The following is a 60,948-nucleotide window of genomic DNA, read 5'->3' on the forward strand; positions in this document are numbered from 1 at the left end:
TTCCAGGCTATATCACATCTGGCTGTGATTGAGAGTCCCATTGGGCAATGCAAGAAGCTTGGATATGCATATAGATAGAAAGCCCTCTAAAGTTTCCAAAACTGATACAATAATGTCTGTGAGTAAAACAGACCTAATATGGCAAGCGAAAACCTGAGGACAATCCATCCAGAATTTTATTTTTTGAGCTCACCACTGAATACAATGGCTGGGAATGGGAATATAAAAGGAAGACCTCTCAGATTGCAGTTCCTAGTGCTTCCACTAGATGTCAACAGTCTTTAGAAAGATTTTCAGTTGAAAAATGAGCTAGAATTTGAAGTATTAGTAATTGGCTCCCATTTTGGCTGTAGTGTTTGTTGCTGTCACGTTCTGACCATAGTTCTTGTGTGTTTTCCTTGTTTTAGTGTTGGTCAGGACGTGAGCTGCGTGGGCATTCTATGTTGTGTGTCTGGTTTGTCTATTTCTATGTTTGGCCTGATATGGTTCTCAATCAGAGGTAGATGTTAGTCATTGTCTCTGATTGGGAACCATATTTAGGTAGCCTGTTTTGTGTTGGGATTTGTGGGTGGTTGTTTCCTGTCTTTGTGTTTTATGCACCAGTTAGGACTGTTTCGGTTTTCACGTTTATTGTTTTGTATCCTGTTCATGTTTGAGTTACCTTATTAAATTAACATGAACTCTAACCACGCTGCGTTTTGGTCCGCCTCTCCTTCCCAGGAAGAAAGCCGTAACCGAACCACTCGCCACAACAGGACCAAGCAGCGTGGTAAAAGGCAGCGGCAGCAGGAGAAGCAGGCAGTATCAGAAGACTCATGGACATGGGAGGACGAGTTGGACGGAAACGGAACCTGGGCAGAGCCAGGGGAATATCGCTGCCCCAAAGCAGAGCTGGAGGCAGCGAAAGCAGAGAGGCAGCATTACGAGGAGCAGGAGAGGCAGCGATGTCAGGATTTCGGGACATGGGAGCAGAATCTGGACTATACAACTTGGGAGAGATAGACAGGTGGGCGGTGAGTGGGAGAGTGCCGAAGCCCGAGTACCCTGGGAGAGTGCCGGAGCCCGCCTGGGATTCGATGGAGCAGTGTGAGGAAGGTTACAGGAGATTGAGGTTGGCGAAGCGAGCACGGCGGCGCGATAGGAAGCCAGAGAGTCAGCCCCAAACATTTATTGGGGCAGGCACACAGGGAGTATGGCGAAGCAAGGTAGGAGACCTGCGCCAACTTCCTGTGCTTACCAGAGAGCGAGAGAGACCGGGCAGGCACCGTGTTATGCTGTGGAGCGCACGGTGTCTCCACCCTGAGGTGGGTGTCCTCAGCACAGTACCACCAGTGCCGGCACCACGCATCAGGCCTATAGTGCGTCCCGCCTGTCCGGCACTGCCAGAGTTTCCGCCCCTCAGTCCAGAGGCGCCAGAGCCCCTCAGTCCAGAGGACCCAGAGCCACTCAGTCCAGAGGCGCAAGAGCCTTCCACCTCTCCAGCATTGCCGGAGCTGCCCGTCTGCCTGGGCTGCCCGTCTGTCCAGAGCTGCTAGGGTCTCCCGTCTGTCCAGAGCTGCTAGAGTCTCCCGTCTGTCCAGAGCAGCTAGAGTCTCCCGTCTGTCCAGAGCCGCTAGAGTCTCCCGTCTGTCCAGAGCCGCTAGAGTCTCCCGTCTGTCCAGAGCCGCTAGAGTCTCCCGTCTGTCCAGAGCCGCTAGAGTGTCCCGTCTGTCCAGAGCCGCTAGAGTCTCTCGTCTGTCCAGAGCCGCTAGAGTCTCCCGTCAGTCCAGAGCCGCTAGTGTCTCCCATCTGTCCAGAGCTGCTTGAGCCGCCAGTCAGCATGGAGCCGCCAGAGCCGCCAGTCAGCATGGAGCCTCCAGAGCCGCCAGTCAGCCAGGATCTGCCAGAGCCGCAAGTCAGCCAGGATCTGCAAGAGCCGCCAGTCAGCCAGGATCTGCCAGAGCCGCCAGTCAGCCAGGATCTGCCAGAGCCGCCAGTCAGCCAGGATCTGCCAGGGCCGCCAGTCAGCCTGAGCTACCTCTCGGTCCTGAGCTACCCCTCGGTCCTGAGCTACCCCTCGGTCCTGGGCTACCCCTCGGTCCTGAGCTACCCCTCGGTCCTGAGCTACCCTTCGGTCCTGAGCTGCCCCTCGGTCCTGAGCTACCCCTCGGACCTGATCTACCTCAATCCCGAGCTGCCCCTCAGTCCGGAGCTGCCCCTCAGTCCAGTGGAGCCCTTTGTTAGGGTTACTAGGCCAAGGTCAGCGGCGAGGGTCGCCACTCAAAGGACGCTAAGGAGGTGGACTAAGACACGTCTTAGTCCACTAAGACCCTATAGGGGAGGGTCCATGTCCAGCGCCAGAGCCACCAGCACGGACAGATGCCCACCCAGACCCTTCCCTATAGGTTTAGGTTGTGCGGTCGGAGTCCGAACCTTGGGGAGGGGGTGCTGTCACGTTCTGACCATAGTTCTTGTGTGTTTTCCTTGTTTTAGTGTTGGTCAGGACGTGAGCTGGGTGGGCATTCTATGTTGTGTGTCTGGTTTGTCTATTTCTATGTTTGGCCTGATATGGTTCTCAATCAGAGGTAGATGTTAGTCATTGTCTCTGATTGGGAACCATATTTAGGTAGCCTGTTTTGTGTTGGGATTTGTGGGTGGTTGTTTCCTGTCTTTGTGTTTTATGCACCAGTTAGGACTGTTTCGGTTTTCACGTTTATTGTTTTGTATCCTGTTCATGTTTGAGTTACCTTATTAAATTAACATGAACTCAAACAACGCTGCGTTTTGGTCGGCCTCTCCTTCCCAGGAAGAAATCCGTTACAGTTGCGTGTTCCGGTGAGGGCGTGCACTTCGTTTTTTATCTCCGGCAATGGTCTCCGGTATTCTCTGTCTTAAATTGTATTGTTTATTTACATATTAGGGTACCTGATAATTGATTAGGAATGTTGTTTGATATGTTTGGAAGAAGTTTATTGGTAACTTACGGGATTCATTTGTATGCATTTTGAATGATGGAAACCGGTGGATTACTGAGTCAAGCGCACCAATGAAACACCACTGAAACATACTTTTTTGAGTTATAAAGAAGGACTCGAACAAAAGGACCATTTGTTATGTACCTGGGTGTCATGCGCTGGCCATAGAGAGGCTTTTTATTCTCTATTTTGGTTAGGCCAGGGTGTGACTAGGGTGGGCATTCTATGTGCTTTTTTCTATGTTTTGTATTTCTATGTCTTGGCCTGGTATGGTTCTCAATCTGGGACAGCTGTCTATCATTGTCTCTAATTGAGAACAATACTTAGGTACCCTTTTCCCCCACCTGTTTTGTGGGAAGTTAACTTTTTTCAGGGCACAAAGCCCAAAGCTTCACGGTTTGGTTTTGTTCTTTGTTTTGTTGGCGTAATTTTTTATAAAAAACAAATGTTGCACCTTGGTCCAGTCCTTTAGTCAGCTGTGACACTGGGTCCCTTGTGATTGCAACTACATGAAGATCGTCAAAGGGAAGTGATTTATTTTATCTCTATTTCTGACTTTCATGACGCCTCTGTTTGGTAGGAAAATGTATGTAATGCTCTTGTGTGCGGGGCGCAGTTCTCAGAAAATCGCATGGTGTGCTTTCGCCATAAATGCTTTTTGAAATCTGATGAAATGAGGCTGGATTAACAAGAAGATACACTTTTAAATGATGTATGACACTTCAGTTTTCATGAATGTTTAATATTCAGATTTCTGTCATTGGAATTTCGCGCTCTGCAATTTCACCGAGGTGGGACGCTAGCTTCCCAATGATCCGTAAGGAATTAACTGACTTGCTTAGAGTTAATTAGGGCTAGCTGTCCCGCTATGGGAACACAAGCCGACAACTTCCGGTGAAATTGGAGGGCTCGCAATTCAAATAAATATTTGTAATATTAAATATTAACGAACATACAAGTGTCTTACATCATTTAAAAGCGTAACTTCTTGTTGATCTAACTGCGTTGTCAGATTTCAATAAGGCTTTATGGCGAAAGTATCCATGCGATTGTCTGAAGACAGTGCCCCACATCAACATATTTTTCAACCAGCACAGGTTTCACAAAATCACAAATAGCGATTAAATAAATCACTTACATTTGAAGATCATCCTCTGTTTGCAATCCCAAGGGTCCCAGCTACAACATGAAAGGTTGTTTTGCTCGATAAAATGCTTCTTTATATCCCAAAAAGTCAGTTTAGTTGGCGCCACTGATTTCAGAAATCCACACGTTCAACATGCAGACAAAGTTAAAGCTAAACTTCGTCCAAACAAGTCAAAAGACATTTCTATTCATCCTCAGGTACTTAAAACGTAAATAAAATATTTCATACGGAAAGTAGTATTTTCAACAGGAAAGGAAAATTTGTAAGCGCGCTCCCTCTCCCTCGCTAGCCGAATTTACTTCAGGTGGTATCCTAAGAAAAACTCAAAATACTTGTTTGTTTTTCAGAAAAGGAGCCTGAAACCTTGAATAAAGACTGTTGACATCTAGTGGAAGCCATATCTATTGCAATCTGGGAGACGGATACACATAGAAACAGTAGGTTTACATAATAGGAGCCTGGGAGCTCAAAAAATAAAAATTCTGATTTTCTTCAGATTTTTGCCTGACATATCAATTTTGTTTTAGTCTCAGACATTTTTCAATATTTTCGGAAACTTCAAAGTGTTTTCTATCCAATGCTACCAATTATATGCATAAGTAGTAACAGGCAGTTTACTTTGGGCACGTCAATCAGGCGGAAATTCAGGAAACTAGACGCTATCTCAGAGAGGTTTTAAAAATAAAATAAATGTGTTTTAAATGGCCTTGACAGCTTTTTCCCACTCTTGTCATTCTCTCATCCATCTTCATGAGCTTTTCCAACAGTCTTGAAGGAGTTCCCAAATATGTTGAGCACGTGTTGGCTGCTTATCCTTCACTCTGCATTCGAACTCATCCCAAACCATCTCAATTGGGTTGTGGGGTGATTGTGGAGGTCAGGTCATCTAATGCAGCACTCCATCACTCTCCTTGGTCAAATAGCCCTTACACAGACTGTTTTGGGTTATTGTCCTGGTGAAAAACAAATGATAGACCCACTAAGTGCCAACCAGATGGGATGGAGTATCACTGGGATGGGGTATCAATGCTTCACGGAGGGAACCACACAGGTAGAGATCATTCATTCACCTACTCTGCATCTCACAAAGACAGTTGTTGGAACCAAAAATCTCAAATTTGGACTCATCAGACCAAATGACAGATTTCCACCGGTCTACTGTCCATTGCTCGTGCTTCTTGGCCTAAGCAAGTCTATTAATCTTGTTTGTGTCCTTTAGTTTTAGCAGCAATTCGACCATGAAGGCCTGATTCACACGGTCTACTCTGAACAGTTGATGTTGAGATGTGTCTGTTACGTGAGTGAACTCCATGAAGCATTTATTTGGCTGCAATTTCTGAGGCTGGTAATTCTAATGAACTTTGTCGTTGAAATTTCCTTAATTACCAAATGATGAGAGAGCAAATCACACACCAGTCAGAGTTATGATTTTAATCTTCACCTTTAATAATAATTAAGCTTTTGCAATAGCATTTTGACTTTCAACAGTTCAGTATCTCTAATGAAAAGTTGAGAGTGGTCAACATAATGGCAAGTGGGATCCTTTATAGCAAAGATCCACCCCCCCTAGACGACATGACAAACCACAGGTCTTAGGAACTTACACAAAGAAAGACTTTACTTCAGAGAGGAATATCCCCTAGCCAGACAGAGTTGGCTATAAATTATCGTTCAGTTTGGTCTCCTAAACAAAGCTCTTATCTCGTCCTTGCTACAAAATGGTACCAAGACATTACCCCCATCCTATGATATATATCCAATTGTCATTTAGATACAACCAATTCTAAATACAACCAATCCTGGACAAACTCACAGAGAGGAACGTGAGGCTCTAGGTCAAGATAGGGGCAACAAGAGAGGGAGCATAGAATGATTCCAGACACTGCCATCCTCCTCTCCCCGATGGGAAAAGTAGAGAGTGACTGGCACACAGACACAGTGGAGCAAAATATAATTGGTTTCTCATTAATCATCTTTTCACATGGTTTAAAATATATATTTACACATGATGACACCTTGACCTCTCCCCTCTCTGCGGCCCAAGCAACTTAGTCCTGACAGAGAACAGATAACTGCCAATGGCCACCACCATAGTACAACAAAATACATTCTTATGAGAAATAACTCATAAGCATATCATGAAAATAAAACATCCTATCTATGTTATCCAACTAATTCTGATTAATCCCCAACATGCCCCTCTCAAGGGACTCAGTCCCTTCTGAAGAATCAGAATAGTAACATGGCACCTTACTAACAGTATTTGCAGAGTATATAATGCAATTTTAAAATCCATAATCAAAATTTAAAGATAATAAAGAATCAAATCCCTTCAATGTAAGTATTCACCCTTCAGAAACTGAGTTTACAATGTTTATACCATAATACAGACTTGCACCTGTTTAAACATTCAGAATAATACATTTGTTGAGTAAAAAATAAAAATAACAAAACATATAAATGCTCCCAAAATTACAAGAGAACCCAGTGTCTAAACACAGGCCTCAAACATCCTATAGGACAGTCATCCCTCTAAATCATCATGCTTAGAATTGGGTTCCTCACTATCAGAGATATAGTCAGGAATAGGGAATGGGTCAGGGAAATCATTCATGTACAGTGAACCCTCTCTATCTACACTGTCCAGTGAGAATATTTCACTGTGTTCACCTGATTGTTGTCCATCAATCTCAGATTCTTCATCTACACCTACTTAATTTGCAAGCAAGGGCATAGTAAGAACAACATCAACCACTTTATTAAACAATTTCTTCACACAAATGATAATTAGCAACAGAGCAATCAGTAATATTAGACCACAGATGAACCAGTGGAAAATGGTCGCAGCCCAAGCATCAAACACTGACTTAACCCATCCTAACGGATTCCAGTTGATGTCAGGCTGGTGTTCCCTTTCGAGAACACCCCTAAGCTCTTTCAAATGTTCCACTACAATAGTCAAATTGTCATCTCCCTGGGGTATAAATGTACAACAGTGATCTCCTATAACTTGACACACCCCTCCTTCACGTGCTAGCAACATGTCAAGTGCCACCCTATTTTGTGTTGCCATGAGTTGAGTGGCTTGTAATTCTGGTCTTATCATAGAAAACCCTGCAGTGGTCAAATTTACCAGGGATTCCAAATGATATCCTAGCCTATCCAACTCATGTGCATTCTCCGATGCCCCATACCAGGGGATTAAACCACGGCAGAACTTTTCCAATTTCGAGGATCGTCGAGAGTCACTAGGGACATTATTGTATTGCGAGATGTCCCTCTTAATTAGTCTTAACCTGCTTGGAATAGAGGAATTAGTTTTATGCATTACCACAAGGGAGATGTTTAGTTTACCAAAAATACAGCACCCTGTCCAATTTGTGGGTAGGTAGAGATAAGCTTTATCACCACAAATCCAATAATGATCAGTAAATGTGAACAACCAATGTGAACAATCAATCTCCATCAATCTCCATCCTCAGGGTCTGGTGGGCAGTATGGCACCTTCCTGCAGTGATTGGCGTGGATCCAAGTAGACCTCTCAGCTACGCGAACAGCAGTGGGGCTAATCAGCATCGCCTGGTATGGTCCAGTCCACCTCTGCTGGTTCCAATGCTTTCGTCTCAGGTCTTTCACCACCACCCAGTCACTTGGTTGCAGTTTGTGCAGGATCACCACCAGTGGCTTGGGTAGAGCCGCTTTCACCCTGGGGAAAATAGCCTTCAGAACATTGTTTAGAGCAGTACAATAACTTACCATGTCATCGTCACAGCCCATCAGTGTCAGCTTGTTCTGTGGGAAGGGAGAATTAATCATCCTCATTGGTCTACCTGTCAGAACCTCATGAGGAGCCAATCCAGTGGTTCTGTGGGGCCTCCCTCGCATGTACACCAGAGCCAGGGGGATCACAGTGACCCAAGAAAGCCCCGTCTCTGCCATAAGCTTCACCATCTTAGATTTCAGCGTTTGATTAGCGCGTTCAATTAAACCACCGGATTGCGGCCTATAGCTACAATGGGTCCTGAGGTCTATTTGCAAACTCTCAGACAAGTTCTGTATCACCAGGTTTACAAAGTGGGAGCCATTGTCGTTGGTTAATTTAGATGGTAACCCCCACCTTGGGATGATCTCCCTAAGGAGATTCTTGGCTACTGCCATAGCAGTGGAATGTCGACATGGGAATGCCTCTACCCACTTGGAGAAGGCATCCACTATCACCAGACAATATTTGTAACCTTGACAAGGAGAGAGTTCAATAAAATCCATCATTATGTGTTCAAATGGTCCTTCAGGGGTCGGATGAGCCGACAGTGGCATGGGAATACCTCTTCCCATGTTGTTAGTCATACAAATCACACATTTTGCACAAAATTGTTCAGCAAACACAGAAAACCCAGGTGCAAATCAAAATGTATTTACAAAATCAACAACTCCCCCCTTTGACATATGATTTCTTCCATGTGACAACTTAGCTAAGTAGGGGAAACATGAACGTGGTAAGACTGGTAGCCCAGCCGGGCCCAGCCAGAGTTTCTGCACCTGGTCATATGTACATAGTCGTTTCCACTTCCTCAACTCAACAGGATCTACAGAGGATTGCAAGTCAGAGATATCAGTGGGAGAGAAGAGGTTACTATCAGGAAGTAAAACCATCTGTAACACAGGGGCCTCCAAGGAGACAGCTGCTGCCTTAGCTGCCAAGTCAGCCATAGCATTACCTTTGGAGACAGGGTCGGAAGAGTTAGCATGAGCAAGGCACTTACAAACAGCAATTTCAGAAGGGAGCAATATAGCTTTTAGCAAGTTATCAACAAGTTTTGAATGAGAGATCGCCTTACCAGAGGAGGTCAGGAAGCAGATATGCCTTTGGAGGTCAGGTAGCCGCGCTGTTTCCACAGAGTACCAAAATCATGTACCACACCAAAGGCATATCTGCTATCTGTATAGATTGTAGCAGACTGGCCTTTAGCTAATATGCAAGCTCTAGTGAGTGCAAAGAGTTCTGCTGCTTGAGCAGAAAGGTGGGAGGGTAATTTAGCACTTTCCAGTGTGGTTGAGGCAGTAGTAACCGCATACGCAGCCAATGGTTCTCCTTTCTCAGAACGCTGAGCAGAGCCATCTACAAACAGTTCCAAATGTGCATTTTGCAAAGGGACATCAGTTAAATCCGACCTTGGTTTAGAGACAAGCTCCAACAGTTCAGCACAGTCGTGTGGCTCTCCATCATCCTCGGTGGGCAATAAAGTAGCAGGATTTAACACAGTGCACCTCTTCAAGGTCACATGACAAATTGTCAGAAGAACATTCTGATAATGGAGCAGTCGAGCTGGTGTTAGATGGGCCGTCTTTGCCTGTGAAATAAGAGCATGTACAGCATGAGGAACGTGTACAGTGAGTTCACACATGGCAACAATGTCTGCACAAGCCAACACAGCTTCAGTAGCAGCAGCCACAGCTCTCAAACAACAAACCAGACCTCTGGCCACACTGTCCAGCTGTTTGGAACAATACCCAACTGGGCGCTGCTTTCCTCCATGTTCCTGTGTTAAAACAGATGACATAAAACCATTCACAAACAAAAAGGTTAAAAGATTTAGAATGGTCAGGGAGCCCCAAACAGGGAGAAGTAGTCATGAGTTGTTTCAGTCTGGTCAGAGCAGTCGGTCCCTCTGGTGTCCACTTAATTTTGTCACTCATAGCCATTTTGTGGCCATAAATAAGGTCAGGAAGCAGCTGCACCACCTCAGCATAGTCAGGTAACCACGCCCTATAATACCCTGCCATACCAGTCAAAGACGTCATGTGTCGTTTAGTAACCGGCTGTGGGACAGAGAGAATAGCCTGTATCCTCTCTTTACCCAGCTGCCTGCCATTGGGAGAGATGTCATGACCCAAATACCTCACTGCCTGTGAAACCAACTGTAACTACTTCTTTGAAACTTTGTGGCCATTCTCAGCGAGAAATATCAACAGAGCCCGAGTATCAGTTTCACAAGTTTCCATTGAGCTGGAGCACAACAACAAATCATCCACATACTGAATCAGAGTGCTGCCCTCAGGGGGTATAAAACCCTCCAGATTTTGTGCTAAAGCCGCTGAAAAAATTGCGGAGGATTCCACGTAACCCATTGGAGCCACGGTCCAAGTAAATCGCTTTCCTAGAAACGTGAAAGCAAACCAGAACTGAGATTCTGGTGCCACTGGAATACTGAAAAATGCATTTGTCAAATCAATCACAGAGTACCACTCTGCTGTGGGTGGTACCGCCCCCAACAGTGTAGTAACATTAGGAACCACCGGGGCACGGGCAAAAACTGCATCGTTCACAGGCCTTAAAGTCCTGGACAAATCTCCAATCACCTGAAGGTTTTCTAACAGGCAAGATAGGGGTGTTACAGGGTGATTCAAACAAGGATGCATAAACAGGTGTAATACCTGCTATTGCCTCCTCACTGAGTGGATACTGTGCTCTAGACGGGCGCCTGGTATCTTTAGGAGTGACTACCATTGGCTCAGCTCCCTTTATTCTCCTAAAATCATACTTGTCCCTTGCCCATAGGCATTCAGGGACCCCTCTCAGGAGGGGTGAGTCTTCACTCAACAACATGATATTGGTAGAAAAAGAAACCTGATCAACACCATGCACACCCCTCTCAGTTGGTGTTCCCCAACTGAGTGGGTAACAACTTGTCAGTGTGCTGGATGAATAAATTGACCCATCAGGGCGCATCTCCCAGTCTGTAGCATCATCCAAGCATTTCATCCAAATTCCAGTATCCACCCATTCTACTCTGTCTGATTTTGCCAGGGACACATGTGGTGCGCTATCCTCAAACAGGTAGAGCTCTTTCTGTGCAGGGGTCAGATTAACCCCTAAAGCACAGAAATCACTGCTACAGTATAAACCCTCACACTGCACTGACTCATTCTGTAATGTATCACACAGCCATTGTTTCTCATAATGGAGATCTCTTGTCAATGGTGAAAAATGGGAGTTGCAATGTAAGCCTGCTTCAGACATGAAACTGCCCTCGTGGCTCCAATGGGTTTTGGCAATTGATAAAACACGAGCAATATTGGGCACCTCATCATCAACATCCCATGCATAATACCAGTCACAACACTCAGACATTAACATCAATTGCTCCCCCACTTCCTCATGAATAACAGTTTAACCGGTTCGGCCACATGTTATGTTGATGCCAAGTTTACACAGGAGGTCCCTGCCCATCAGATTGACAGGACAGTGGTCAGAGTAGAGAAATTGATGTTGACACTTCTCCTCACAAAAGGAGACAGGCAGAGGCATAGTTACCTGCTCTCTGAGTGGGAGGCCTGAAGCCCCTATAGTTTTGACTATTTCATTAGACATGGGAGGTTTTATCACACCCTTGCAGTTAATGACAGACATAGCAGCCCCAGTATCAACAAGAAATATGAATGACTCACCATTGACGCAAGCCTCCACTGTTGGCTCTACTCTCGGAAGGGTGTGACACTTTAAAAACAAATGCTCTTGTTGCTCTGAGGATTTTAGCACACCTGTCCCTGTCTTCTCATCATGTCAATAGTCCTCCTCCTGTCCCTGTCCTGGATTGTACAGGGTCGTCTGTGCCGGAGGCCCCGTCTGCCAGGCTCCAGTTTGTCCTCTGCCTGGAGGGACTCCTTGTGGTCCCCACTGTTGCTGTTGCTGGACCCCGTGAGGTGGCCCGACCTGCCATTGGTTGGGAGGTGGCTGCCACGGCTGTTGTTGGAATGGGGCTGTCCATGCATGTGCTCCTTTTCCTCCTCTTCTTGCCCCCTCCTCTCGGGCCCCTCTTCTCGGTCCCGCCCCTATCTTTGTTCCTCTGTGGATTCGTTGGCTCAGAGCAGTCAGCAGCAAAATGACCCGGCGTCCCACAGTTGTAGCACCTGCGCACTCCACCCCCTCGTCCTGTCCCTGCTGGGGCTGCTCCCTGGTAAAACGCCATCTGAGCAGCCTGTAGTTTCTGTGTCTTTACTTTTTCTTCCTTTGTTTTTTCTTCCTTCTGAGTACTTTGTTGTCTCTCAGCATGCTTGCAGTGCTGTACCACCGTTGCTAATGGCTCAGTCTCCCAACTGATGCAGGTAGTCCTCACAGCTTTCTCCAGGCCCGGTGTCAGACCCCTCACCAGGGCGTCTTTCAGCATATCCCCATATGCATGTTCGTTTGGTCTGATACCACTGTGTAGCCTGAAACAGGTCTCAAGTCTCTTTCTGAAAGCCTCCAGGCCCTCATCTTTCTTCATAGTGCATTCTCTGATAGCAGTCCAGTCAGTCTTAGTTGGATACATCTCCACAATCCTGGCCAGCAGCGCCGTTATCTGGTCCTGATATGCGCCATTCTCAGCCCACAGGTAGTTGCAATCAATCTGTCCCTGTACATCCGCCCACCTGAGTCCCAGTTTCTTTTTTACAGATATGGGCTATCTCAGCAGCAGATGGTTTGTACTGACCCACCAATACGCTCATCTCTGCTGAATATTTCTCAGCGTCCTTACATGGGTCTGATAGGTCCTCTACAATGTCTTTGATTTCATCATGTCTCCACGTCCTCTGGAGATACACAATGGGGTTCCATGCTGCGGCGGCAGCAGCATTAGCATCATCAGGTCGAGGCTGAGGGTTAGGACAGGCCATCAGAGGGTATTGATGATACATGTCTGATGCTGGGTCGTATGGGAAGGGGGTAGAGACATGCCTCTCCGTCCTGGCCCGTAGACGGTCCTTCAATGGGGGAGTCAGCTGGGGTGCCCCTCCGTCCTCAGTTTCCTCAATGGAGCTGAGTGGAGGAGCCTTGAGAAAAGGATTGTTGATTTTTTTCCCTTCTGGCGTGCTCCCCCCACTGCGCCTCCAGTGAGACTGGCCGGAGTCGCTCCTGACCCTGTCAGGACTTCAGCCAGGCAGGGAGGGGGACAGTCTCTGTCATCATCATCCTTCCTATTCCTTCTCACTGTTTCATCTTTCCCCTTCTTTTCTCCTTCCTCAGTCTGAACTACCATATTCTGACAGGGTTTTCCCTGAAATGTGTCCTGTCATTTCTTCCATTTGTCAGCTTCCCTTTCCCATTTCCTGAATTTCACCCAGTCAATTTGATCCTTTTTTCCTAGTTTACCTTCCTTCTCTACCAATCTCTGTCTTATCTCGTCTAACAGCGTCACACTTAGGTCCCTGTCAAAGGAAAACCACCCTCTCTATGCCATAGAAGTACCTGTTCCAGAATATCCCTACCCCATTTATCTACCATAACCTTCAAGGCTCCAGTAGGAGGGTCCGGAATGCCTGGTTCTTTGCACTCGCGCGTGCCCATGGCTCCTTAGTCTCACCACACACACACAATCTCACTCCCACTCTCACACACACACACACACACACACACACACACACACACACACACACACACACACACACACACAGGGAGAGAAAACAGTTGCAACAGGAATTCCTTAAGTACTTCATACAGAATTTTACTGATCACCCACACAGGATTGGTCAGATGCTCACACAGAACTGGTCAGATGTCCACACAGAACATCAGAACATAAAAAGGTAACCCACACAGAGTCAACCTACCACGCCCACACAGAACGCTCCTACAAAATACTCACACAGAGTAACCCAGGGCATACCTGGCTAGCACATTTAAAATAATTGGAATTTACCACCTCTGAGGGTCACTTAGACAATCACACAGACACACAGAATGAGGTCCTTCTTCCACTAGGGCTTCTACAAGCTCTAAGTCCTATCCAACTCAACTTCAAGTGTGGTTTGCTCATCTCACCTCTTTTTTTTCTTCTTTTTTTTACTATGTTCGGGATGTGGTATCCACTCGGCTCGCTGCCTCTCCGATCTTAGGTTGGTCCATCTGCTCCGTTCCCGAAGTGTGGTCTCCCTGAGATCCCGAGTTTGAGGGATCCCTTGTGCACGATTACCTAGGTCGTCAGGAGCGGTCACCGAGTGAAGATTCACATCCCATCCCCATTGCCAAATGTCGTGGAAATTTCCTTAATTACCAAATGATGAGAGAGCAATAGCATTTTGACTTTCAACAGTTCAGTATCTCTAATGAAAAGTTGAGAGTGGTCAACATAATGGCAAGTGGGATCCTTTATAGCAAAGATCCACCCCCCCTAGACGACATGACAAACCACAGGTCTTAGGAACTTACACAAAGAAAGACTTTACTTCAGAGAGGAATATCCCCTAGCCAGACAGAGTTGGCTATAAATTATCGTTCAGTTTGGTCTCCTAAACAAAGCTCTTATCTCGTCCTTGGTACAAAATGGTACCAAGACATTACCCCCACCCTATGATATATATCCAATTGTCATTTAGATACAACCAATTCTAAATACAACCAATCCTGGACAAACTCACGGAGAGGAACGTGAGGCTCTAGGTCAAGATAGGGGCAACAAGAGAGGGAGCATAGAATGATTCCAGACACTGCCATCCTCCTCTCCCCGATGGGAAAAGTAGGGAGTGACTGGCACACAGACACAGTGGAGCAAAAGATATTTGGTTTCCCATTAATCATCTCTTCACATGGTTTAAAATATATGTTTACACATGATGACACCTTGACCTCTCCCCTCTCTGCGGACCAAGCAACTTAGTCCTGACAGAGAACAGATAACTGCCAATGGCCACCACCATAATACAACAACATACATTCTTATGAGAAATAACTCATAAGCATATCATGAAAAAAAAACATCCTCTCTATGTTACCCAACTAATTCTGATTAATCCCCAACAATTTATCCTCTGCAGCAGAGGTAACTCTGGGTCTTCCTTTCCTGTGGTGGGCCTCATGAGAGCCAGTTTCATCATTGCGCTTAATGGTTGTTGCAAATGTTCCGTATTGACTAAAATTCATGTCTTAAAGTAATTATGGACTGTTGTTCTCTTTGCTTATTTGAGCTGTTCTTGTCATGATATGGACTTGGTCTAGGGCTATCTTCTGTATTCCACCCCTACCTTGTCACGATTTAACTGATTGTCTCAAATGAATAAAGAAGGAAATCAATTCCACAATACAATTTTAACAAGGAAAACATGTTAATTAAAATGCATTCCAGGTGACTACTTCATGAAGCTGGTTGAGAGAATACCAACAGTGTTCAAAGCTGTCATCAAGGCAAAGGGTGGCTATTTTGAAGAATCACAAATATAAAATATATTTAGATTTTTTTAACACTTTTTTTAGTTACTACATGATTCTAAATGTGTTACTTCATAGTTTTGATGCCTTCACTATTATTCTACAATGTAGAAAATAGTAAAAATAAATTAAAACCCTTAAATGAGTAGGTGTGTCCAAACTTTTGACTGCTAAGGTACAGGTGAAGTCTGAAGTTCACATACACCTAGCAAAATACATTTAAACTCATTTCTTTCACAATTCCCTGTCTTTCATCAGTTAGGATCACCACTTTTTTCTGAAAGTGAAATGTCAGAATAATAGTAGAGGGAATGATTTATTCAGCTTTTATTTATTTCAATACATTCCCATTTACAACCCAGCTTTAACTTTCTGACTGATGTCTTGCGATGTTGCTTCAATATATCCACATCATTTTCCTACCTCATGATGCCATCTATTTTTTGAAGTGCACCGGTCCCTCCCGCAGCAAAGCACCCCAACAACATGATGCTGCCACCCCGTGCTTCACGGTTGGGATGGTGTTCTTCGGCTTGCAAGCCTCCCCTTTTTTCCTCCAAACATAACGATAGTCATTATTGCCAAATAGTTCTATTTCTGTTTCATCAGACCAGAGGACATTTCTCCAAAAAGTACAATCTTTGTCCCATGTGCAGTTGCAAACCGTAGTCTGGCTTTTTTTATGGCGGTTGTGGAGCAGTGGCTGAGCGGCCTTTCAGGTTATGTCGATAGAGGACTCGTTTTACTTCGAGTATAGATACTTTTGTACCTGTTTCCTCCAGCCTCTTCACAAGGTCCTTTGCTGTTGGTCCTGTGCACTTTTAAATCAAATGTAAACACCAAATGTTTCTATTTCAACTTCAACTTACTTTAGAATAAATAGTGAATCATGCAAAGATGGCCAATATTTGACGGTATCTGTATATGATACTGTGTCCCTGGAAGGGAAGCTGCTACTGTTATTGTTGTGTTAGAGGATGAGATAGGGGCCTTGAGGTGTTGCCTCCACTGGGGCTGAACTCTGTGGTATTAGCAGCAGCTCCTCTGTACCTGTAGAGAGTCATCCTACTGTGTGTGTGTGTGTTTGTTGGTGTGTGTGTGTGTTTGTTTAAGGTCCTGCATGTCTGCAGCAGGTAGTCTGTCTTCCTGTTTGTCTGTCTGTCTGTTTGTCATCCTGCCCTGTGATTTTGTTTACACTTTAACATCTTGAGATAGCCTGACCATCTTCGACAACGTCCTCATGTTCATGTTTGAAAATCCATTATTTGACCAAAGGTAATAATCCATTATCTTGTTGAATGTGATGTATTTAAATGTACACAACACTAAAAACACACAAGTGACATTTGTTTATTAAGGTGGAAACATGCAGCAGCTGTTGTCCTCATAGATAATTACAGAACATTTGAGAAATACTGTCTCAGATAGTAGGCATTTTCTAAAATATGTTAAAAACATTATAATGTTGTCTTCCCCATGATATGTTTCTTGGTGTTTTGCTCCGGCTAAATGAAACATTTAGGAGCAAATACGTAGAACAGTAACCAAAACTGGAGGCCAGAATAGCAAATATCTGCACAGCTATAGTGAACTTCCCAGGAGAGCTGAGACAAGCTGGGATAAAGGGGATCCAGAATGCACAGAATATGAGCATGCTGAAGGTGATGAATTTGGCCTCACTGAAGTTATCAGGCAGCTTTCGAGCCAGAAAAGCAGCATGAAGCACAAGACAGCCAGGAGTCCTATATCCACTGGCACCTGCAATGATTAACGGGTTGTTTACATTAGGGACCAATGTGACACAATCATTTACACTGTATACTGTTATAAATGACAGCCGACAACACCTAGCATGCATTTACAAAATTCTGTGTCCATTCTAAGGAGCTGTTGTTGATAGTATGTTGCCTGTCTGCCGGTAACGAGGCATCATAGAGACCCACAGTAACTCACTCCACATCGCCATCCTCCTTCGGGTACCACTACTACAACTAGGCCTACTTCCACTAGGTCCACTACCACTTCTACCATTAGGCCAACTACCACTAGGCCTACTACCACAACAACTACTACCACTAGGTCAACTAGCACTAGGTCTACTACCACTACTACCACTAGGCCCACTACTACTAGTCCTACTACTACTAGGTCAACTAGCGCTAGGTCAACTAGCACTAGGTCTACTACCACTACTACCACTAGGCCTACTACCACCAGGCCTACTACTTCCAAGCCTACTACTACTAGGTCAACTAGCACTAGGTCTACTACCACTACTATCACTAGGCCTACTACCACTACAACTACCACTACTACTACTACAACTATGCAAACTACCACTACTAATGCTACCACTAGGCCTACTACTACTACTACCACTACCACTTGGCCAACTACCACTAGGCCAACTACCACTACTACCACTACCACTTGGCCAACTACCACTACAACTACCACAACTAGGCAAATACCACAACCACAGCTACTACTAATAACACTAGGCCTACAACCACAACTACTACTAATTCCACTAGGACTACTACCACTAGGCCTACTACCACTAGGCTTACTACCACTACTACCACTATGCCTATTACCACAACAAATACTACCACTTCCACTAATTCTACTAATACCACTAGGCCTATTACCACAACTACTAACACTACAACTAGTCCTACTACCACAACTACAACTAATATCACTAGGGCTACTACAACATCTACTACTACCACTACTACTACAACCACTACTACTACCACCACTAGGCCTACTAAAACAACTAACTCCACTACCACCATGTCTACTACCAGTACTACTACAACTACTACCACTACTACTACTAGAACTACTACCACTACTACTACTACTAGGCCTACTACCACTACTACTACTAATTCCACTAGGCCTACAACCACTACCTCTACTACCACCAGACCTGTGTCCACTACTACAACTGCTACTACTACCACTAGGACTACTACAACTACAAATATTACCACTACCACTAATACAACTAATACCACTATAGGCCTACTACCACCATAACTACCACTACTATTAATACTACCACTAGGTCTACTACCACTAGGCCTAAAACCACTACCAGTACTACTACCACTAGGCCAACGACCTCTACTATTACTACTACCACTAGGTCTACTACCACTAGGCCAACTATCTCTACTATTACTACTACCACTAGGTCTACTACCACAAAGCATACTACCACTACTACCACTAGGTCTACTACCACTAGGCCAACTATCTCTACTATTACTACTACCACCAGGTCTACTACCACAAAGCATACTACCACTACTACCACTAGGTCTACTACCACTAGGCCAACGACCTCTACTATTACTACTACCACTAGGTCTACTACCACAAAGCATACTACCACAACTACCACTAGGTCAACCACCTCTACTATTACTACTACTACTAGGTCTACTACCACAACTACTACTACCTCTACTACTTCAACTAGGTATACTACCACTAGGCCAACTATCTCTACTATTACTACTACCACTAGGTCTACTACCACTAGGCCAACTATCTCTACTATTACTACTACCACTAGGTCTACTACCACAAAGCATACTACCACTACTACCACTAGGTGTACTACCACCAGGCCAACTACCTCTACTATTACTACTACTACTAGGTCTACTACCACAATTACTACTACTTCTACTACTTCAACTAGGTATACTACCACAACTACTAATTCCACTTGCCCTACTACCATAACTACTACTACCACTACTACAACAACTACTACTACCACTAGGTAAACTACCACAAAGCCTACTACCACTACCACCACTAGGTATACTACCACAACTACTAATTCCACTTGCCCTACTACCACAACTACAATTTACACTACTACTAAAACTACTACTACCACTAGGTAAACTACCACTAGGCTTACTACAACTACCACCACTAGGCCTACTACCACAACTTCCACTACCACCACTAGGCCTACTACCACAACTACTACTAGGGCTACTACTACTAGGGCTACTACCACTAGGGCTACTACCACTACGGCTACTACCACAACTTCTACTACCACCACTAGGCCTACCACCACAACTACCACTAGGGCTACTACCACTAGGGCAACTACACCTAGGGCTACTTCCACTGGGGCTACTACCACAACTACTACTACCACTAGGGCTACTACCAGTAGGGCTAATACTGCAACTACTACTACCACCACAACTACTAATACCACTAGGGCTAATACCACTAGGGCTACTACCACAACTACTACTACAACTAGGTCTACTACCACAACGACTATCACAACTACTACTAATACCACTAGGCCTAATACTACAACTACTACCAGCACTACCACTACTACTTCAAATACTACAACTACAAACAATACCACTATGGATACTACCACTACTACTACTACTACCACTAGGCCTACTACCACTACTACTATCACTAGACCTGCTACCACAACTACCACTAGGCCTAAACCACTACCATTATAGCTATTACCACTACTATTACTACTACCACTAGGCCTACTATCACTACTACTACCACGACCACTAGGCCTACTACCTTTACTACCACTATGACTACTACCACTACTACTACTACTACTACCACTAAAACTACTACTACTACGACTAGGCCTACTACCACTACTACTTCTACCACTACCACTATCACTAGTACTACTACTAATACTACCACACGTACTACTACTACCACTAGGCCTGCTACCACTACTACTACTACTAGGCATACTACCGCTACCACTACTACTACTAATACTAGGCCTACTACTACTACTACCACTAGGGCTACTACCACTCCAATACTACCACTACTACTACTACTACCACTAGGGTTACTACCACTAGGGATACTACCACTAGGGCTACTACTACTACTACTACTACTAGGCCTACTACCACTACTACGGCTAGGGCTACTACCACTACTACTACTACCACTACTACTACTACTACTACTACTACTAGGCCCACTACCACTACTACTACCACTACCACTACTACTACTACTGCTAGGCCCACTACCACTACTACTACTACTAGGCCTATTACCACTACTACCACTAGTGCTACTACCACTACTACTACTAACACTACTACTACTACTACTAGGCCTACTACCACTACTACCACTAGGGATACTACTACCACTACTACTAGGCCAACTACCACTACTACCACTACTACCACTACTACTACTACCACTAGGCCTACTAACACTACTACTACTACTACTGCTGCTACTAGGCCTACTACCACTACTACCACTAGGGCTACTACCACTACTACTACTACCACTAGGTCCGCTACCACTACTACCACTACTACTACTACCACTAGGCCTACTACCACTACTACTGCTACCACTAGGCCTAAACCACTACTACCACTAGGGCTACCACCACTACTATTCCTACTACCACTACTACCACTATTACTACCACTAGACCTACTACCACTACTACGATTAGGGCTACCACCACTACTACTACTACCACTAGGCCTACTACCACTACTAACTATACTACCACTAGGGCTACTAACACTACTACAACTAATACCACTAAGGCTACTACCACTACTACTAATATTAGGCCTACTACTGCTAGTACTGCTACCACTACTACTACCACTACTACTACCACTAGGCCTACAGCTACTACATCTACTTCTCCTCCTTCTCCTCCTCCCGTTCCCAGGTGTTCCAAAATTGTTCTTTGACCTACTCCATAAGAGAACCCTTATTTTCCACCGCTGCTACTCTCTGTTGTTATCATCTATGCATAGTCACTTTAATAACTCTACCTACATGTACATATTACCTCACTCTCTGTTGTTATCATCTATGCATAGTCACTTTAATAACTCTACCTACATGTACATATTAGCTAAACTTACGGTGCCACCGCACGTTGACTCTTTACTGGTACCCCCCTGTATGTAGTCTCACTATTGTTATTTTACTGCTGCTCTTTAATTACTTGTTAATTTTATTTCTTATTCTTATCCATATTTCTTAGAACTGAATTGTTGGTTTGGGGCTTGAAAGTAAGCATTTCATCGTAAAGTCCAGGCCAGTTGAATTCAGCGCATGTGACTAAAATTTGATTTGATTTGAATTACTATTACTATTCATTCTACTACTACTACATACATTTGGTCAGCTGAAGCGAGTCACACAATTCATAGAAAATGACCACTCTAGCGTTTTCATTTATTTGTATCTTTCTCTAGCGCTGTGAAAATTCAAGTAAGACTGGAGATCTAGAGATATTAGACAGCTGAATTGTTTATGACAACCACAGTAATATTACATGAAGGGTAGCCAATATATTACACCATACATGGAAAATACACATATATTCCTTATAAGACATTTCACTGAGGCCTTGCTATGTGTTGATGGTGGTATGAATGCCACATGCCCATTGGTGTATTGACACACATTGGGTTGTGGCCCACAGGCCTATGAGGAGAGGTTTAAGAAGTCAATGTTGTTTTTGATGAGATAGTAGACCATGCTTGTCCAGAGCAGGCCTGTGAGACAGAGGCTCAGTAAGGGGCTTGTGTGTGGGCTCCTGATCTGGACCTGGACTGGACAGCAGCAGTCACTGAGGGGGTCACTGAGGGGGTCACTGAGGGGGTCACTGAGGGGGCCTGTAGAAGCACAGCAGGCTGTCAGTGGCCGCTGGGGTAGAGCAGTGAGAAACAGTCAAAATAATACAGTTTCTTTCTGCTTCATTATTGTCTTGACTTTCATAATGTGCGACCACACCCATGTAGATATGGCTGCTTGGCATAATGTGCTGTTGGATGTTTGTTCAGGACTTTTTGTACTTATTGAACATCTATGTACCCATGAAAGATCTTGTCCACCAGCCGGCTCTTTCTCTTTCGAACCGTCTCTCACAATGTCTCATGAAGAGACAGGAATGGAGCCCATGGCAGGAGCGGATTTACATTGGCTGATATCTCAGCCCATCACCGTCCAGCAAAACCATTAGAACCTGCCCTCTACAAACAAATTAGGCTAAACAAGGAAGTGAGTTCGGGAAATCAGGAAGAATGCACGTAGTTCTCACATGTAAACTTCATATTTTGCTCCTTTGCACATTCATCATCTGCACATCTATCACTCCAGTGTTTAATTGCTATATTGTCATTATTTCTCCACTATGGCCTATTTATTGCCTTTACCTCCCTTATCCTACCTCATTTGCACACACTGTATTGTATTATTGACTCCGTGTTTGTTTACTCCATGTGTAACTCTGTGTTGTTGTTTGTGTCGCACTGCTTTGCTTTATCTAGGCCAGGTCGCATTTGTAAATGAGCACTTCATCTCAACTAGCCTACCTGGTTAAATAAAGGTGAAATAAATCAAATAAGAAATATGCCCAAACTCAGAATCAGTCGGGGCTTCCTAAAAGTCATATGATCATTGTGAGGTTTTCTGCAGTTTTCATAGTCAAACTGTAGCAGGCTCTCTCTATCCTTGATTTGAACCCTTCCCCTTTCAAGTAACACTTCATTGCACAATGTTTCCAGGCTCTTTTTTTGGTATCAATTGAGCCTGGGGATAAGGTTAAGCCATGACTGACTTAGATATGATGTGTCTGTGTTTATTATAGAACGACTTTGAATAAGCCAATGGTCAGTATTCATCCTAAAGGGCTTTGGTTGACGCCTTTCCCAAAATATGTTTCTTTAATATCGTATGTCATTGGATGTCTTCCCCATGATATGTTTCTTGGTGTTTTGCTCTGGCCTCAGCAATATGATGAAACATTTAGGAGCAAAAATGCAGAAAAGTAAACCAAAACTGGAGGCCAGAATAGCAAATATCTCCACAGCTACAGTGAACTTCCCAGGAGAGCTGACATAAGCTGGGAGAAAGGTAATCCAGACTGCACAGAATATGAGCATGCTGAAGGTGATGAATTTGGCCTCATTGAAGTTATCAGGAAGCTTTCGAGCCAGAAAAGCCAGCACAAAGCACAAGAGAGCCAGGAGTCCTATATACCCCAACACAGCCCAGAAACCAATAGCTGAACCCACATCACACTCTAGAATTATCTTTTCCTTATAGGTCTTCATGTTCTTGTAGGGGAAAGGCGGGGAGACTGTTAACCAAAGTACACAGATCAGGACCTGTATGAGAGTGAAAGCCAGAACACTAAGTCTCTGCTGTGTAGGACCAAACCATTTCATGATATTACTGGCTGGAAGTGTAGCCCTGAAGGCCATCAACACCACTATTGTTTTCCCCAGAACACAAGAGATGCAGAGGACAAAGGTGATCCCAAACGCTGTGTGACGCAGCATACAGGACCATTCAGAGGGCCGGCCAATGAAAGTAAGAGAACACAGAAAACAAAGAGTCAAGAAGAAGAGCAGCAGGAAGCTCAGCTCAGAGTTGTTGGCCCTGACGATGGGAGTGTCCTTATGAATTGAAAACACCACAGCTACCAGAGTAGTAACACCGGACCCCAGTAAGGAGAAAAACACCAGAACTATGCCCATAATTTCTTCATAGGAGAGGAATTCAACTGGTTTCAACACACAGAGGTCCCTTTTTTCATTGGACCAATACTCCAAGTCACATCGATAGCAGCCGTTAGAATCTGTAAAAGGATTAGAACGTCATTCATTCCATGAATCAGTGTGTCACTGTGTCATGTGTTTTTTGATATCTATTAGTCTTGTTGGGCAGTGACAGAGCTTGAAAGTATTGAAGGTAGCCCTAAATGCATTATATATTACCTGTGATATTACTGATCTCTCCCTCCGCACATGGTACACAGTCATAACAGCATACAGGCTTTCCTTTCTGCACAGCCTTACGAGTGCCTGTGGGACAGCTCTCACTGCACACTGATGCAGGTGCCTGTAGAGAAATACAACATGTCTGAATATTGGTGTATTTTATATAAATAAACTTGCAGAAATGTTTTAATGTCACTACTTGTGGAAGTTATATTACCAATGCAAAAGAAGACAATTGAGAAGGACTATGTGGATTATGTATACATTATAGAATGCATGTTTTACATTTGCAGTGGTTTGAGGTTTGCATGTGCTATGCTTTTGCAAAATATTCAACATTTCTTTAGTACTACCTCTGCCTGGCCCCCTGCCCAGACCAGTTTTCCCTTGTTGAAGGTAATGCGCTGTTCAGGGGGCATCGAGGAATCATACAGCCCCACAACATGGAACTGCATGGTCCCATCCTCCTCCTGCTGCCAGTTCAATAGGTCGTAGCACGCCACCACATCTCCGTTATCATCAAACCAGATCTCCTCTCCTGTCTTTACTCTAAACCTCACCTCCTTCAGGTACCTTAGCACCTGCTCAACACCATGGGGAGAGGGAGAGAGAGAGAGAGAGGGAGAGGGAGAGAGAGAGAGAGAGAGAGAGAGAGAGAGAGAGAGAGAGAGAGAAAGAGAGAGAGAGAGAGAGAGAGAGAGAGACAGAGAGACACAGAGAGACACAGAGAGGGAAACACGCAGGGAGAGACACAGAGAGTGGAATGATTCGTAAGATATGTTATTTATGTTTCGTTGAATCTGGAGCTTGCTCACCTGCTGTGGTGTGTAGACTGGTATTTTGCCGCTGTCTGTGTCATTCTTTAAGTCTGTCAGTAGGTTGTGTAGAGCGTGTGCAATCGCATATACAGCTGTGTATACTTTATTGGGTATTCTCAGCTCTGACATGTCAGTGTATTGGTTGTTCAGCTTTGCTAAGCTCTCTGCTCCTGTGCACAGCCTGCTGCTGCCCCCCTCGAAGGAGCACTGGAACACAGTCTCCCAGAACTCCCTGAGCAGGGTGTTGTCTGGCACCTGGGAGGGGTGCACCTTGTCTAGGAACTGCTCCAGACCATCCAGCCTGGCATTCCTGATGGCAAAGCCAACCGCTCCCCTCAGGAAGCCGTAGGACTTGTTCTCCGTCAGCAGTCTGGCTGTGATCCAGGCCTCGCTGCCCACCCACTGCAGCCCTGGGTCTCCCTCCAGGGCCATCTCATTCATCAGGGGGACGATGTCCCCCAAGCCCACGAACAGTACCACCACCCTGGCTGTGGCCCTCCGGATGACCTTGATGACTTCCAGGAGCTTCTCTCTGGGGTCTGTGCGGTGGATGGACTCTTGGTACTCTACACAGACCCCTTCATGCCACGCTGCCTCCATGAATGTGGCCATGCCGTTGTTTCCATAGTCATTGTTGCTGTTCACCACTCCCACCCAGTTCCATCCAAAGTGTTTGACCAGCTTTGCCAGGGCTCTGCTCTGGTAGAAGTCACTGGGGATGGTTCTGAAGAAGGAAGGGAACTTCTTTTTATTACTCAGACAAGCACAGGTGGCAAAGTGGCTGATCTGTGTGGAAGAAACGGGAAGATTTGAATTGATCTTTCATACATAGCTGACATTGATGAAACTACCTCTAAAGAGCCACAACCAGAAGGTGTCTCACCACAGGGATGTTGAATGGTCCGACCAGGGATGATATTCCGATGGTGGATGTGGATATTGACTCCCCAACAATACCCAACACGGCTGGAGATCTGGAACAGGAGGAAGGGTCTCCCAGGCTGTCCTCAGGCCCAGGGCTGTTCATCAGGGCCAGGGCTGAGTGGATGGCCAGAGGGGCAGAGCTACAGGAGTCATAGACCTGGTAACCCAGAGACAGCCCTGGGAGCAGATCACTGCTGTTGTTGATCTCCTCCAGGGCAAAGATCAGGGTCTGTGCAAACTGGAACTCACGTTGGTTGAAACTAGACAGCGGTAACAAACCAAAAATAATCTAGTTGAAGACAGGAATCGCATATGCCACAATCACATATACCACCAAAACTGATATACTCTTTCGAGATGAGTTGAGTATTGTGTTTAGTATAACAGAAAAAATGTGTATACTTGTTTCGTCTAAAAAAAAAAAATGCATAGATCATATACAATAGTGTTATTAAGCACTGTGCCTAATTTCAGTGAGATACAAAAAAAAATCTATCTTGATGAGAAATATTCCCTAACAGCTAAAAGTTCCCACAGACAGTTTTTTTCAACACATACCTTATACAGGGTGTTTTCTCTGGTCTGGAGGTGAATGAATGGACCTTGAAGAGGGCATTCCTATGTAGAGGGAACACTGCCCCAATGTTGATGTCCCCCTCGGCAGACAGGAGAGGCAGAGCGGGTTGGCCCAGCAGAGAGCAGATTGGTGCAGGAGCAGCCATACCCCTGATCACCACCACCAGCAGCAGGAGAACCACTCCTGTACTCAGTGCCATGCCAGCCTTCAGCAGGGCAGCTGTGTCTGTGAGGGCAGACCGAAGGGTTCCTCTTTTATAGAGGTGAAAGTGCCCCATAAGACGCTGGAACTGCCCATACACTCCCTCTCAACGAGTGGGATGTGGTTCTAGTGTTTATTGTGTCCCCGGGGTACAGGATGAGAGAGGGAGGTGGGATAGTGACAGAGGCTGGGTTACGCTGCTAATTTGAGCAAGCAGTGGATAGATAAGTGCAGCCTCTGTCAGTATCCCAACTCCCTCTCTCATCATAGACAAGGTTTTTGTCTAGCTCATGGTTTGTCCCGGGTACGTAACCTGATGGTCGCAAATAAGGCCCTGAATGGTGAACCACTGATCCAGCTCTTTGTCTTTTGGTAATCCTAGGGACAAGCCCACACAGCGCTTTTAACATAGTGTTCTCAAACATATTTGACACACTTCAACAGACTGTAACATTCAAACGTTTGGACACAACTACATATTCAAGGCTTTTTGTTTATTTTTAATATTTTCTACATTTTTTAATAATATTGAAGACATCAAAACTATGAAATTACAAATAATCATGTAGTAACCAAAAAAAGTGTTAAACAATATATTTTATATTTGAGGTTCTTCAAAGTAGCCAACCTTTGCCAGTTGTTTATTTGGCTCCTGAGTCACGCGGCAGTCTAAGGCCCTGCGTTACAGAGCAGGAGGTGTCACTATAGTCCCTGGTTTGATTCCAGGCTATATCACATCTGGCTGTGATTGGGAGTCCCATTGGGCAATGAGTCCCATTGGGAGTCCCATTGGGCAATGCAAGAAGCTTGGATATGCATATAGATAGAAAGCACTCTAAAGTTTCCAAAACTGATACAGTAATGTCTGTGAGTATAACAGACCTAATATGGCAAGCGAAAACCTGAGGACAATCCATCCAGAATTTTATTTTTTGAGCTCACCACTGAATACAATGGCTGGGAATGGGAATATAAAAGGAAGACCTCTCAGATTGCAGTTCCTAGGGCTTCCAATAGATGTCAACAGTCTTTAGAAAGAGTTTCAGTTGAAAAATGAGCTAGAATTTGAAGTATTAGTAATTGGCTCCCATTTTGGCTGTAGTGTTTGTTGCTGTCGCGTTCTGAGCATAGTTCTTGTGTGTTTTCCTTGTTTTAGTGTTGGTCAGGACGTGAGCTGCGTGGACATTCTATGTTGTGTGTCTGGTTTGTCTATTTCTATCTCTGGCCTGATATGGTTCTCAATCAGAGGCATGTGTTAGTCATTGTCTCTGATTGGGAACCATATTTAGGTAGCCTGTTTTGTGTTGGGATTTGTGGGTGGTTGTTTCCTGTCTTCGTGTTTTATGCACCTGTTAGGACTGTTTCGGTTTTCACATTTATTGTTTTGTATCCTGTTCATGTTTGAGTTACCTTATTAAATTAACATGAACTCTAACAACGCTGCGTTTTGGTCCGCCTCTCCTTCCGAGGAAGAAAGCCGTTACAGAACCACCCACCACAACAGGACCAAGCAGCGTGATAACAGGCAGCGGCAGCAGGAGAAGCAGCCAGCATCAGAAGACTCATGGACATGGGAGGACCAGTTGGACGGAAAGGGAACCTGGGCAGAGCCAGGGGAATATCGCCACCGCAAAGCAGAGCTGGAGGCAGCGAAAGCAGAGAGGCGGCATTACGAGGAGCAGGAGAAGCAGCGATGTCAGGATTTCGGGACATGGGAGCAGAATCTGGACTATACAACTTGGGAAGAGATAGAAAGGTGGGCGGTCTACCCTGGGAGAGTGCCGGAGCACGCCTGGGATTCGATGGAGCAGTGCGAGGAAGGTTACAGGAGAATGAGGTTGGCGAAGCGAGCACGGCGGCGCGGTAGGAAGCCAGAGAGCCCCAAAAATCTCTTTGGGGAGGTACACGGGGAGTATGGCGAAGCCAGGTAGGAGACCTGCGGCAACTTCCTGTGCTTACCGGAGAGCGAGAGAGACCGGGCAGGCACCGTGTTATGCTGTGGAGCACACGGTGTCTCCAGTGCGGGTGCATAGCCCGGTGCGGTACATACCAGCTCCTCTTATCGGCCGGGCTAGTGTGGGCATCGAGCCAGGTAAGGTTGGGCAGGCTCGGTGCTCAAGAGCTCCAGTGCACCTGCACGGTCCGGTCTATCCATTGCCACCTACACGCACCAGCCCTCCGGTGACAGCCCCCCGCACCAGTCTTCCTGTGCGTGTCAAGAGCCCAGTACTCCCTGTTTCTCCTCCCCGCACTCGCCCTGAGGTGGGTGTCCTCGGCCCAGTACCACCACTGCCGGCACCACGCATCAGGCCTATAGTGCGTCCCGCCTGTCCGTCGCTGCCAGAGTTTCCGCCCCTCAGTCCAGAGGTGCCAGAGCCCCTCTGTCCAGCACTGCCAGAGCCTTCCTCCTCTCCAGCGCAGCTGGAGTCTCCTGCCTGTCCGGCGCTGCCAGAGCTTCCACCCCTCAGTCCAGAGGTGCCAGAGCCCCATAGTCCACAGGCGCCAGAGCCACTCAGTCCAGAGGCGCCAGAGCTCCTCTGCTCAGCGCTGCCAGAGCTTTCCTCCTCTCCAGCGTTGCCGGAGCTGCCCGTCTGCCCTGCGCTGCCTGGGCTGCCCGTCTGTCCAGAGCTGCTAGAGTCACCCGTCTGTCCAGAGCTGCTAGAGTCTCCCGTCTGTCCAGAGCAGCTAGAGTCTCCCGTCTGTCCAGAGCTGCTAGAGTATCCCCTCTGTCCAGAGCCGCTAGAGTCTCCTGTCTGTCCAGAGCCGCTAGAGTCTCCCGTCTGCCCAGAGCCGCTAGAGTCTCCCGTCTGTCCAGAGCCGCTAAAGTCTCCCGTCTGTCCAGAGCCGCTTGAACCGCCAGTCAGCATGGAGCCGCCAGAGCCGCCAGTCAGCATGGAGCCTCCAGAGCCGCCAGTCAGCCAGGATCTGCCAGAGCCATCAGTCAGCCAGGATCTGCCAGAGCCGCCAGTCAGCCAGGATCTGCCAGAGCCGCCAGTCAGCCAGTATCTGCCAGAGCCGCCAGTCAGCCAGGATCTGCCAGAGCCGCCAGTCAGCCTGAGCTACCTCTCGGTCCTGAGCTACCTCTCGGTCCTGAGCTAACCCTCGGTCCTGAGCTACCCTCGGTCCTGAGCTACCCTTCGGTCCTGAGCTGCCCCTCGGTCCTGAGCTACCCCTCGGTCCTGAGCTACCTCAATCCCGAGCTGCCCCTCAGTGGAGCCCTTTGTTAGGGTTCCTAGGCCAAGGTCAGCGGCGAGGGTCGCCACTCAAAGGACGCTAAGGAGGTGGACTAAGACAATTATGGAGTGGGGTCCATGTCCAGCGCCAGAGCCGCCACTGCGGACAGATGCCCACCCAGACCCTCCCCTACAGGTTTAGGTTGTGCGGTCGGAGTCCGCACCTTGGGGAGGGGGTACTGTCACGTTCTGACCATAGTTCTTGTGTGTTTTCCTTGTTTTAGTGTTGATCAGGACATGAGCTGGGTGGGCATTCTATGTTGTGTGTCTGGTTTGTCTATTTCTATGTTTGGCCTGATGTGGTTCTCAATCAGAGGCAGGTGTTAGTCATTGTCTCTGATTGGGAACCATATTTAGGTAGCCTGGTTTGTGTTGGGATTTGTGGGTGGTTGTTTCCTGTCTTTGTGTTTTATGCACCAGTTAGGACTGTTTCGGTTTTCACGTTTATTGTTTTGTATCCTGTTCATGTTTGAGTTACCTTATTAAATTAACATGAACTCAAACAACGCTGCGTTTTGGTCGGCCTCTCCTTCCCAGGAAGAAAGCCGTTACAGTTGCGTGTTCCAGTGAGGGCGTGCACTTCGTTTTTTATCTCCGGCAATGGTCTCCGGTATTCTCTGTCTTAAATTGTATTGTTTATTTACATATTAGGGTACCTGATGATTGATTAGGAACGTTGTTTGATATGTTTGGAAGAAGTTTATTGGTAACTTACAGGATTCATTTGTATGCATTTTGAATGCATTTTGAATGATGGAAACCGGTGGATTACTGAGTCAAGCGCACCAATGAAACACCAATGAAACATACTTTTTTGACTTATAAAGAAGGACTCAAACAAAAAGACCATTTGTTATGTACCTGGGTGTCATGCGCTGGCCATAGAGAGGCTTTTTATTCTCTATTTTGGTTAGGCCAGGGTGTGACTAGGGTGGGCATTCTATGTCCTTTTTTCTATGTTTTTTATTTCTATGTCTTGGCCTGGTATGGTTCTCAATCTGGGACAGCTGTCTATCGTTGTCTCTAATTGAGAACAATACTTAGGTACCCTTTTCCCCCACCTGTTTTGTGGGAAGTTAACTTTTTTCAGGGCACAAAGCCCAAAGCTTCACGGTTTGGTTTTGTTCTTTGTTTTGTCGACGTAATTTTTAATAAAAAGCAAATGTACGCTTACCATGCTGCACCTTGGTCCAGTCCTTTAGCCAGCTGTGACACTGGGTCCCTTGTGATTGCAACTAGATGAAGATCGTCAAAGGGAAGTGATTTATTTTATCTCTATTTCTGACTTTCTGCCTCTGCTTGGTTGGAAAATGTATGCAATGCTCTTGTGTGTGGGGTTCAGTTCTCAGATAATCGCATGGTGTGCTTTCGCCATAAATGCTTTTTGAAATCTGATGAAATGAGGCTGGATTAACAAGAAGATAAGCTTTTAAATGATGTATGACAATTCAGTTTTCATGAATGTTTAATATTCCGATTTCTGTCATTTGAATTTCGCGCTCTACAATTTCACCGAGGTGGGACGCTAGCTTCCCAATGATCCGTAAGGAATTAACTGACTTGCTTAGAATTCATTAGGGCTAGCTGTCCCACTAGAGGAAAACAAGCCGACAACTTCCGGTGAAATTGGAGGGCTCGCAATTCAAATAAATATTCGGAATATTAAATATTAACAAACATATGCTAAGAGTAACATGAGCGTCTTACATCATTTAAAAGCGTAACTTCTTGTTAGTCTAACTGCGTTGTCAGATTTCAATAAGGCTTTACGGCGAAAGATTCCATGCGATTGTCTGAAGACCATGCCCCACATATACATATTTTTCAACCAGCACAGGTTTCACAAAATCACAAACATCGATTAAATAAAAATTACCATTCTAGCATTTTCATTTATTTGTGTCTTTCTCTAGCGCTGTGAAAATTCAAGTAAGACTGGAGATCTAGAGATATTAGACAGCTGAATTGTTTATGACAACAACAGTAATATTACATGAAGGGTAGCCAATATATTACACCATACATGCAGTACAGACATATATTCTTTATAAGACATTTCACTGAGGCCTTGCTATGTGTTGATGGTGGTATGAATGCCACATGCCCATTGGTGTATTGACACACATTGGGTTGTGGCCCACAGGCCTATGAGGAGAGGTTTAAGAAGTCAATGTTGTTTTTGATGAGATAGTAGGCCATGCTTGTCCAGAGCAGGCCTTTGAGACAGAGGCACAGTAAGGGGCTTGTGTGTGGGCTCCTGATCTGGACCTGGACTGGAAGGAAGCAGTCACTGAGGGGGTCACTGAGGGGGTCACTGAGGGGGCCTGTGGAAGCACAGCAGGCTGTCAGTGACTGCTGGGGTAGAGCAGTGAGAAACATAGCCTATGTCAAAATTATTGTCTTGACTTTCCTAGATATGTAGATATGGCTGCTTGGCATAATGTGCTGCTGGATGTGTGTTCAGAACTTATTTAACATCCATGTACCTGTGACAGATCTCGTCTACCAGCCGGCTCTTTCTCTTTCGAACCGTCTCTTACAATGTCTCATGAAGAGACCGGAATGGAGCCCATGGCAGGAGCGGATTTACATTGGCTGATATCTCAATCCTTCACCGTCCAACAAAACCCTTATAACCTGCCCTCTGCAAACTAATTAGGCTAAACAAGGAAGTGAGTTCACGTCCATCTCTCACATGCAAATGTCTTATTTTGCTCCTTTTGTACACCAGTATCTCTACTTGCACACTCATCTTCTGCACATCTTATCATGCCAGTGTTTATATTCTATATTGTAATTATGTATCTACTATGGCCTATTTATTGCCTTACCTCCCTTATCCTACCTCATTTGCAAACACTGTATTGTATTATTGACTCCATGTTTGTTTATTCCATGTGTAACTGTGTTGTTGTTTGTGTCGCACTGCTTTGCTTTATCTTGGACAGGTCGCATGTGTAAATGAGCACTTCATCTCAACTAGCCTACCTGGTTAAATAAAGGTGAAATAAATAAAATAAGAAATATGCCCAAACTCAGAATCAGTTGGGGCTTCCTAAAAGTCATATGATCATTGTGAGGTTTTCTGTAGTTTTCATAGTCAAACTGTAGCAGGCTCTCTCTATCCTTGATTTGAACCCTTCCCCTTTCAAGTAACACTTCATTGCACAGTGTTTCCAGGCTCTATTTTTTGGTATCAATTGAGCCTGGGGATGAGTTTAACCCATGATTGACTTAGATATGATGTGTCTGTGGATGAGTTTAACCCATGACTGACTTAGGTATGATGTGTCTGTGTTTATTATAGAAAGACTTTGAATAGGCCAATGGTCAGTATTCATCCTAAAGGGCTTTGGTTGACGTCTTTCCCAAAATATGTTTCTTTAATATCGTATGTCATTGGATGTCTTCCCCATGATATGTTTCTTGGTGTTTTGCTCTGGCCTCAGCAATATAATGAAACATTTAGGAGCAAAAATGCAGAATAGTAAACCAAAACTGGAGGCCAGAATAGCAAATATCTCCACAGCTACAGTGAACTTCCCAGGAGAGCTGACATAAGCTGGGATAAAGGTAATCCAGACTGCACAGAATATGAGCATGCTGAAGGTGATGAATTTGGCCTCATTGAAGTTATCAGGAAGCTTTCGAGCCAGAAAAGCCAGCACAAAGCACAAGAGAGCTAGGAGTCCTATATACCCCAATACAGCCCAGAAACCAATAGCTGAACCCACATCACACTCTAGAATGACCTTTTCCTTATAGGTCTTCATGTTCTTGTAGGGGAAAGGAGGGGAGACTGTTAACCAAAGAACACAGATCAGGACCTGTATGAGAGTGAAAGCAAGAACACTGAGTCTCTGCTGTGTAGGACCAAACCATTTCATGATATTACTGGCTGGAAGTGTAGCCCTGAAGGCCATCAACACCACTATTGTTTTCCCCAGAACACAAGAGATGCAGAGGACGAAGGTGATCCCAAACGCTGTGTGACGCAGCATACAGGACCACTCAGAGGGCCGGCCAATGAAAGTAAGAGAACACAGAAAACAAAGAGTCAAGAAGAAGAGCAGCAGGAAGCTCAGCTCAGAGTTGTTGGCCCTGACGATGGGAGTGTCCTTATGAATTGAAAACACCACAGCTACCAGAGTAGTAACACCGGACCCAAGTAAGGAGAAAAACACCAGAACTATGCCCATCATTTCTTCATAGGAGAGGAATTCAACTGGTTTCAACACACAGAGGTCCCTTTTTTCATTGGACCAATACTCCAAGTCACATCGATAGCAGCCGTTAGAATCTGTAAAAGGATTAGAACGTCATTCATTCCATGAATCAGTGTGTCACTGTGTCATGTGTTTTTTGATATCTATTAGTCTTGTTGGGCAGTGACAGAACTTAAAAGTATTGAAGGAAGCAATAAATGCATTATATATTACCTGTGATATTACTGATCTCTCCCTCCGCACATGGTACACAGTCATAACAGCATACAGGCTTTCCTTTCTGTACAGCCTTACGAGTGCCTGTGGGACAGCTCTCACTGCACACTGCTGCAGGTGTCTGTAGAGAAATACAAGATGTCTGAATATTGGTGTATTTTATATAAATAAACGTGCAGAAATGTTTTAATGTCACTACTTATAGAAGTTATATTACCAATGCAAAAGAAGACAATTGAGATAGACTATGTGGATTATGTATACATTATAGAATGCATGTTTTACATTTGCAGTGGTTTGAGGTTTGCATGTGTTATGCTTTTGCCACATATTCAACATGTATTTAGTCCTACCTCTGCCTGGCCCCCTACCCAGACCAGTTTTCCCTTGTTGAAGGTAATGCGCTGTTCAGGGGGCATCGAGGAATCATACAGCCCCACAACATGGAACTGCAGGGTCCCATCCTCCTCCTGCTGCCAGTTCACTAGGTCGTAGAATGCCACCACATCTCCGTTATCATCAAACCAGATCTCCTCTCCTGTCTTTACTCTAAACCTCACCTCCTTTAGGTACTGTAGCACCTGCTCAACAACATGGGGAGAGGGAGAGAGAGAGAGAGAGAGGGAACGAGAGAGACACAGAGAGAGACACAGAGAGACAGAGACACAGAGAGACAGAGACAGAGAGACAGAAAGAGAGAGACAGGGGGAGACAGAGAGACAGAGACAGAGAGAGAGAGAGAGAGAGCGAGAGAGAGAGAGAGACACAGAAAGAGATAGAGAGAGACAGACAAAGACAATGAGACAGTGAGAGAGAGAATTAGACAGAGACAGAGAGACAGAGCGACACAGAGAGAGACACAGAGAGAGACACAGAGAGTGGGATGATTCATATGATATGTTATTTATGTTTTGTCGTATCTGTGGCTTGCTCACCTGCTGTGGTGTGTAGACTGGTCTTCTGCCGCTGTCTGTGTCATTCTTTAAGTCTGTCAGTAGGTTGTGCAGAGCGTGTGCAATCGCATATACAGCTGTGTACACTTTACTGGATATTCTCAGCTCTGACATGTCAGTGTATTGGTTCTTCAGCTTTGCTAAGCTCTCTGTTCCTGTGCACAGTGTGCTGCTGCCCCCCTCGAAGGAGCACTTGAACACAGTCTCCCAGAACTCCCTGAGCAGGGTGTTGTCTGGCGCCTGGAAGGGGTGCACCTTTTGTAGGAACCCCTCCAGACCATCCAGCCTGGCATTCCTGATGGCAAAGCCCACCGCCCCCCTCAGGAAGCCGTAGGACTTGTTCTCCGTCAGCAGTCTGGCTGTGATCCAGGCCTCGCTGCCCACCCACTGAAGCCCTGGGTCTCCCTCCAGGGCCATCTCATTCATCAGGGGGATGAGTTCCCCCAAGGTCAAGAACAGTACCACCACCCTGGCTGTGGCCCTCCGGATGACCTTGACGACTTCTAGGAGCTTCTCTCTGGGGTCTGTGCGGTGGATGGACTCTTGGTACTCTACACAGACCCCTTCATGCCACGATGCCTCCAAGAATGTGGCCATGCCGTTGTTTCCATAGTCATTGTTGCTGTTCACCACTCCCACCCAGTTCCATCCAAAGTGTTTGACCAGCTTTGCCAGGGCTCTGCTCTGGTAGAAGTCACTGGGGATGGTTCTGAAGAAGGAAGGGAACTTCTTTTTATTACTCAGACAAGCACAGGTGGCAAAGTGGCTGATCTGTGTGGAAGAAACGGGAAGATTTGAATTGATCTTTCATACATAGCTGACATTGATGAAACTACCTCTAAAGAGCCACAACCAGAAGGTGTCTCACCACAGGGATGTTGAATGGTCCGACCAGGGATGACATTCCGATGGTGGATGTGGAGCTTGACTCCCCTACAATACCCAACACGGCTGGAGATCTGGAACAGGAGGAAGGATCTCCCAGGCTGTCCTCAGGCCCAGGGCTGTTCATCAGGGCCAGGGCTGAGTGGATGGCCAGGGGGGCATAGCTACAGGAGTCATAGACCTGGTAACCCAGAGACAGCCCTGGGAGCAGATCACTGCTGTTGTTGATCTCCTCCAGGGCAAAGATCAGGGTCTGTGCAAACTGGAACTCACGTGGGTCGAAACTGGACAGCGGAAACAAACCAAAAAATAAGTTCATTGAAGCCAGGAATCTCATATGCCACAATCACATATACTGGCAAAACTGATATATTCATTCGAGATGAGTTGAGTATTGTGTTTAGTATCACAGAAACAATTTGTATACTTGTTTTGTCCAAAAAATAAATGCACAGATCATAGTGTTATTAAGCACTGTGCCTAATTTCAGTGAGAGACACAAAAAAATCTATCCTGATGAGTAATACTCCCTAACAGCTAAAAGTTCCCACAGATAGTTGTTTTTCAGCACATACCTGATACAGGATGTTTTCTCTGGTCTGGAGGTGAACGAATGGACCTTGAAGAGGGCATTCCTATGTAGAGGGAACACTGCCCCAATGTTGATGTCCCCCTCGGCAGACAGGAGAGGCAGAGCAGGTTGGCCCAGCAGAGAGCAGATTGGTGCAGGAGCAGCCATACCCCTGATCACCACCACCAGCAGCCGGAGAACCACTCCTGTACTCAGTGCCATGCCAGCCTTCAGCAGGGCAGCTGTGTCTGTGAGGGCAGACAGAAGGGTTCCTCTTTTATAGAGGTGAAAGTGCCCCGTAAGACGCTGGAACTGCCCATACACTCCCTCTCAACGAGTGGGATGTGGTTCTAGTGTTTATTGTGTCCCCGGGGTACAGGATGAGAGAGGGAGGTAGGATAGTGACAGAGGCTGGGCTATGCTGCTATTATGAGCAAGCAGTGGATAGATAATTGCAGGCTTCTGACATTGTGGATTTTCCATATTTTTTTTTTGTATGACAATTTAAACTCATAGAACAATTCAATTTAATTTCAATCAAAAAAATAATAATAATAATATCTGTCATTGTAAATACAGATTTATTATTAATAAATAAGGTACCCAAAGTACTGCCTGTTACTCAAGCCCAGAAGCTTGGATATGCACATAGATAGAAAGCACTCTAAAGTTTCCTAAACAGATAAAATAATGTCTGTGAGTATAACACAACTAATATGGCAAGTGAAAATTTGAGGACAATCCATCCAGAATTTTCATTTTCAGCTCACCACTGATTACAATGGCTGGGAATGGGAATATAAAAGGAAGACCTCTCAGATTGCAGTTCCTAGGGCTTCCACTAGATGTCAACAGTCTTTAGAAAGAGTTTCAGGCTTGTTTGTTGAAAAATGAGCTAGAATTTGTAGTATTAGTAATTGGCTCCCACTTTGGCTTTAGTGTTTGTTGCGTGTTCCGGTGAGGGCGCGCACTTCGTTTTTTATCTCCGGCAAGGGGTCTCCGGTATTCTCTGGGCCCGCAGCTAGAACGTACTACGTGTTTTACGTTTTTATTATGGTTTGAACAGAAGGCGCTGTGAATTTTGGGCCTGCTCTGAAATGTGATAGTTGGCTTCTAAACGAGTTGAAAAAAGTGGGTGTGGTGTCAGTTGGTATCAGTTTGGTGTCAGAATGACATCTAATTGACTGATGGACGGTGACTTGCTGGTTGACTTTTGTCCATTTGCAATATGCTTAAACAGTGAGGTACCATCGCCAAATTACATTCTGAAATCAACACAACGAGCGATGGAGAGAAACCACTATCACTGCCTGGCCATCCCGAGATCATCAGGCCAGTCAATTTTGCAGTGGATAGATAATTGCAGGCTTCTGACATTGTGGATTTTCCATAGTTTTTTTTGTATGACAATTTAAACTCATACATAAAACAATAGAACAAGTATTGGTTTGAAATAAATAGTAATTGTTGTATTATTTTATTTGTCTGTTGAAGTTGTTAAACAAAAATGAAACATCTGGAATAGCATGACACATATACATTGTCCACAATGTCCACAATGTCAGAAGTCTGCACTTATCTGTCCACTGCTTTGCTCATATTAACAACGTAGCCCAGCCTCTGTCAGTATGTCAGTATCCCAACTCCCTATCTCATCATAGCCAAGGTTTTTGTCTAGCTCATGGTTTGTCCCGGGTACGTAACCTGATGGTTGCAAAGAAGGCCCTGATTGGTGAACCACTGATCCAGCTCTTTGTCTTTTGGTAATCCTAGGGACAAGCCCACACAGTGCTTTTAACATAGTGTTTTCAAACATATTTGACACACTTCAACAGACTGTACCAGTCAAACGTTTGGACACAACTACATATTCAAGGCTTTTTGTTCATTTTTAATATTTTATACGTTTTTGAATAATATTGAAGACATCAAAACTATGAAATAACACATATGGAATCATGTAGTAACCAAAAAAGTGTTAAACAATATATTTTATATTTGAGGTTCTTCAAAGTAGCCAACCTTTGCCAGTTGTTTATTTGGCTCCTGAGTGGCGCAGCGGTCTAAGGCCCTGCATTACAGAGGAGGAGTCGTCACTACAGTCCCTGGGTCGATTCCAGGCTATGTCACATCTGGCTGTGATTGGGAGTCCCATTGCGCAATGCACAATTGGCTCAGTGTCGTCTTTGTAAATACAGATTTATTATTAATAAATAAGGTTCCCAAAGTACTGCCTGTTAGTCAAGCCCAGAAGCTTGGATATGCATATAGATAGAAAGCACTCTAAAGTTTCCAAAACAGATAAAATAATGTCTGTGAGTATAACAGACCTAATATGGCAAGCAAAAACCTGAGCACAATCCCATCCAGAATTTTCATTTTCAGCTCACCACTGATTACAATGGCTGGGAATGGGAATATAAAACGAAGACCTCTCAGATTGCAGTTCCTAGGGCTTCCACTAGATGTCAAGAGTTTCAGGCTTGTTTGTTGAAAAATGAGCTAGAATTTGTAGTATTAGCAATTGGCTCCCACTTTGGCTGTAGTGTTTGTTGCGTGTTTCCGGTGAGGGCGTGCACTTCGTTTTTTATCTCCGGCAATGGTCTCCGGTATTCTCTGTCTTAAATTGTATTGTTTATTGACATATTAGGGTACCTGATGATTGATTAGGAGCATTGTTTGATATGATTGGAAGAAGTTTATTGGTAATTTACGGGATTCATTTGTATGCATTTTGAACGAGGGAAACCAGTGGATTATTGAGTCAAGCGCACCAATGATACTTACTTTTTTGGGATATAAAGAAGGACTTTATCGAACAAAAGGACCATTTGTTATGTAGCTGGGACCCTTGTGATTGCAACCAGATTTTTTTTTTTTTTTTTAATCTTTATTTAACCAGGCAAGTCAGTTAAGAACAAATTCTTATTTTCAATGACGGCCTGGGAACAGTGGGTTAACTGCCTGTTCAGGGGCAGAACGACAGATTTGTACCTTGTCAGCTCGGGGGTTTGAACTCGCAACCTTCCGGTTACTAGTCCAACACTCTAACCACTAGGCTACCCTGCCGCCCCATGATGAAGATGAAGATCGTCAAAGGTAAGTGATTTATTTTATCTCTATTTCTGACTTTCATGACGCATCTGCTTGGTTGGAAAATGTATGTAATGCTATTGTTTGCGGGGCACAGTTCTCAGAAAATCGCATGGTGTGCTTTCGCCTTAAATGCTTTTTGAAATCTGATGAAATGAGGCTGGATTAACAAGAAGATAAGCTTATAAATTATGTATGACACTTCAGTTTTCATGAATGTTTAATATTACGATTTCTGTCATTTGAATTTCGTGCTCTGCAATTTCACCGGATGTTGTCGAGGTGGGACGCTAGCTTCCCAATGATCCGTAAGGAATTAACTAATTTGCTTAGAATTCATTAGGGCTAGCTGTCCCACTAGATGAACACAAGCCGACTACTTCCGGTGAAATTGGAGGGCTCGTAATTCAAATAAATATTTGGAATATTAAACATTAACGAACATATGCTAAGAGTAACATGAGCGTCTTATATCATTTAAAAGCGTAACTTCTTGTTAATCAGATTTCAATAAGGATTTACGGTGAAAGTATCCATGCGATTGTCTGAAAACAGTGCCCCACATCAACATATTTTTCAACCAACCACAGGCTTCACAAAATCACATATAGCGATTAAATAAATCACTTACATTTGAAGATCATCCTCTGTTTGCAATCCCAAGGGTCCCAGCTACAACATGAATGGTTGTTTTGCTCGATAAAATGCTTCTTTATATCCCAAAAAGTCAGTTTAGTTGGCGCCACTGATTTCAGTAATCCACACGTTCAACATGCAGACAAAGGAGTCCAAAAAGCTAAAGCTAAACTTCGTCCAAACAAGTCAAACGACATTTCTATTAAACCCTCAGGTACTTAAAACGTAAATAAAATAAAATATTTCATATGGAAAGTAGTATGTTCAACAGGAATGGAAAATTCGTAAATGCACTCCCTCTCCCTTAATAACCTGTTGTAACTGCCCATCCCGGGTCCGGGAGCGTTGTCATCATCTGACACTAATTAGCCTAACGCAACGGACATAAATATTCCTCAGCGTTATGACGGCTGCGTGGGCCCATGGTGTTTATACTTGCAAACTATTGTTTGTACAGATGAACATGGTACCTTCAGGCGTTTGGAAATTGCTCTCAAGGATGAACCAGACTTGTTGAGGTCTACAGACCTGTACTTTGCATCCTTGCACTATACAATGGAGTGCGATGGAGCAGAATGTTCTGTTTTTCTTTTAAAAACTTGTTGATGACTATTTCTACGCTCATGCAAATAAACCCAGGTGAGTTAAATTACACAGTAAACGAGTATCATTACCTCCAACCTTCATTGTATTGGTCCTGTGCACTTTTAAATCAAATGTAAACACCAAATGTTTCTATTTCAACTTCAACATACTTTAGAATAAATAGTGAATCATGCAAAGTTGGCCAATATTTGACGGTATCTGTATATGATACTGTGTCCCTGGAAGGGAAGCTGCTACTGTTATTGTTGTGTTAGAGGATGAGATGGGGGCCTTGAGGTGTTTCCTCCCCTGGGGCTGAACTCTGTGGTATTAGCAGCAGCTCCTCTGTACCTGTAGAGAGTCATCCTACTGTCTGTCTGTGTGTGTGTGTGTGTGTTTGTCTGTGTGTGTGTGTGTGTGTGTGTGTGTGTGTGTGTGTGTGTGTGTGTGTTTGTTGGTGTGTGTTTGTTAAAGGCCCTGCATGTCTGCAAAAGGTAGTCTGTCTGTCTGCATGTCTGTCTGTTTGTCTGCCTGTTTGTCTTCCTGCCCTGCGATTTTATTTACACTTTAACATTTTGAGATAGCCTGACCATCTTTGACAACGTCCTCATGTTCATGTTTGAAAATCCATTATTTGACCAAAGGTAATAATCAATTATCTTGTTGAATGTGATGTATTTAAATGCACACAACACTAAAAACACACAAATTACACTTTTTTAGTAAGGTGGAAACATGCAGCAGCTGTTGTCCTCACAGATAATTACAGAACATTTGAGAAATACTGTCTCAGATAGTAGGCATTTTCTAAAATATGTTAAAAACATTATAATGTTATATGATATAATGTCATAATGTTATGTTGTGTTATAACATACATCATTGGATATCTTCCCCATTATATGTTTCTTGGTGTTTTGCTCTGGCCAAAATATAATGAAACATTTAGGAGCAAATACGTAGAACAGTAACAGAAACTGGAGGCCAGAATAGCAAAGATCTCCACAGCTACAGTGAACTTCCCAGGAGAGCTGAGACAAGCTGGGATAAAGGGGATCCAGACTGCACAGAATATGAGCATGCTGAAGGTGATGAATTTGGCCTCACTGAAGTTATCAGGCAGCTTTCGAGCCAGAAAAGCAGCATAAAGCACAAGAGAGCCGGGAGTAATATATCTACTGGCACCTGCAATGAAGCGTGGGTTGTTTACATTAGGGACCAATGTGACACAATCAACTAAAATGTATACTGTTATAAATGACAGCCGACAACAACTAGCATGCATTTACAAAATTCTGTGTCAATACCAAGGAGCTGTTGTTGATAGTATGTTGCCTGTCTGCAGGTAACGAGGCATCATAGACACCCAAAGTAACTCACTCCACACTTCCATTCTCCTTCGCCTACTACGACTAGGCCTACTACCACTAGGTCTACTACCACTTCTACCATTAGGCCAACTACCACTAGGCCTACAACCACTAGGTCGACCACTACCACTACTACAACTATCACCACTAATACCACTACCACCATTATGCCCTCTACCACCTGGTCTACTACCACAACAACTACTACCACTAGGTCTACTAGGTCAACTAGCACTAGGTCTACGAGCACTACTACCACTAGGCCTACTACTGCTAGGCCTACTACGACTACTACCACTACAACTAGGCAAACTACCACTACTCATGCTACCACTAGGCCTACTACATCTACTACTACTACAACTAGGCAAATACCACAACTGCAACTACTACTAATACCACTAGGCCTACTACCACTACTACTACTACCACTACTGCCACTATGCCTACTACCACTAAAAATACTACCACTTCCACTAATAGTACTAATACCACCAGGCCTACTACCACAACTACTACCACTAAAACTAGGCCTACTACCACAACTACAACTAATACCACTAGGTCTACTACAACTGCTACTACCACTATTACTACCACTAGGCCTACTACCACTACTACTACAACCACTACTACTACCACCACTAGGCCTGTTTCCACTACTACTATTACCAGTAGGCCTACTACCACTATTACTACTACAGCTACTACTACTGCCACTAGGCCTACTACCACTACTACTACCACTAGGCCTAAATCCACTACTACCACAACAGCTAGGCCTATTACCACAACTAACTCCACTACCATTAGGTCTACTACCACTACTCCTACTACTAGAACTCCTGGAAGGATATTGACCTCATCCCGTCAGTTGAGGATGCCTGGTCATTCTTTAAAAGAAACTTCCTCACCATTTTAGATAAGCATGCTCCGTTCAAAAAATGCAGAACTAAGAACAGATATAGCCCCTGGTACACTCCAGACCTGACTGCCCTCGACCAGCACAAAAACATCCTGTGGCGGACTGCAATAGCATTGAATAGTCCACGCGATATGCAACTGTTCAGGGAAGTCAGGAACCAATACACGCAGTCAGTTAGGAAAGCAAAGGCCAGCTTCTTCAGGCAGAAATGTGCATCTTGTAGCTCTAACTCCAAAAAGTTATTGGACACTGTAAAGTCCATGGAGAACAAGATCACCTCCTCCTTGCTGCCCACTGCACTGAGGCTAGGTAACACGGTCACCACCGATAAATCCATGGTTATCGAAAACTTCAACAAGCATTTCTCAACGGCTGGCCATGCCCTCCTCCTGGCTACTCCAACCTCGACCAACAGCTCCGCCCCCCTTGCAGCTACTCGCCCAAGCCTCTCCAGCTTCTCCTTTACCCAAATCCAGATAGCAGATGTTCTGAAAGAGCTGCAAAACCTGGACCCGTACAAATCAGCTGGGCTTTACAATCTGGACCCTCCATTTCTGAAACTATCCGCCGCCATTGTCGCAACCCCTATTACTAGCCTGTTCAACCTCTCTTTCATATCATCTGAGATCCCAAAGGATTGGAAAGTTGCCGCAGTCATCCCCCTCTTCAAAGGGGAAGACACCCTGGACCAAAACTGTTACAGACCAATATCCATCCTGCCCTGCCTATCTAAGGTCTTCGAAAGCCAAGTCAACAAACAGGTCACTGACCATCTCGAATCCCACTGTACCTTCTCTGCTGTGCAATCTGGTTTCTGAGCCGGTCACGGGTGCACCTCAGCCACGCTCAAGGTACTAAACGATATCATAACCGCCATCGATAAAAGACAGTACTGTGCAGCCGTCTTCATCGACCTGGTCAAGGCTTTCGACTCTGTCAATCACCATATTCTTATCGGCAGACTCAGTAGCCTCGGTTTTTCTAATGACTGTCTTGCCTGGTTCACCAACCACTTTGCAGACAGAGTTCAGTGTGTCAAATCGGAGGGAATGTTGTCCGGTCCTCTGGCAGTCTCTGTCGGGGTGCCACAGGGTTCAATTCTCGGGACGACTCTTTTCTCTGTATATCAATGATGTTGCTCTTGCTGCGGGCGATTCCCTGATCAACCTCTACGCAGACGACACCATTCTGTATACTTCTGGCCCTTCCTTGGACACTGTGCTATCTAACCTCCAAACGAGCTTCAATGCCATACAGCACTCCTTCCGTGGCCTCCAACTGCTCTTAAACGCTAGTTAAACCAAATGCATGCTTTTCAACCGTTCGCTGACAGCACGCCCGACTAGCATCACCACCCTGGATGGTTCTGACCTAGAATATGTGGACATCTATAAGTACCTAGGTGTCTGGCTAGACTGTAAACTCTCCTTCCAGACTCATATCAAACATCTCCAATCTAAAATAAAATCTAGAGTCGGCTTTCTATTCCGCAACAAAGCCTTCTTCACTCACGCCGCCAAATTTACCCTAGTAAAACTGACTATCCTACCGATCCTCGACTTCGGCGATGTCATCTACAAAATAGCTTCCAATACTCTACTCAGCAAACTGGATGCAGTTTATCACAGTGCCATCCGTTTTGTTACTAAAACACCTTATACCACCCACCACTGCGACCTGTATGCTTTTGTACACCAGTATCTCTACATGTACATGACCATCTGATCATTTATCACTCCAGTGTTAATCTGCAAAATTTTAATTATTCGCCTATCTCCTCATGCCTTTTCCACACAATGGATAGATACTTTTTTTTTCTTTTTTTTCCTACTGTGTTATTGGCTTGTTAATTGTTTACTTCATGTGTAACTCTATGTTGTTGTCTGTTCACACTGCTATGCTTTATCTTGGCCAGGTCGCAGTTGTAAATGATAACGTGTTCTCAACTAGCCTACCTGGTTAATATATTAAAGAAAGGTGAAATAAATAAAAAATAGAAATAAAAACTACAACTACTGCCACAACAAGAAGGCCTACTAAATCAAATCAAATCAAATCAAATTGTATTTGTCACATACACATGGTTAGCAGATGTTAATGCGAGTGTAGCGAAATGCTTGTGCTTCTAGTTCCGACAATGCAGTAATAACAAGTAATCTAACTAACAATTCCAAAACTACTGTCTTGTACACAGTGTAAGGGGATAAAGAATATGTACATAAGGATATATGAATGAGTGATGGTACAGAGCAGCATAGGCAAGATACAGTAGATGGTATCGGGTACAGTATGTACAAATGAGATGAGTATGTAAACAAAGTGGCATAGTATAGTATAAAGTGGCTAGTGATACATGTATTACATAAGGATACCATCGATGATATAGAGTACAGTATATACGTATGCATATGAGATGAATAATGTAGGGTAAGTAACATTTATATAAGGTAGCATTGTTTAAAGTGGCTAGTGATATATTTACATCATTTCCCATCAATTCCCATTATTAAAGTGGCTGGAGTTGAGTCAATGTCAGTGTGTTGGCAGCAGCCACTCAGTGTTAGTGGTGGCTGTTTAACAGTCTGATGGCCTTGAGATAGAAGCTGTTTTTCAGTCTCTCGGTCCCAGCTTTGATGCACCTGTACTGACCTCGCCTTCTGGATGATAGCGGGGTGAACAGGCAGTGGCTCGGGTGGTTGATGTCCTTGATGATCTTTATGGCCTTCCTGTGACATCGGGTGGTGTAGGTGTCCTGGAGGGCAGGTAGTTTGCCCCCGGTGATGCGTTGTGCAGACCTCACTACCCTCTGGAGAGCCTTACGGTTGAGGGCGGTGCAGTTGCCATACCAGGCGGTGATACAGCCCGCCAGGATGCTCTCGATTGTGCATCTGTAGAAGTTTGTGAGTGCTTTTGGTGACAAGCCGAATTTCTTCAGCCTCCTGAGGTTGAAGAGGCGCTGCTGCGCCTTCTTCACGATGCTGTCTGTGTGAGTGGACCAATTCAGTTTGTCTGTGATGTGTATGCCGAGGAACTTAAAACTTGCTACCCTCTCCACTACTGTTCCATCGATGTGGATAGGGGGGTGTTCCCTCTGCTGTTTCCTGAAGTCCACAATCATCTCCTTAGTTTTGTTGACGTTGAGTGTGAGGTTGTTTTCCTGACACCACACTCCGAGGGCCCTCACCTCCTCCCTGTAGGCCGTCTCATCGTTGTTGGTAATCAAGCCTACCACTGTTGTGTCGTCCGCAAACTTGGTGATTGAGTTGGAGGCGTGCGTGGCCACGCAGTCGTGGGTGAACAGGGAGTACAGGAGAGGGCTCAGAACGCAACCTTGTGGGGCCCCAGTGTTGAGGATCAGCGGGGAGGAGATGTTGTTGCCTACCCTCACCACCTGGGGGCGGCCCGTCAGGAAGTCCAGTACCCAGTTGCACAGGGCGGGGTCGAGACCCAGGGTCTCGAGCTTGATGACGAGCTTGGAGGGTACTATGGTGTTGAATGCCGAGCTGTAGTCGATGAACAGCATTCTCACATAGGTATTCCTCTTGTCCAGATGGGTTAGGGCAGTGTGCAGTGTGGTTGAGATTGCATCGTCTGTGGACCTATTTGGGCGGTAAGCAAATTGGAGTGGGTCTAGGGTGTCAGGTAGGGTGGAGGTGATATGGTCCTTGACTAGTCTCTCAAAGCACTTCATGATGACGGATGTGAGTGCTACGGGGCGGTAGTCATTTAGCTCAGTTACCTTAGCTTTCTTGGGAACAGGAACAATGGTGGCCCTCTTGAAGCATGTGGGAACAGCAGACTGGTATAGGGATTGATTGAATATGTCCGTAAACACACCGGCCAGCTGGTCTGCGCATGCTCTGAGGGCGCGGCTGGGGATGCCATCTGGGCCTGCAGCCTTGCGAGGGTTAACACGTTTAAATGTCTTACTCACCTCGGCTGCAGTGAAGGAGAGACCGCATGTTTTCGTTGCAGGCCGTGTCAGTGGCACTGTATTGTCCTCAAAGCGGGCAAAAAAGTTATTTAGTCTGCCTGGGAGCAAGACATCCTGGTCCGTGACTGGGCTGGGTTTCTTCCTGTAGTCCGTGATTGACTGTAGACCCTGCCACATGCCTCTTGTGTCTGAGCCGTTGAATTGAGATTCTACTTTGTCTCTGTACTGGCGCTTAGCTTGTTTGATAGCCTTGCGGAGGGAATAGCTGCACTGTTTGTATTCGGTCATGTTACCAGACACCTTGCCCTGATTAAAAGCAGTGGTTCGCGCTTTCAGTTTCACACGAATGCTGCCATCAATCCACGGTTTCTGGTTAGGGAATGTTTTAATCGTTGCTATGGGAACGACATCTTCAACGCACGTTCTAATGAACTCGCACACCGAATCAGCGTATTCGTCAATGTTGTTATCTGACGCAATACGAAACATCTCCCAGTCCACGTGATGGAAGCAGTCTTGGAGTGTGGAGTCAGCTTGGTCGGACCAGCGTTGGACAGACCTCAGCGTGGGAGCCTCTTGTTTTAGTTTCTGTCTGTAGGCAGGGATCAACAAAATGGAGTCGTGGTCAGCTTTTCCGAAAGGGGGGCGGGGCAGGGCCTTATATGCGTCGCGGAAGTTAGAGTAACAATGGTCCAAGGTCTTTCCTCCCCTGGTTGCGCAATCGATATGCTGATAAAATTTGGGGAGTCTTGTTTTCAGATTAGCCTTGTTAAAATCCCCAGCTACAATGAATGCAGCCTCCGGATAAATTGTTTCCAGTTTGCAGAGAGTTAAATAAAGTTCGTTCAGAGCCATCGATGTGTCTGCTTGGGGGGGGGATATATACGGCTGTGATTATAATCGAAGAGAATTCTCTTGGTAGATAATGCGGTCTACATTTGATTGTGAGGAATTCTAAATCAGGTGAACAGAAGGATTTGAGTTCCTGTATGTTTCTTTCATCGCACCATGTCACGTTAGTCATAAGGCATACGCCCCCGCCCCTCTTTTTACCAGAAATATGTTTTTTCCTGTCTGCGCGATGCGTGGAGAAACCTGTTGGCTGCACCGCTTCGGATAGCGTCTCTCCAGTAAGCCACGTTTCCGTGAAGCAAAGAACGTTACAGTCTCTGATGTCCCTCTGGAATGCTACCCTTGCTCGGATTTCATCAACCTTGTTGTCAAGAGACTGGACATTGGCAAGAAGAATGCTAGGGAGTGGTGCGCGCTGTGCCCGTCTCCGGAGTCTGACCAGAAGACCGCCTCGTTTCCCTCTCTTTCGGAGTCGTTTTTTTGGGTCGCTGCATAGGATCCACTCCGTTGTCCTGTTTGTAAGGCAGAACACAGGATCCGCGTCGCGAAAAACATATTCTTGGTCGTACTGATGGTGAGTTGATGCTGATCTTATATTCAGTAGTTCTTCTCGACGGTATGTAATGAAACCTAAGATGACCTGGGGTACTAATGTAAGAAATAACACGTAAAAAAACAAAAAACTGCATAGTTTCCTAGGAACGCGAAGCGAGGCGGCCATCTCTGTCGGCGCCGGAAGTCTACAACAACTAACTCCACTACCATCAGGTCTACTACTACTACCACTAGGCCTACTACCACTAATACTACTACCACTACAAGTACTACAACAAGGCCTACTACTACTACCACGACTACTACTACCACAACTAACTCCACTACCATTAGGTCTACTACTACTACTACTACAACAAGGCCTACTACCACAACTAACTCCACTACCATTAGGTCTACTACTACTACCACTACCACTACTACTACTACTACCACTACCACTAGTAATACTGCCACTACTACCACTACGACTATTAGGCCTACTACTGCTACTACTACTAGGACTACTACCACTACTACCACTAGCCCTACTACCACTAATACTACCACCACTACTACTACCATTATTACTACTACAACTACTACCACTACTACCATTACTACTACTACCACTACCACCACTACTACTACTACTACCACTGCTACTACTACTACTACCACTTAGGCCTACTACCACTAATACTACTACCACTACTTCTACTACCACTAGGTCAACCACCACTACTAGCACTACCACTAGACCTAATACCACTAGGCCAAATACCACTACTACCACTACCACTAGGCCTACTACCACAACTACTACTAATTCCACAAGGCCTACTACCACTACTACCACTGGGCCTACCACCACTACTAATACTAGGCCTACTACCACTACTACCACTACTACTACTAGGCCTACTACAACTACTACTACTACTATTACTTCTAGCCCTACAACCACTACTACCACTAGGCCTACTACCACTACTACCACTACTACTACTACCACTACTACCACTACTACTACTACCACCACTGCTACTACTACTACTACTACTACCTCGAGGCCTACTAACACTATTAGTACTAGGTCAACTACCACTACTATTACTACCACTAGGCCTACTACCACTAGGTCTACTACCACTAGGCCTACTACCACTAGTTCTACTACCACTAGTAAGCACTTGGCCTCCTATCACTACTGCCACTACCACTAGGCCTGCTACCACTAGGCCTACCACTAGGTCTACTACCACTAGGCCTACTACCACTCGGCCTACTACCACTACTAAGCACTTGGCCTCCTATCACTACTACAACTATCCACTAGGCCTGCTACCACAAGGCCAACGGCCACAACTACTGCCACTACCACTTGGCCTACTACCACTACAACTACTACCATCAGGCCTACCACCACTACCACTACCACTTGTAATACGACCACTACTACCACTACTACTACTAGGCCTACTACCACTACCACTACTAGGCCTACTACCACAACCACTACTAGGCCTACTACCACTACTGCTACTAGGCCTACTACCACTACTACTACTACTAGCCTACTACCACTACTACGTCCACTACTACAAATACTACTACTTTCACTAGGCCTACTACAACTTCAAATACTACCACTACCACTAATATTACTTATTCCACTAGGCCTACTACCACCACTACTACCTCAACTATTACTACTACCACTAGGTCTACTACCACAACTACTACTACCACAAAGCCTACTACCACTACCACCACTAGGCCTACTACCACAACTACTAATATCACTAAGCCTACTACCACTACTACTACTACCACGAATTCTACTACCACTAGGTCAACTACCACTAGGTCAACTACCACTACTACCACTACCACTAGGTCTACAACCACTAGCCTACTACCACTAGGCCTAATACCACTACTACCACAACCAACATGTACACTACCACTAGGCCTACTACCACTACTGCTACTAGGTATACTACCACTACTACTACTACTACTACTACTAATAGGCCTACTACCACTACTACTACAACTACTACTACTACTTCGACTACCACTAGTAATGCTGCCACTTCTACCACTACTACACCTTCTACCACTAGGCCTACTACCACTATTACTAATACCACTACTACTACCACTAAGCCTACTACCACTACTACTACTACTACTACCACTACTACCACCAAGTCAACTACCACAACTACCACAACTACCACTACCACTAGGCCTACTACCACGACCACTAGGCCTACTACCACTAGGACAACTAACACTAGGCCTACAAGCGCTTGGCCTCCTACCACTACTACCACTACTACTACCACTAGGCCTACTACCACTATGCCAACGACCACACTACTGCCACTACCACTAGGCCAACTACCACTAGGCCTACTACCACAACTACTACTAGTTCCACTAGGCCTACTAACCCTACTACCACTAGGCCTACTACTACTACTAGGCCTACTACCACTACTACTACTACTCGGCTGTCATAATGTTGTCCTGGGGGGTAGGTTTATGACAGTCATAAATACCTCTTTCCCCCTTTTTCCTCTCTCTACCCTACTGTTTTCCTTTATGACGTAATTTGTAATCAAGTTATCATTTAATTATGTGTATGTGTAATTCTGTGTGATTCGTTAGGTATTTAGTAAATAAATAATTAAACCCAATTGTGTATTGCTGATTCAAATTGTTAGCCAGGGTTTGTGCAGATAACTAAGAATTTACAACTTTCAGATGAGACTGAATTAAGGTGACGATTGATATTGACTGCTATTGATGTAAAACATTACTACTCCTCCCAGGATATTCGCTCATTAAGAATTATTCAGGTCACACTCAAGTCATTACTTATGATACCCAGACGGATATCAATGTCTTATCCAATTGAACTAATAAGTGTAAGGGAACCCCCCTGAAATGTACAAAAATGAATGGGAACATATTGGCACCGTACGAAACATATACACAGTGTCCAATACCACTCAATTCAGCGTCGTTTCATTCAAAGTTGATTGCAAATGCCATATGGCAAATGCCAAGTGTAACACTGCAAAGATCCAACAGATGGCGAGTGCGCTCCACCGTGATTTTTCATATTGCAAATGTAAAACAAGTCTAGACCCAAGAGTACATTTTTAAAAAATTGAACATTTTTTCACCCCCTTAAAAAAATGCTTCGAAATTCTTTAAAAAATTTTGTCAATTACACGTGTAAGTACTGTATGAATATACTTTTGTCAAATTGTATTATCAACATTTTTATTTCATTTTTTTACTTGTGCATAAGGCATATGTTTTGTCCATTTGCAATATGATTTCATAGGAAGTTAAAAGTAGCAAAACATTTGAAGAAACGTATCACCCCCTTAAAAAAGTGCCTACTGGACCGTTTTTCGAAAATCTTTTGATTTTTGTGTCAATTACACATGTATTACAACTGTATCAACATACTTTAGACATATTTTATTATCATCATATTTTTTTTTTAAACTTGTGCATTGGGCATATTTTTTTATTTATTTTTATTTTTTATTTTACCTTTATTTAACCAGGTAGGCAAGTTGAGAACAACTTCTCATTTACAATTGCGACCTGGCCAAGATAAAGCAAAGCAGTTCGACAGATACAACGACACAGAGTTACACATGGAGTAAAACAAACATACAGTCAATAATACAGTATAAACAAGTCTATATACAATGTTAGCAAATGAGGTGAGAAGGGAGGTAAAGGCAAAAAAGGCCATGGTGGCAAGGTAAATACAATATAGCAAGTAAAACACTGGAATGATAGTTTTGCAATGGAAGAATGTGCAAAGTAGAAATAAAAATAATGGGGTGCAAAGGAGCAAAATAAATTAATTAATTAAATACAGTTGGGAAAGAGGTAGTTATTTGCAGTTGTTATATGTTTTGTCCATTTGCAATATGATTTCATAGGAAGTCAAAAGTTAAAGTCAAAAGTCACCTTTTTTGGCCAAATGCCATAAGAAACGTCCAAATGCAATGTGAAAGAGTTGAAAGTTCCAAATCAAGATGTTATGTCCATTTGCCATGTACGATCAATGGAAGTCGGTTGACAAACCCAAAATCAGTGAACCATGTCCAAAAGGCAAAATTATATATAGCACTATGTTAAGCCATGAATGAACCTAGATGGTCTATTTCTCATGTATGATGAGGGAGAAGTGGGACTGTTGTTTTTTTATTTTATTGATAAACGTCCAAAATGACAAGGGGCGCCCCCTATTGGATGGGCACGGTCCTGCTCCTGGTAATCCGTTCCAATCACCAGGTGCACGGCTGTGCATTTGCAATATGTTTCAATGTGCATTTACCATCACGAATTTGTCATGCTCAAAAAAACTGCAGAAATGCAAAACAGACTGGCCTGATGATCTCGGGATGGCCGGGCAGTGATTCTGGTTCCTCTCCATTGCTCGTGGTGTTGATTTCAGAATGTAATTTGGTGATGGTACCTCACTGTTTAAGCATATTGCAAATGGACAAAAGTCAACCAGCAAGTCACCGTCCATCAGTCAATTAGATGTCATTCTGACACCAAACTGATACCAACTGACACCACACCCACTTTTTTCAACTCGTTTAGAAGCCAACTATCACATTTCAGAGCAGGCCCAAAATTCACAGCGCCTTCTGTTCAAACCATAATAAAAACGTAAAACACATAGTACGTTCTAGCTGCGGGCCCAGTTCTGACATTATATGTAGGCCAAGATGAGGCGACCCCGAATCTCAAGTTTTGGCTCGATAGGTCATACGGTGCCCGAGCAAGACCTTAATTTGTGCTGAAAATCCACTTTTTTCCATGCCTTGCTACGGGGTCCTTGAATGAGCTATCAGACAGAAACGTTGGGGTCTGTCTCTATGGGCTGAGCCGGTTTCAATGCACCTAGTCTTGTGACTCTGGGACTTTTCTAAATGTCGTCATTTTCGTAATGGTCAAAATGAATTGAAGTCATTGCAAATGTACGAGGCTGTTTCTCAGACCAAGAACCTTCTAGAGCCACCTAACTCAACATGCACTATTGACCTGAGCTCTATGACAGGTTTCTAAAGTTTCAGAACTCTAGGTCTGATGGTTCTTTAATAGTTTGAACAACGGTAATTATTGCAGCCTCTGTCTCTAGGCACCACACTGTGTCCCTCCGTCCAAGCTGTGTGTGTGTGTGTGTGTGAGAGTTTTTCTTTGAAATTTTATGGGAGACATGATTGATTTACAGTTCACGAGGGTTGCCTAATCGCACATATGAAGTTTTGGAAAGATCTGACTTTTTTAACCCTTCGAAACAGCCCCTATGACACCAATTATGGTACTTCCACTTGGCACAGGAAGCTAAACGTAAACACATACAGTGCCTTGCGAAAGTATTCGGCCCCCTTGAACTTTGCGACCCTTTGCCACATTTCAGGCTTCAAACATAAAGATATAAAACTGTATTTTTTTGTGAAGAATCAACAACAAGTGGGACACAATCATGAAGTGGAACGACATTTATTTGATATTTCAAACTTTTTTAACTAATTGGGCGTGCAAAATTATTCAGCCCCCTTAAGTTAATACTTTGTAGCGCCACCTTTTGCTGCGATTACAGCTGTAAGTCGCTTGGGGTATGTCTCTATCAGTTTTGCACATCGAGAGACTGAAATTTTTTCCCATTCCTCCTTGCAAAACAGCTCGAGCTCAGTGAGGTTGGATGGAGAGCATTTGTGAACAGCAGTTTTCAGTTCTTTCCACAGATTCTCGATTGGATTCAGGTCTGGACTTTGACTTGGCCATTCTAACACCTGGATATGTTTATTTTTGAACCATTCCATTGTAGATGTTGCTTTATGTTTTGGATCATTGTCTTGTTGGAAGACAAATCTCCGTCCCAGTCTCAGGTCTTTTGCAGACTCCATCAGGTTTTCGTCCAGAATGGTCCTGTATTTGGCTCCATCCACCTTCCCATCAATTTTAACCACCTTCCCTGTCCCTGCTGAAGAAAAGCAGGCCCAAACCATGATGCTGCCACCACCTTGTTTGACAGTGTGTTCAGGGTGATGAGCTGTGTTGCTTTTACGCCAAACATAACGTTTGCATTGTTGCCAAAAAGTTCAATTTTGGTTTCATCTGACCAGAGCACCTTCTTCCACATGTTTGGTGTGTCTCCCAGGTGGCTTGTGGCAAACTTTAAACAACACTTTTTATGGATATCTTTAAGAAATGGCTTTCTTCTTGCCACTCTTCCATAAAGGCCAGATTTGTGCAATATACGACTAATTGTTGTCCTATGGACAGAGACAGACTCCCACCTCAGTTGTAGATCTCTGCAGTTCATCCAGAGTGATCATGGGCCTCTTGGCTGCATCTCTGATCAGTCTTCTCCTTGTATGAGCTGAAAGTTTAGAGGGACGGCCAGGTCTTGGTAGATTTGCAGTGGTCTGATACTCCTTCCATTTCAATATTATCGCTTGCACAGTGCTCCTTGGGATGTTTACAGCTTGGGAAATCTTTTTGTATCCAAATCCGGCTTTAAACTTCTTCACAACAGTATCTCGGACCTGCCTGGTGTGTTCCTTTTTCTTCATGATGCTCTCTGCGCTTTTAACGGACCTCTGAGACTATCACAGTGCAGGTGCATTTATACAGAGATTTGATTACACACAGGTGGATTGTATTTATCATCATTAGTCATTTAGGTCAACATTGGATCATTCAGATATCCTCACTGAACTTCTGGAGAGAGTTTGCTGCACTGAAAGTAAAGGGGCTGAATAATTTTGCACGCCCAATTTTTCAGTTTTTGATTTGTTAAAAAAGGTTGAAATATCCAATAAATGTCGTTCCACTTCATGATTGTGTCCCACTTGTTGTTGATTCTTCACAAAACAATACAGTTTTATATCTTTATGTTTGAAGCCTGAAATGTGGCAAAAGGTCGCAAAGTTCAAGGGGGCCGAATACTTTCGCAAGGCACTGTATATCAAACCATGTTTAGGGTGAATTTAATCACTTCCGGTTGCTTCAGGAAGCAAAACAGGTAGACCTCATAGTGGCCTGATGGATTGTCATCGAAGACAGGTTCATACGGCATTCATAACCCACATAGTCAGGTTTAATTTGGGGGTGCAGTCAATGCATTCCTATGGGGAGAGAAGTCAGTGAAAACTGTTTGATGTAAACACCTTCTTTTAACTGTAAATGGTTAATGCTACACGGTCAAGGTTAGGCTTGCACAGATCGGGAGGACCTCTGGAATGTACCTGAGGTCGAATTGTGCTTCTCACCCTAACGGTTCTCCCACTGTCACCCAAAAGCAAATGAAATTTAGGCCAGGCTTCATTTTGGGCCAACTTTTTCTCATGGTCGCTGTGCTTAGACCGAGCGGGCCATCCCGTTGAACTTGACACAGCCTAGAGATTATGGTTATGCCATTGCAGGCTCTGTGTGTCTTTAATTACCGCACTTTGTCACTCCATCCTTGCTGTGTGTGTGTGTGTGTGTGTGTGTGTGTGTGTGCGTGTGTGCGTATGTGCGTGTGTGTGTGTGTGTGTGTGTGTGTGTGTGTGTGTGTGTGAGAGAGCTTTTCTTTGACATCTGTTGGGAGAAGTGACTGATAGACAGTTCATGAGGGTTGCCTAACAACTTATACAGGGGGGAGAACAGGTATTTGATACACTGCCGATTTTGCAGGTTTTCCCCACTTACAAAGCATGTAGAGGGCTGTGATTTTTATCATAGGTACACTTAAACTGTGAGAGACGGAATCTAAAACAAAAATCCAGAAAATCACATTGTATGATTTTTAAGTCATTAATTTGCATTTTATTGCATGACATAAGTATTTGATCACCTACCAACCAGTTAGAATTCCGGCTCTCACAGACCTGTTAGTTTTCCTTTAAGAAGCCCCATGTTCTCCACTTATTACCTGTATTAACTGCACATGTTTGAACTCGTTACCTGTATAAAAGACACCTGTCCACACACTCAATCAAACAGACTCTCCACAATGGCCAAGACCAGGAGCTGTGTAAGGACATCAGGGATAAAATTGTAGACCTGCGCAAGGCTGGGATGGACTACAGGACAATAGGCAAGCAGCTTGGTGAGAAGGCAACAACTGTTGGCGCAATTATTAGAAAATGGAAGAAGTTCAAGATGACGGTCAATCAACCTCGGTCTGAAGAGGAGGTGTAGCAAGGATCGGACCAAGATGCGGCGTGGTAAGTGTCCATGGTTATTTATTTAAAAACATAAACTGTACACTCAATGAATACAAACAATAAACGTGAACAAAACCGAAACAGTACCGTGTGGCGAACAAACACAGACACGGAAACAACCACCCACAAAACAACAGTGAAACCCAGGCTACCTAAGTATGATTCTCAATCAGAGACAACTAACGACACCTACCTCTAATTGAGAACCATACTAGGCCGAACACAGAAAACTAACCTAGAAACACAAAACATAGAATGCCCACCCAACTCACATCCTGACCAACTAAAACAAACAAATAACACAAGAACTAGGGTCAGAACGTGACAGTACCCCCCCCCCCCCCCCCCCCCCCCGCTCAAGGTACGGACTCCGGACGCAAGAACCTGAACCTATAGGTGAGGGTCTGGGTGGGCATCTGTCCGCGGTGGCGGCTCTGGCGCTGGACGTGGACCCCACTCCACCATAGTCTTAGTCCGCCTCTGTGGCCTCCTAGGAACGGCGACCTTTGCTGCCGACCCTGACCTGGGAACCCTAATAAATAGGCCCACAGGACTGAGGGACACCTCTGGACTTAACAAATTCCTCCGGACAGATGGGTATCTCAGGACTGAGAGGTAGCTCAGAACTGAGAGGTAGCTCAGGCTGGATGACGGCTCTGGCAGCTTTTGGCTGACTGACGGCTCTGGCGGCTCCTGGCTGACTGACGGCTCTGGCAGCTCCTGGCTGACTGGCGGCTCTGGCGGCTCAGGACAGACGGGACAATCTAGCAGCTCTGGACAGGTGGGAGACTCTAGCTGAGCTGGAGAGGAGGAAGGCTCTAGCAGCGCTGGACAGACGGGATAATCTGGCGGCGCTGGAGAGGAAGGCTCTAGCAGCGCTGGACAGGCGGGATCAGCTGTAGACAAAGGACGGAGAGTCAGCCTGGTGTGGGGAGCTGCCATCGGAGGGCTGGTGCGCGGAGGTGGCACTGGATAGACCGGACCGTGCAGATGCACTGGAGCTCTTGAGCATCGAGCCTGCCCAACCTTACCTGGTTCGATGTCCACTCTAGCCCGGCCGATACGAGGAGCTGGAATGTACCGCACCTGGCTATGCACCCGCACTGGAGACACCGTGCGTTCCACAGCATAATACGGTGCCTGCCCGGTCCCTCTCGCTCTTCAGTAAGCACAGGAAGTTGGCACAGGTCTCCTACCTGACTTAGCCACACTCCCTGTGTGCCTCCTCCCAATACATTTTTGGGGCTGCCTCTCGGGCTTCCTTGCCAGTCGCGTTCCATCGTATCGTTGGCTCCTCTTTCCGGCTGCCTCTGCTCTCCTCGCTGCCTCCACCCGTTCTCATGGTAGGCGATCCCTACCAGCCAGGATATCCTCCCATGTGTAGCAACCCTTGCCATCCAAAATGTCATCCCATGTCCAGGAATCCTGACATTGCTGCTGCTCCTGCCTCTCCTGCTGCTGCTGCCTCTCTTGCTGCTACAGCTGCTGCTGCTTCTTCTGCTGCGCTTTTGGTCAGTGATATTCCCCTGGCTTTGCCCAAGGACCTCTCCCGTCTAGGATTTCCTCCCACGTCCAGGAGTCTTGTGTCTTCGGCCGCTGTTGCTGCTGCCCGTTACCACGTCGCTTGGTCCTTGGTTGGTGGGTGATTCTGTAAAGGTTTTCCTCCTCTTTGTCTGAGGAGGAGGTGTAGCAAGGATCGGACCAAGATGCGGCGTGGTAAGTGTCCATGGTTGTTCATTTAAAACCATAAACTGTACACTCGATGAATACAAAACAATAAACGTGAACAAAACCGAAACAGTACCGTGTGGCAAACAAACACAGACACGGAAACAATCACCCTCAAAACAACAATGAAACCCAGGCTACCTAAGTATGATTCTCAATCAGAGACAACTAACGACACCTACCTCTAATTGAGAACCATACTAGGCCGAACACAGAAAACTAACCTAGAAACACAAAACATAGAATGCCCAACCAACTCACATCCTGACCAACTAAAACAAACAAATAACACAAGAACTAGGGTCAGAACGTGACAGTACCCCCCCCCCCCCCCCCCTGCTCAAGGTACGGACTCCGGACGCAAGAACCTGAACCTATAGGTGAGGGTCTGGGTGGGCATCTGTCCGCGGTGGCGGCTCTGGCGCTGGACGTGGACCCCACTCCACCATAGTCTTAGTCCGCCTCTGTGGCCTCCTAGGAACGGCGACCTTTGCTGCCGACCCTGACCTGGGAACCCTAATAAATAGGCCCACAGGACTGAGGGACACCTCTGGACTTAACAAATTCCTCCGGACAGATGGGTATCTCAGGACTGAGAGGTAGCTCAGAACTGAGAGGTAGCTCAGGCTGGATGACGGCTCTGGCAGCTTTTGGCTGACTGACGGCTCTGGCGGCTCCTGGCTGACTGACGGCTCTGGCAGCTCCTGGCTGACTGGCGGCTCTGGCGGCTCAGGACAGACGGGACAATCTAGCAGCTCTGGACAGGTGGGAGACTCTAGCTGAGCTGGAGAGGAGGAAGGCTCTAGCAGCGCTGGACAGACGGGATAATCTGGCGGCGCTGGAGAGGAAGGCTCTAGCAGCGCTGGACAGGCGGGATCAGCTGTAGACAAAGGACGGAGAGTCAGCCTGGTGTGGGGAGCTGCCATCGGAGGGCTGGTGCGCGGAGGTGGCACTGGATAGACCGGACCGTGCAGATGCACTGGAGCTCTTGAGCATCGAGCCTGCCCAACCTTACCTGGTTCGATGTCCACTCTAGCCCGGCCGATACGAGGAGCTGGAATGTACCGCACCTGGCTATGCACCCGCACTGGAGACACCGTGCGCTCCACAGCATAATACGGTGCCTGCCCGGTCCCTCTCGCTCTTCAGTAAGCACAGGAAGTTGGCACAGGTCTCCTACCTGACTTAGCCACACTCCCTGTGTGCCTCCTCCCAATACATTTTTGGGGCTGCCTCTCGGGCTTCCTTGCCAGTCGCGTTCCATCGTATCGTTGGCTCCTCTTTCCGGCTGCCTCTGCTCTCCTCGCTGCCTCCACCCGTTCTCATGGTAGGCGATCCCTACCAGCCAGGATATCCTCCCATGTGTAGCAACCCTTGCCATCCAAAATGTCATCCCATGTCCAGGAATCCTGACATTGCTGCTGCTCCTGCCTCTCCTGCTGCTGCTGCCTCTCTTGCTGCTACAGCTGCTGCTGCTTCTTCTGCTGCGCTTTTGGTCAGTGATATTCCCCTGGCTTTGCCCAAGGACCTCTCCCGTCTAGGATTTCCTCCCACGTCCAGGAGTCTTGTGTCTTCGGCCGCTGTTGCTGCTGCCCGTTACCACGTCGCTTGGTCCTTGGTTGGTGGGTGATTCTGTAAAGGTTTTCCTCCTCTTTGTCTGAGGAGGAGGTGTAGCAAGGATCGGACCAAGATGCGGCGTGGTAAGTGTCCATGGTTGTTCATTTAAAACCATAAACTGTACACTCGATGAATACAAAACAATAAACGTGAACAAAACCGAAACAGTACCGTGTGGCAAACAAACACAGACACGGAAACAATCACCCACAAAACAACAATGAAACCCAGGCTACCTAAGTATGATTCTCAATCAGAGACAACTAACGACACCTACCTCTGATTTAGAACCATACTAGGCCGAACACAGAAAACTAACCTAGAAACACGAAACATAGAATGCCCACCCAACTCACGTCCTGACCAACTAAAACAAACAAATATCACAAGAACTAGGGTCAGAACGTGACAGGCTCCATGCCAGATCTCACATCGTGGGGCATCAATGATCATGAGGAAGGTGAGGGATCAGCCCAGAACTACACGGCAGGACCTGGTCAATGACCTGAAGAGAGCTGTTACCACAGTCTCAAAGAAAACCATTAGTAACACACTATGCCGTCATGGATAAAAATCCTGCATCGCACGCAAGGTCTCCCTGCTCAAGCTAGCGCATGTCCAGGCCCGTCTGACGTTTGCCAATGACCATCTGGATGGTCCAGAGGAGGAATGGGAGAAGGTCATATGGT

General features: G+C 45.3%; 2 protein-coding genes across 2 annotated transcripts; both read right to left on the reverse strand.

The window, feature by feature from the left end:
* Positions 1 to 22,638: 22,638 nt before the first annotated feature.
* On the reverse strand, positions 22,639 to 26,799 carry LOC110507276 (extracellular calcium-sensing receptor-like). The gene is made up of 6 exons (XM_021587160.2): positions 26,412 to 26,799; positions 25,813 to 26,113; positions 24,927 to 25,715; positions 24,465 to 24,692; positions 24,109 to 24,232; positions 22,639 to 23,969 (listed from the first exon to the last, which is right to left on the reverse strand). The coding sequence occupies exons 1-6, from the start codon at positions 26,705 to 26,707 to the stop codon at positions 23,053 to 23,055; spliced, it is 2,655 nt and encodes an 884-aa protein (XP_021442835.2). The 5' UTR covers positions 26,708 to 26,799; the 3' UTR covers positions 22,639 to 23,052.
* Positions 26,800 to 31,779: 4,980 nt separating this feature from the next.
* Positions 31,780 to 36,883, reverse strand: LOC110507277 (extracellular calcium-sensing receptor-like). The gene is made up of 6 exons (XM_021587161.2): positions 36,720 to 36,883; positions 36,128 to 36,428; positions 35,242 to 36,030; positions 34,660 to 34,887; positions 34,304 to 34,427; positions 31,780 to 34,164 (listed from the first exon to the last, which is right to left on the reverse strand). Exons 1-6 carry the CDS (start codon positions 36,881 to 36,883, stop codon positions 33,248 to 33,250), a joined length of 2,523 nt encoding a protein of 840 aa, XP_021442836.2. The 3' UTR covers positions 31,780 to 33,247.
* Between the last annotated feature and the right edge of the window lie 24,065 nt (positions 36,884 to 60,948).

The sequence above is a fragment of the Oncorhynchus mykiss genome, chromosome 27 (genome assembly GCF_013265735.2).
Source record: "Oncorhynchus mykiss isolate Arlee chromosome 27, USDA_OmykA_1.1, whole genome shotgun sequence".
NCBI lineage: Eukaryota > Metazoa > Chordata > Actinopteri > Salmoniformes > Salmonidae > Oncorhynchus > Oncorhynchus mykiss.

What these genes read in the sequence shown, in the direction of transcription:
- LOC110507276 (XM_021587160.2), bottom strand. Translation starts at nt 26,707, where the DNA reads ATGGGGCACTTTCACCTCTATAAAAGAGGAACCCTTCGGTCTGCCCTC. An exon ending in GAGAAAACACCCTGTATAAG is followed by an intron (nt 26,114 to 26,411) that starts GTATGTGTTGAA and finishes ACCGCTGTCTAG; the next exon opens with TTTCAACCAACGTGAGTTCC. An exon ending in CAGTCTACACACCACAGCAG is followed by an intron (nt 24,693 to 24,926) that starts GTGAGCAAGCTC and finishes GGTGTTGAGCAG; the next exon opens with GTGCTAAGGTACCTGAAGGA.
- LOC110507277 (XM_021587161.2), bottom strand. Translation starts at nt 36,883, where the DNA reads ATGGCTGCTCCTGCACCAATCTGCTCTCTGCTGGGCCAACCTGCTCTG. An exon ending in GAGAAAACATCCTGTATCAG is followed by an intron (nt 36,429 to 36,719) that starts GTATGTGCTGAA and finishes TCCGCTGTCCAG; the next exon opens with TTTCGACCCACGTGAGTTCC. An exon ending in CAGTCTACACACCACAGCAG is followed by an intron (nt 34,888 to 35,241) that starts GTGAGCAAGCCA and finishes GTTGTTGAGCAG; the next exon opens with GTGCTACAGTACCTAAAGGA.